Raw genomic sequence first — 72089 nt, 5'->3', positions numbered from 1 at the left:
TTTTATATGATTCTTTTATAATTTGCTTTCCACTAATCCTTAACTTGGTTATCTTGGAACTTGTAGCCCAAGGCATTACTGAAGAAGTGGGCATCAGGCTAGATGAAAAGGCTACAAATGAACTTATCCTTCAAGAGGCTGCAGCCAAGGTTGAGAGACAAGGAGCTAGAAAATGTGGAGATATTTGTAAACTTTGTGGAGATTCAGAGGCTGAGACTGAGCCGGAAGTGGAGCTTTGGGCCACTCGTCGAGAAAGAATAACTGTGGTGGAAACTTCGGAGTCCGAGCCTGAAGAACAGCCTGTACCTCAGGCAACTCCAACCAAGAAGAGGACAAGGGCTCAGACCTCCAAAGCTTCCAAAATGCCCTATGCCTTTATTACCTCTCCAGCTAAGCCAGGCAGAAAGAAACATAAGTCTTCCAGTAAGTGAATCTTATTTTAACCCTCATTCCTTACCTGCATTTTCATTTTAAAAGCTAAAAGCTCCATCTTCTTTGAAACCAGGGCCTCAAGCAACCAAGAGGCCCACTTTTGCTTCAAAGGAAGAGCCATTAGGGGCAGAGATGTATAAAAAAGATAAGCCCTTTCTTGATGCTACCATCAAGGAATTGGAGGTGCATGTTCAATTCTTTTTAAGTACCCAAGCATTTTTGTCTTGACATTTGTATATTTAAAGTCCTCTCCTTCTTTTATACTTATCTTCTTTTTGCTTTGCCCAGTCATCCTCAGCACAAGAGTCTCATCCACCAGCAGCAACTGCATTTGGGGAACCCATAGTCCCTGTGGTCTCAAAGGTGACTAACCCGAGGGCTTCTCAGGTTGCTACTTAGGTCAATCTACCTATTTTTTCTCAAGCAACAACGACCACAGAGGTGCCTCCTTTTCCTACTCAAGGTTCTGCTAAGGTATGAAAGCCATTATGCTTCTATTTCTCTTTTCTTCATAAGTTGGTCTACTTACACTTGTCTTTTCTTAATGTTTATAGCCCTCTGGTGAGGGTTCGAGCATCATTCCTCATTCTCAAATAAGTGAGAATGATCCTCCTCAACCATTAAGGGAAACAACTCATACTCAATCTTCTTCCAAGGCTACAGGCTCAACTCAGGTATATTAACTTCCTTTATCTCGCATTCCTTTAATCTGAATTGTAGTCTTTCTTCTTAACTTACTTTTCTTGGTTTGTAACAGGGTCTTGGAGAAGGCTTGGACCAATCTCCTCCACTTTTAGTGCATAAAGCAGCTCTTCCTTGGCTTTTCGGGTTATGGGAATTCATATCTCTAGACCAAAGAAGATAAGGGCTGCTATTACTTCCTCAACTTCTAGTCATCTTCCTTTTTCAACTAGGGCTACTTCTACTGCTACTGTTGCTTCTGGGAGTAGTGAAGCCATGCCTCTACCTCTTGCACTTATTCCAGCTAAAACTTTATTGCCCAAGCTTACCAAAGAGTTCGGGCAAATCAAAACAAAGTTGAGGTCTCCTAGGCGCTCTTATGAACCTTAATAACTTCAAGATTATCGCATGATCTTCCAAGAATTGATGCAGAGAGACTTAGATGTTTTTTTTAGCTTCTCTGACTAAACTGTATAAAGCCCAACACATGACAAAGGTTAAGTTTGAGTCATTCCGTAACTTCTTTAAGAACTAGAAGACACTAAGGGACCTGCATTTGAGGGTAGAGAGGCAGGCCAATAGAGTAAAATGCTACAAGGAGAAGCACTCAATAACCTCATCTTCTTTGCAAAAGCTAGTGGAAGAAGGCTCGACCATGGAGGCAAGGATTATAGAGGTGACTTCTGAAATTAAAAGGTTGGAGGGGCAACTGTCTGCACTCAAGGTTGAACAAATCACTTTATCCAACAAACTTTACCAAAAGATTGAAGAAGTCAAAAAAGTAAACGTTGAAGTTGAGGATGCAAAAGCACAATTAACCAACAGTAATATTGCTTTGGAGAAGCCTAGTAGAATCTTCATTATTCTGCAAACATACCATTCTAGGATAGCTGCCCTAGCCAAGGATGTAAAACTGTTGAGTTAAACCTTATGTGACTTCAATATTTGATGAAATAAAAATGACTTCTTCCTTCACTTTATATTGTATTTCCTCCCTGAAACTCTACTATGGCGAATACATAAGCTGACTTTGTGTGCGCATAAATTAACCGTCAAGTTTTCCTTAAGTTAATGAATTGGATGGGTTAGCGCAACGCAATTCACAACATTCTCCAAAAGTCCTTTACGTGAACAGCACAATAAAGATACAATCAAAGATCATTAAGCATTATGAAAACTATAAGTGTTGACGAGGCATTCGTTACTATGATGAGCATGAAACTCTTGCCAAGAATTCATTTAACGCGATTGTTTATAAGCAACCTCCACTACTTGTGAATATAAGTTCATAACGATTAGGTGAAACTCACTTATATTCTAGCGTCATATTCATGCATGAAAATTAAGCGCGCATTCTTAATAAACATTCATAAATAAGTTATCAATCAAACGGTTAAACAAATTGAATCCACAACTTATGAAATTCCAACGAAAGTTAATCAATTCATATTGCAAACATAAACATAGTTTCGAATCACCCCCTAGCTAAAGGGGGGGTTTAGTTCCTCATAACTTTGAAATCAAAGAAACACCTAAACATTCCAACAACTCAAACTTGAATTGTATGAACGTTTAGGCACTCTTCTCTTCCATTCCTCATACGTACAAAACAAAGAGAATTGAATTTAAACTTTGAAATCAAAGAAACACCTAAACATTCCAACAACTCAAACTTGAATTGTATGAACGTTTAGGTCCTCTTATCTTCCTCGTTGTTGTAGCACAAGGTCTAAGGTGAGGTTTGGGGGATTATGGAAATGGTAGAGGAGTGGTGGGGGGACTCACGGTTTTAGATTCTAAGGGGAAGTGTTTGTGTTAGTTGTGGTGTGAGAAATGGAGAGATGTAGTGGGGAGTGAATGAATGAATTGTATGAATGCAATGCATGGTTTTATAGGGAGAGAATGGATGGGAGAACATGTGAATGGCAGCTAGGAATGATTAAAGAATGGAATGCTAGGTTGGAAATGCATGTGAATGCAAGGAGGAAAGCTGAAAATGCAAGGGAAGCTCAACGGCACAATGTTGTTTTGCTTCTTGAAATGCATGTGAATGCATGTGAGTGCAATATGAAAAGAATGACTAATTAATGTATGTAGGGTGCAGCTAGGTTGGAAAGGTGTGGATTGTGGCTGCAATTTAGGGAAAGGAAATAGGTTTAATGCATAAATAAAAGGGCAAAGTGGCTGCAATGATGAAGAAAAGCTGGAATTGGTGTGGAAGGCACGGCAAAGACTTGTTGTTTGTGTGAAGTGTGTGTGAATGCATGTGAGTGGCTGATTTGTGGTGCAATGATGAAGAGTTTCATGTGGGTTAGGTTGGAATTGCATGTGGAATGGCTGGAATGAAGGGGAAGTCACGGCATTGAAGGTGTTTTGTGCTTGAAATGCATGTGAATGCATGTGAGTGCATGTGTTGGTGTTTTTTGCATGGCTTTGATGGATTGTTTGATTGGGCTAGAGGTTTTCCATGGCTCAAAGGATTTGTTTGATTGGGCTAGGCCCTTTGTTTTATGTCCCAAAGACCATACAAGGCTTCAATTTCGTCCATCCTCTTTGCTCCATGATTAAGCTATCCAATCCATGCCCAAAAATGCTCCAAATAGCCTCAAAATGCACTTTCTTGCTCCTTAAGCCCTTAGAACCTGAAAACACACAAAAGAAGCATAAAGGACTAAAATAACTAGAGAAACATAACGTAAATGCACGAGAACAAGCCATTTAAGTCGCATGAATATGCTCCTATCAACGGCTAAATCTTGCCTGCAAAGTTAGCAATAAATCTCCTCAAGAAGTTGATTTTTCCCAATAGCCTCTATAGTTGTACTTTGTTGGTGGGAGGATGTGATTCCATTATTGCCTGGGCTTTATTTTTATCGACCTCCACCCCTCTTTGATAGACAAGGAACCCCAAGAATTTGCCCAACCTTACCCCAAAAGCACATTTCTTAGGATTCATTTTCAACTTATGGATCCTCATTCTTGTTAAGACTTGTCTGAGGTGTACTAAGTGCTTTTCTTTAGTTTTAGACTTTACCACGATGTCATCAATGTATGCTATGGCCAATTAGGTGATGGAAAATAGCGTTCATTGCTCTCCTGATAAGTTGCACCAACATTTTTGAGCCCGAATGACATTACCAAGTATTCATATGCTCCAACATGTCCTGGGCATCTAAAGGTTATTTTATGTATATCTTCGTTAACCATTTTTATCTGATTATAACCAACATTCTCATCCATGAAAGATAGAACTTTATGTTTTGCAACTGCATCTATAGATGGGTCAGCCATGGGCATGGGGTATTCATCTTTAGGTGTGGCTTCATTAATGTTCCTATAGTTAACACAACATCGAACTGCATTAGTTATGGGTTTTAATACAGGTACAATGTTGGCTAACCACTTGACATACTTGACAGGCTTAATAAATCCAGCCTTTACCAGCCTTTTAATCTCTTCTTTGACTTTTCCTTCGATCTCTTTTGACATTCTTTGTGGTGCTTGCTTTATAGGTTTATAGGTTATATCCATCCTTAATAGGCATTATGTGTTCTACTAAGGTTGAATCTAAACCTGGCATCTCAGTGTAATGCCAAGCAAAATAGTCTTTCTCATGCAAAAGGCTGACTATCTTTGCCCGATCTCCAGCTTCCAATAGGCCACTAATCTGTATAGGCCTTGGATCCTCCTTAATTCCCAAATCAATGGCTTTTCCATCTTCTTTAGTCTTGCTATTAGTTTTTTTGACCTCCTTTTTGCTTCTCCATTTAAGTTGATTTCTTCCCCCATGAGGCACTTTTTCAAACTTCACATTCTCAGAGGCTTCTGATGTAGCAGGGACTTTTAGTGATTTCATATGAGCGTTATGCTACCTCTAGACTCTCCTGATCATAGAAGCTCCCATTTCCTTCACTGGTTTCCCATCTTTCCTCACTACATACCATTTTCGCCCAAGTCGGGCAGAATCTTTCTTAGTGACTGGGGGTACTGGTTCTTTGTTCTTTCTTTCATTCTGACATTTCTTTGTTCTTTCTTTCATTCTAACATCATTATAACTTGGCTGGGGAGGCCTTACATCCATCCATTTTGGCATTTTGGCCACTCCATCCTCCCATTCCTCTGAGGCTTCATAATTTCTGAACACCTCGGACAACCCTTTTGGTTCAGAATCTCCTCCTAATATTTGGAAAATACGTCTGGAGGTTTCTTTCTTAGCTGCATGCATGATGCTTCTGTGGGCGTCTTACTCTTCTTTCTCTCTTCTTCTGATCAACTCTTGATCAATAATAGCTCCTGATGTTGGCACTTCTAATTCACATTCACCTTGACATTTACTGCATAATACCAGCCCTTTAACTAAGGCTGCTTTGGGTTTCTTGGGTAACTTGATAACTCCTTCTGTAGGTTTATCAACTAGCCTCATTTCTGCTTTCACTTCCCAAGTGGCTTTTCCCTTCCCTTCCTCAGCCAAAGTCAGGTTGATTATGTTTATAAGGGCTTCTAGGAAGAGATCTGTGCCAATCTTCATATTAGCCTAGGGTTCCTCCAAGAGAAAATTTCCTCTGACTATGAGGTCTTGTATCCAGTCCCTGAACTGGACACAGTTAGTTATGGAATGGTTGAAGGTATAGTGCAGCTTGCAATACTTATTTCCTCTTAATTCTTCTGGTTTAGGCATCTTCTTAGTGCTGTTGGGCACTGTTACTTTTGCCCACACCAACTCTTCATAGATTTTTTAAGCCTTAGTTAAGTCAAAAGAATAACTTTGGTATTTAGGGGGCTTCATAGGGACAAATCCACCATCATTCATCACCACTTTCTAATCCTTGACTGGCTGAACTAAACCTTCACTGTTAAAGGTTTGAAAGGGGTGTTCATCTCTGCCATACACATCTCAATTCCCTCTACTCCATGACCATCACTTTCTTCTAGATATGCTTATTCAAACTCTACTTGGTGAATTGTAGCTTTATTTTTGTAGAAATGAGGCAGCTTAGATGAGTGCTTCACTTATTGTTCTTTAATCAACAGCTTCTCATACTTTGTGGTAGCAATTACCAACTCTTGCAGCTCATTAAACTGCACATCATAAAAAAATTTTCTCAATGGTAGCCTCAATGGCTTCTGAGCAATGGATATGAGTTGGGCATGGTTAATAGGAAATTGGCGCCTCATCCTTGTTTTTCTAAACCTCATCATGAAATCTTCTGTAGAATCATGCTTATATTGGTTTACTTCAACTAGATCGTTGATAGTCATCTCGGGCTCCATCCTATAAAACCGTTCATGAAAAGCCATCTCCATTTGACCCCAGTTGGCAATAGAATTGGGGGGGTTAACAGAGAGTACCATTGAGATGCCAAGCCAACCAATGAATTCCCAAACATTCTCAACTTATAGTTAGGATTGTCTTCAAACGCCACACAATGGTTGGAAAACTTGAAAATGTGATCTCTAGAGGACACACTGCCATTTTCTCCACTAAAAGTGGGAAACGCGGGCATCTTGAAGTTGAGGGGAAAAAGATTCTGCTCATCAATATACTCAGGATATGGCTTTTGGTAGGTGATCCTAAACAGCGGGCGAGCCTGAGGTTGAGCATTCTGGACCACCATTCTTCTTAGCTCGGCTAACTCTTCTATGAGTTGCTGGTTTGCTGTATTATTATGTGGGATATGAGGAGGTTCCCACTTCAGGCTACGATCATTACTTGAGAAATTTTCCTTTTATGGTTTGGGTTTCCTCAATATGGTCTCTCCTCCCTTATTAGCAATGGTGATGGCCTATAAGGGGGATGTTTGTCTACAATTGTGAGCTCACCTTTCCTGCTGGATTCTCTAATTAGTTGGGGCATCCCATACTATTGGAAATGTGCCCTAAAAGTCAATTATATGATGATACTATACGGACATTTCACTTGTTACACTAATCTAGTTTAATATAAAGGGCAAAGATTATTGTTTAAAGCTGTCTCATATAAATGTTATATGCTTAAAAGATATGTCAAATGAATATGTAATTGGGAGAATGTGATCTAAAGAAGTTAGAATCATGAGATCATTATCTTTCGTATACATATCCTAAACGTTCTTGATCATAGGATTGCCAATCGGACATTGACAGTTCGTTAAGATCAGTACATGCTATGTCTTCTCTTAGAAAAAGTGACTGGTCTCGAGTTATTGGTGTGACTGACATCAAGACAAGCATGTAGGTGCTCAATAGAGAATGAGTCCATTGGATGTGATCAACGAGGAGTTCTCATACTCATGTCACATGAGAACTCATGGTTGGGATAATGCAAAGTAGTCCTTTAACCTGAGGCATCATAGTTGTCTTGTGGTTAGGTCCTTGATCTTTGACTATGTCAAAGTTACTCTGTCAAAGGGTGTCCACGGCATAGTTGGGGTTAAGCCACTTAGCCATGAAGGCAAGTGAATGCACAACAAGGGTTCTCTAACCTTCAAACCGTTTGAGGGAGAATACTCTATGATATGATTAAGAATCTCTAGCCAGAATATGAATGAGATTTAGGAAGTCATTCCAATTCACATTCAAGGTAATCATATAAGTAAAATAATCACATTGGATACTAGACAACTAACTTTCCCACTAGTCATACCTAGAAATAAAAATTAATTTGAATCGGTCACATGCATAAAAGTTCTAAAAACAAATATCCATTCAAAATAATTTAAGTATTCAAGGACGGTAATTAAAAAACTTAATATCCAAAAAATAAATCACCAATAAATAATCCAAACATAAAGGAAAATTGTGCAAAATTAAACCAAAAGCATGGGAGGATTCGGCCACTGGGTTGAATTTAGCCCCATTGTTCCACAATTCAACTAAAAATAGTTCATGTCTAAGATTCTAATCTTCCATAGGCGTGGTATGCTCTTGAAAGTCAAAAACCTCTATCTTGGTACTTTCTGGTTCATCCACTTGCACAAAGTTTGCTTCAAACTTCTTACGACGAGAATGATATTCAATTGAAACCTTCTGTGGAGCACGGAAAACATAGGACCAATGGTCCTTTGAACCACAGTGGTAGCACATATCCGCAACCATGGTTTCAGGTGCTTTGCCCTTATTCTTGAAGTTTGGGGCCTTAGGAGAGAGGATAGGGCACTTCTGGGCTCGGTTTCCTCCTTTAGGTGGGCCTTGGGTCTGTTGGCCTTGACAGGGTGGCTTCTGGCCGCCCCTACCACACCTATGTTGGTGTTTTGGGCGTTGCTTTGTGCTATAGTATGCTTCAGGAACAGCAGTCGCCCCAGTAGGACGAGTTTAATGGTTTTCCATCAACAATTGATTCTGTTTTTCAACGAGAAGTAAAACAGAGATCAAATTTGAAAACTTGGTGAACTTTTGAGCCCTATATTGCTACTGCAGGACAATATTAGTGGTAGAGAAGGTTGAATAGGTCTTCTCCATGAGATCCTCTTCGATCAAGTTCTAGTTACAAAACTTGAGAAGTGATCGGATTCGACAAACTTCATAATTATATTCATTCACAGACTTGAAGTCTTGGAAGTGTAGATGCTGCCAATCATGTCTTGCTTCAAGCTAGAAGATGTCCTTTTGGTTATCAAAGCGATTAGCCAAAGCGACCCAAAGTGCTCGTGGATCTTCCTCAACAAGGTACTTAGTTTGCAATGCGTCATGAATATGTCTTCGGATGAAGATCATGGCAGTGGCTTTCTCAGCTTAACTACAAAAAAAGTGGTCATTACCGATGAAGAGCTTCCGAGGGCCCCAAAAAATCGTCGTAAAAAGAACATATTGTGACCATAAAATATGGGTCATCGGTAATATTGCATGAAACAAGTTTTTATTACCAACCCACATAATGTCCTCTGAAAAGGTCTCAAGTTTCATCAGAAATGCATTTTTGTTTGGCCGGAAGAATTGGCACCAGTTGTATTAACAACGAGTAAAGTTCTTATCGGAAATAGAATGGTTATTTCCGAAGGTTTACTCATGTTGACGAAATTGATTTAGTATTTTTGAGGGAAAAAAAGTCCTCTCGGTAATGTCTTTATATTTTTGAGGGAAAAAAAATCCTCTTGGTAATGCTTTTATATTTTCGAGGGGGATTAGTTGTTGTCAGAAGTAATCATATTTTTTCTGACAAAATTTTTTCTTTGTCAGAATACATTTTTAAGGCATGTGGTTTTGTTGGAATCAATTATTTACGGGGAATATTCTTGAAATAAGTTAGATGCTTAATTTCAATTCTACAATAAATAAATCATATAACTTAGAATACATATGGAGAAGATTGGACTTTAAAATTAAAAATAAAACCGTTGAGCAAAAAGGTGTATAACTTAATATAGTATTCTATGATAAAGAAATAATTTGTAGGCCTTTGTTAACTAATAACATTTGTCATGGACATTGAACGAAGTATAACCACATCACTTCCACAACTAAATTTTCAGACCAAAAAAAAAATACACACAATCACAATGAGAGCTTATCCCACAATTTCATCATATTTGTCATAACCGTTAAATTGTGAGTTTTCATTTATAACCGTCGAAAGGTTTTGTTCCGTTACCTCATATCTGATTGTCTATTTTTTGTGATTTTTTACATATTCGATCTTGGAGCATATACAAACAAGTTTGACGGTTGGATTGTTGAAACTAGTTTTGTAGAATGTGTATTCCTTCAAAACGATAGATTCACCAAACACTTGGAGTTTATTTTATACTTCCATTAAGTAGAACATAATATTTTGTGGTATCCACTAGTGCAAATATTTTAAATTGAAGATCGAATTCGTTCATCGTACTCTTATAGGGTTGAGGAGTGTAATTGTAAAAAATTAGCAAAATCGGAGTTAAAACAACCGTTAAATCGTGAGTTTTCGTTTATAACCGTCAAAAGGTTTTGTTCCGTAACCTAATATCTGATTGTTTGTTTTTTGCGATTTTTTACGTATACGATCTTGGAGCATATACAAACAAGTTTGCCGGTTGGATTGTTGAAACTAGTTTTGTAGAATGTGTATTCCTTCAAACCGATAGATTCACCAAACACTTGGAATTTATTTTATTCTTCCATTAAGTAGAACATAATATTTTGTGGTATCCACTAGTGCAAATATTTTAAATTCAACATCGAATTCATTCATCATACTCTTATAGGGTTGAGGAGTGTAATTGTAAAAAATCAGCAAAATCAGAGTTAAAATAATCGTTAAATCGTGAGTTTTCATTTATAATCGTTGAAAGGTTTTGTTCCATTACCTAATATCTAATTGTCTGTTTTTTGTGATTTTTTATGTATGCGATCTTGGAGCATATACAAACAAGTTTGACGGTTGGATCATTGAAACTAGTTTTGTAGAATGTGTATTCCTTCAAAACGATAGATTCACCCAACATTGAGTTTATTTTATACTTCCATTAAGTAGAACATATATTTTATGGTATCCACTAGTGCAAATATTTTAAATTGAAGATCGAATTCATTCATCGTACTCTTATAGGGTTGAGGAGTGTAGTTGTAAAAAATCAACAAAATCGAAGTTAAATAACCATTAAATCGTGAGTTTTCATTTATAACTGTCAAAAGGTTTCGTTCCGTTACCTAATATCTTATTGTCTGTTTTTTGTGATTTTTTATGTATGCGATCTTGGAGCATATACAAACAAGTTTGACGGTTGGATCATTGAAACTAGTTTTGTAGAATGTATATTCCTTCAAAACGATAGATTCACCCAACACTGAGTTTATTTTATACTTTCATTAAGTAGAACATAATATTTTATGGTATCCACTAGTGCAAATATTTTAAATTGAAGATCGAATTCATTCATTGTACTCTTATAGGGTTAGGGAGTGTAGTTGTAAAAAATCAGCAAAATCGAAGTTAAATAACCGTTAAATTGTGAGTTTTCGTTTATAACCGTCGAAAGGTTTCGTTCCGTTACCTAATATATGACTGTCTGTTTTTTACGATTTTTTATGTATGCGATCTTGGAGCATATACAAACAAGTATGATGGTTGGATTGTTAAAACTAGTTTTGTAGAATGTGTATTCCTTCAAAACGATAGGTTCACCAAACACTTGGAGTTTATTTTATACTTCCATTAAGTAGAAAAGTGCAAATATTTTAAATTGAAGATCGAATTCGTTCGTCGTACTCTTATAGGGTTCAGGAGTGTATTTGTAAAAAATCATGAAAATTGGAGTTAAACTGACCGTTAAATCATGAGTTTTCATTTATAATCGTTGAAAGGTTAATTTCATCCCATCACCTAATATTTGAATGTTAGTTTTTTGTGATTTTTGGCATATGCGATCTCGAGGTATATTGTCACATCCCGACCTGGGCCCCCACCACAACCTGGGCTCGACTCAACTGTAACATGATATTGTCTGCTTTGGGCCCCAACCACGCCCTCACGGTTTTGTTTCTGGGAGCTCACACGAGAACTTCCCAGTGGGTCACCCATCCTAGATTGCTCTCGCGCGAACTCGCTTAACTTCGGAGTTCCAATGGAACCCGAAACTAGTGAGCTCCCAAAAGGCCTCGTGCTAACTAATATGCAATATTAAAGATGAAGGGGAAAGAAAACTGTTTTGGAAAAATCAAATTAAGAAAGCACTAGGGTTCCACCATCATCTAGCAATCTTATGTATTCTACACATGCCACTTTGAAGGTTAGGTTTTCCTAATTTATATTCTACTTGGAACCTCCAACATAGAACGTATATCTAACGTGCAACCCGTGCGGACGTTCGGATCAAATCTGAAATGAGAGACTCATTATGCTTTATGAAAACCCTTTGAAGAACCATGCAACCCTTAAGACGCAGTGTTCATCTTAAGTGAAATTACAATTATTAATCACAAGAAGCCTGCGTCAATTTCAGGAAACCTTCCAACCAAAACTGCGTCAAATTACTTTTCTAAGGATCCTAATGGTGATTAGGCATTAAGACAACTAAATAGTTTTAATCACGGTGATCAATAATTCAAAATACGCATGCAATCAATCACAAGCAATTAAATAAAAATTACATATTCATGCTAAGGCTTAAGGCTTCGCCCTAGCAAAAAGAATTAGTTACGCATATTCATAATTAAAATAATTGAAAATATTATTAAAAATAAAAGGAATGAAAACAACTTAAAAGTAGAAAATCTCCAAAAATCCTAGCAAAGTTCTCTATCTCCAAAGTTTCATAAAAGCAAAACATCCCCCAAAACTAAAACCGGCCAACACCTTTTAATATCTTCCTAAAGGCAACGCACCTAACAATCAAGTATTTTATTCCCACTAAGAAACTAAATAATAATAAAATAAAAAATAAAGTCCTAATTAAACTAGGAAAAGCTGCATAGAAACTGTCCAGCCACGTTTTAACCTCAAATCTCCTCGAAATCCAGCCCAAGATAGATTGTTTTAAAGATAAGAACGTTTTGAACACATCTCCAGAAGGCCACCAAACCCATCCGAGGTCATCCTAGGCTCCAAAAACGCAAGTTAAGTCGAACTATTCCAGCAGTGCGCATTGCTACTTTATTTTATTTCCAGAAAATCATCGCTTGGTAGAAAAATCTGATATTTTGATACGATCAAGCCAAGTGACTCACGAACGTCATCCAATTAGAATTACTCCAAAATTCATCCATTTGATCATGTTTTTCTCCAGAAGAAGTCGAAAGTCCTATATTAGAAATACAATTCAAATTATCAAAATTCTTCTAAAATATTAACCAAAGTATACTAAGAATAGGGTAAAATATATAATATGAAATTGACTCATAATGTGGTTTGGCCAAACTTCCCTCCCCTTAGTGTAAAAATATTGATGTACTAAAAAAAAAAAATAAACAAAAATAAACAACAACCAAGTATTATGATACAATCTACATCCTAGTTTTTAGTTGTTAAATTAAAATACACCATTGACTAATTTAAACATAATTATAGAATCAATTACAACAATTAACTGAAAATATATCTTGACACAATCAAAGAAAAATCATATCTCAATACACCTCCTCAGGTTGGCAAGTGGATATTGTACACTCCCAACTTGCCAAGCAAAGTTTCGAAAGTAGCCCTTCCTAGTCAGCCAAGTTCGAGCTTGTTGATGTGTATGCAGCTGAAACTAAACCTGATGTGAGATGTTGTGCTAGATGACAATCTAGCTCTATGTGTTTCGTTCGCTCATGAAAAACAGGATTCTTGGCAATATGTACAGCAAATTAGCTGTCACAATGCAAAGTTGTTGCCTTCGAATGTTCAACTTATAACCGCTTAAGTATGTATCGAAGCCATATGAGTTCACAACACACATCTTCCATGGCTCGGTTCTTCGTTTCAGGGGAGAACGTTCAACGATACTTTGTTTCTTTGTTTTCCAGGAAATCAGTGTATTCCCAATAATACAATAACATATAAATAATTGCCTGGTGATAGGCTAAGTTGCCCAATCTGAGTCACAAAATGCTTGTACTCTATATTATTATGAGATGGAAAGCACAAACCTTAGCTTAGCGATCCTTTAATATAATGCATGATGATGCGAGATTTATACGCACACAAATTAAACCCTCTTTTCGTCAAATTGTAGTATATGTATAAGTAGGGATCGTTCTGGACCGGGGATTAGGAGGGATTGTTAATCACTTGGATTTGACTCAAAAAAACGTAAAAACACAAAATAAATGTATTTCTAACTAATCTAACACTTTAAAATAAATGGGGGATTAGTTTTGGACGAAATTAAACTAAAATAGAAACTTGGAAACAAAACAGATTGTACAAACGAAATTGATGGAATACAATGAAGAAAAACTAGTTAGAGGGTTCCTTATCCACACATGAACATAAGCATATAATTTGACTCCCAGTTATGACTTCAACAAACGATGAATGACAATGCTCCAAGTTAATTAGGTCCGCTTAAATTAACCTTCAGATTTCCCTAGATTCATTGGATTGAATGGGATACGCATTACAACCAAATTATTCCTAATCAAAGTCTCTCACATGGAATACGCATGATAGAGACATTCAACAAAGATCATTAAGTTCAACGGAAATCATAAACATTGACTAGGCATTCATAACTATGGAATACGCATGTTAATCCAGCCTAGGGTTTACTAAACACAATCGTGACTAGCGATTTTTACTACTCATGAATATAAGTTCATAACGATTAGGTGAAATTCCCTTATATCCTAGCATCAAGTCTTAGGCATGCAAATTAAGTGTCGACCCTCAACCCACATACATAAACAAGTTCTTAATCAAAACAGAAAAGTAACCCACATCTAAAGTTCATGAATTCATAACTGGAGTAAATCAAATCATAACCAACATATGTCCATGGCTTCAAATTCGCCTCTAACTAAAAAGAAATTAGTTTCACATGTTTAACATAATTGAATAACAAGTTAAATTAAACATGAAAACAGAAACAAGAAAAGAAAGAACAAATGGATGGAAAGTTAGCTACGGGGTTCATCTCCACATATGTTATACTTGCATAATAAAACGATTTCCAATTGCATTTCAACAAATCATTAATTCTCAACGCCCCGGGTCAATTAGGTCCGCTTAAATTAACCGTCAAGTTTTCCTTAAGTTAATGAATTGGATGGGTTAGCGCAACGCAATTCACAACATTCTCCAAAAGTCCTTTACGTGAAAAGCACAATAAAGATACAATCAAAGATCATTAAGCATCATGAAAACTTTAAGTGTTGACGAGGCATTCGTTACTATGGACTACGCATGAAACTTATGCTAAGAATTTATTTAACGCGATTGTTTATAAGCAACCTCCACTACTTGTGAATATAAGTTCGTAACTATTAGGTGAAACTCACTTATATTCTAGCGTCATATTGATGCATGAAAATTAAGCGCGCATTCTTAATAAACATTCATAAATAAGTTATCAATCAAACGGTTAAACAAATTGAACCACAACTTATGAAACGCAATTAGAATTAATCAAATCAAAATGCAAGCATAAACATATATTTCGAATCACCCCCTAGCTAAAGGGGGTTTAGTTTATTATAACTTTGAAATCAAAGAAATACCTAAACATTCCAACAACTCAAACTTGAATTGTATGAACGTTTAGGCACTCTTCTCTTCCATTCCTCATACGTACAAACAAAGAGAATTGAATTTAAACATTGAAATCTAAGAAACACCTAAACATTCCAACAACTCAAACTTGAATTGTATGAACGTTTAGGCACTCTTCTCTTCCTCGTTGTTGTAGCACAAGGTCTAAGGATAGTTTGATGGTGTGAATGGTTTGGGGAGTGGTGTTTGGATTAATAGGGAAATGGAAAAATGGTGTTTGGATTACAAGGGAACTCACGGCAAAGAGAAGAAAGGGATGTGTTTGTGGTGTGCTGTGTATGAAATGAGATGTCCATGAATGAATGAATGCAAGGGTATTTATAGGAGTAGTGGAGGGAACATATGGCTATGTCATTTGTAGGTGAAGTAAGTGTGTGAGGTTGGTGAAGTAAGTGGAGGTTGTAGGTGAAGTAGGTGGATGTTGTAGGTGAAGTACATGTGTTTAAATGGTTGAAATGTGTAGATGATTATGAGTGATAAGTGATAAGTGATAAGTGTATGATATGTTAAGTGATAAGTGAATGATTATGATAAGTGATAAATGAATGTATGATATGATAAGTGGTGAATGATATGTGGTGAATGATAAGTGGTAAGTGATATGTGATAAGTGATATGTGGTGTGTGATAAGTGATATGTGATAAGTGATTGAGTGTATGATATGATAAGTGGTGAATGATATGTGATAAGTGATATGTGGTGTATGATATGTGATAGTGTGGAATGTTGGAATGTTATGCACGGCTAAGGATAAAGGAAAGGTTTAAATGTCCTAAAACTAAAGGGAACAAGGTTCCAACACTTTGGTCTTTAATTAGGTCTTCAATTTCGTCCAACACTTTGGCTTTAAGCATAAGCTATCCGTCCTTAGCCCAAAAGTGCTCCAAAAGTCTCCAAAATGCATCTTTTTGCTCCTTTAGCCCTTTGGACCTACAAACACACGAAAATAGCTTAAAGTACTAAAATAACTAAAGAAACATAACGTAAATGCACGAGAACAAGCTATTTAAGTCGCATGAATATGCTCCTATCACAGGACCCTCATTACGGCCTCTAAATGCGGCTGATGTGACTCATGTATAAAGCGGCTCAAGATGTGAATGATAAAAGTATGTCTGGCCTGGTCACTGTTAGATATATAAGTCATCCTACCAAACAACGATATCAAGTGGGGCCATGAAGAGGCTTTCCTTCATCGGGTTTGAGTCGAAGTGTTTAGTGAAGGAAAATTTGTGAAAAACAAGTTCATTTGAGCAACATCAACAACATGCAATTAACAATTAAAATGCGGAATTATGTTTATATGCACTCAAAAACAAAACTTAACCCATGAACTTCAAAGCCTAGTAGATAGGTGAACCAAGACTCAACTCAAAACAAAGTGAGTTGAGAAATCAATACCTTTGTAGATTCCTCTTTGCATAAGCAAAGGCTAATGACCCAAAGAGAGGGCCTTCATTCCTTGCATCTTAGATCCATGGATTTGGATGGATGAAAAGGTTTCTCCAAGTTCCCAAAATTGAAAACCTCTAAGTCTCCACACCAAGGCAAGATTGAAGAAGAAATGAGTGATCTAGAGGAAGTAAGATTGCTAGATGTTCCCCTCTAGATTGGCCGGCCATTTTGGAGAGAAAAGAGAGTTTGTTCTCATCTTTCCTCCTTAGAAAAACCCTAAGGATGAAATGGCTATAAAGATGTCTTTATACCACCTCACAATGGAGTGGCAAACTTGCAATTAAGCCAAGTTCACTACCCTCCTCTAAATGGCCGAATTTAAGGGGATTTATTGGGCTATTTGGGCCTTTGTGAATCATTATTCATTAAGTTGTCATACAACTTAAGTCAATAGACTTGACGTTCGAAGCCCATTGGGCCTTAAGGTCCAAAACTATCCCGAGGTCTTTAACGAACTTATTCGTTTGATTAATTAACATATTAATTAATCCTTGCCATAAATAATTAAACCATTTAATTATTCTTACTCATCTCCGTTGAATCTTCAATCTTTACCTTACACGGTGTACGATCCATTAGGTTCTTTTTAGCGAGGCAGTGGGCGATTCAAACTCTTTCAAATCGATTGTGAATTGGAACTTACTTTCAATTCTCCCGTTAGTGATAATACACTTTTAGGGCTTCCACAAACCATGGTTGACGCCTAGCAGCATGTCATGGTTACCCAAGCTAATCAGAAGAGGTGGAGAACCTATTCAGTTTTAGGATTACAAATGCAATACGGTATTTCTCTAATACAATACTCTTGACTACATTGTTTGGTTTGATAGTTTATTCATGTCTACTATCCAATGTGAGTCTTGTGCTTATATGATTACTTTGAATGTGATCTGGAACGCATTCCAACATCTCATTCATACTCTGGCTAGAGATTCTAAATCATATCATAGAGTATTCTCCCTCAAACAGTTTGAAGGTTAGAGATCCCTTGTTGCACATTCACTTGCCTCCATGGCTAAGTGGCTTAACCCCAACGATGCCGTGGACACCCTCCTGATGGAGTGACTTTGACATAATTAAAGATTAAGGACCTAACATCAAGACAACTGTGATGCCTCAGGTCAAAAGACTAATTTGCATTATCCCAACCATGAATTCTCATGTGACATGAATATGAGAACTCTTCGTTGATCGTGTTCAGTGAACTCATTCTCTATTGAGCACCTACGTACTTGTCTTGATGTCACACACACCAATGACTCGAGACTAGTCACTCTCCCTGAGAGAAGACATATCACGTACTGATCTTAACGGACTGTCAATGCCCAATTGACAATCCTATGATCAGGAACGTTTAGGATGTGTCAACGAAAGAATGGTCTCATGAATCTAACTTCTTTAGATCGCATTCTTCCAATCACATATTCCTTGGACTTATCGTTTAAGCATATAACATTTATATGAGACGGCTCAAACAATAATCTTTGCCCTTTACATTTAAACTACATTAGTTTGAAATGTCCGTAAAGTATCATCATATGATTGGTTTTAGGGCACATTTCCAACATTTAGTCCATAAGGAATGCTTTGAAGGTCGAGCACCTAGTAAACACGCATCATCAAGGACCTTGAGGGGATGAGATAAATATCCTTTTTGGTGATCTTGCCACTTCTATACCCGAGAAATATTTCAGAAGTCCTAAATCCTTAATGCGAAAACGACGATGGAAAAAGTCTTTCACCATTTGAATTACTTGAGAATTATCTGATGTAATAACGATATTATCAACATAAAATAATACAATAGTAAAAGAATTATTTGGGATCAATTAAAAAGTAAGTAATCTGCCAAAGATTGTACAAAATAGCTTCGCGAAGTGCGGTAATGAGCATTGCAAACCAATTGCAAGAAGCTTGCTTCAAGCCGTAGAGTGACTTTTGGAGCTGACACACCATGTTCCCCTCTTGTCGGCAAAGACCGAGAGGTTGTCGCATATAAACCTCCTCGTCCAAGTCGCCCTAAAGGAAAGCGTTTTGAACATTGAATTGATGAAGGGGCCAATTGCAGGCAGTGGCTAGAGCAAGAGGACACCAAAATGTCACCAATTTGGTTGTGGGGGGAATGTTTCTGTGTAGTCAAGACCTTCTTGTTGGGTGTACCCTTTGGCAACAAGGCACGCCTTGTATAGTTCAACAGTGCCATCAGAATTATTCTTAACTTTTAATACCCATTTACATCCAATGGGTTTCTGGCCTGCAGGTAAAGAGGTGAGGACCCAAGTATTTTTTTTGTTCTAGTGCCTCAATTTCCTTGGCAACAGCTTCATGCCAAAGAGGATCAAAGAATGCCTGAGCGTAAGTAGTGGGTTCAACTATTTTGGAGATGCCAGCAACAAAAGTTTATGGGGATGAGATAAATTGTGATACAAAATATAATTGGTGTCTATACCTGGTGTAAGGGGAAGGTGTGCATCACAGTGGCAGTCACCAAAGAGGACTGAAGATTGTGGGATTTGATTCCAGATGACGAAGTGGGGATAGAGCAAGGGGAGAGGAGATGGGAGCGGTCTAGGGTGGTAGGAAGTTGGGAGATGTTGGTGTCAGGGAAAGAAGGTTTGTCTGGTTTAAGGTTTTAGATGAAGAAGAATGGATAGGGAAATCAAAAGAGGTATGAAGAGGTGGGGACATAAAGGATTGAGGAAACCGAATGGCTTTGATTTTCTTGTTGAATTGTGTGGACACAAAAGAGAAAAAGGCTTTTTAAGTAAAGTTTGTGTTTTAGATTTTAAAGTCATCAAATAAAGCCATATGGTGGGGGAATAATCATCAACAATGGTTTCCTGTGAGATATATGATAGGAGCATATTTATGCGACTTAAATGGCTTGTTCTCGTACATTTACGTTATGTTTCTTTAGTTATTTTAGTTCTTTATGCTTCTTTTGTGTGTTTTCAGGTTCTAAGGGCAAAGTATGCAAAAGGATGCCTTTTGGAGCCTTTTGGAGCAAATTAGAGATTGGAATGGATATTATATGCTTCGAGCCAAAAGGATGGACGAAATTGAAGACTTGAAGTAGGAAAGTTAAATCCTAAAAAGACCTCATGTTTGAGCATCATTGAAAACTCCTACGCATTTTAGAACACAAAAACAACATTCCTAGCAACCTTAGGACATTGTCGTGTGTTTCCTTGTGTCTCCCTTCCTTGCATGGCAAGGAAGGGCTTTGTTCCCTATTTTAAATACTTAAACACTACCACTTATCATTCACCACATATCATTCACCACTTATCATATCATACATTCATTTATCACTTATCATAATCATTCACTTATCACTTAACATATCATACACTTATCACTTATCACTCATAATCATCTACACATTTCAACCATTTAAACACATGTACTTCACCTACAACATCCACCTACTTCACCTACAAATGACATAGCCATATGTTCCCTCCACTACTCCTATAAATACCCTTGCATTCATTCATTCATGGACATCTCATTTCATACACAACACATTACAAACACATTCTCCCTTCCCTAGCCGTGAGCTTCCCATCCATTCCCTTATAATCCAAACACCACTCCTCATCCATTTCCATAATCCCCCAAACCTCACCTTAGACCTTGTGCTACAACAACGAGGAAGATAAGAGGGCCTAAACGTTCATACAATTCAAGTGTGAGTTGTTGGAATGTTTAGGTGTTTCTTTGATTTCAAAGTTTAAATTTAATTCTCTTTGTTTTGTACGTATGAGGAATGGAAGAGAAGAGTGCCTAAACGTTCATACAATTCAAGTTTGAGTTGTTGGAATGTTTAGGTGTTTCTTTGATTTCAAAGTTATGAGGAACTAAACCCCCTTTAGCTAGGGGGTGATTCGAAACTATGTTTATATTTGCAATATGAATTGATTAACTTTCGTTGGAATTTCATAAGTTGTGGATTCAATTTGTTTAACCGTTTGATTGATAACTTATTTATGAATGTTTATTAAGAATGCGCGCTTAATTTTCATGCATGAATATGACACTAGAATATAAGTGAATTTCACCTAATCGTTATGAACTTATATTCACAAGTAGTGGAGGTTGCTTATAAACAATCGCGTTAAATGAATTCTTGGCACGAGTTTCATGCTCATCATAGTAACGAATGCCTCGTCAACACTTATAGTTTTCATAATGCTTAATGATCTTTGATTGTATCTTTATTGTGCTTTTCACGTAAAGGACTTTTGGAGAATGTGGTGAATTGCGTTGCGCTAACCCATCCAATTCATTAACTTAAGGAAAACTTGACGGTTAATTTAAGCGGACCTAATTAACCCGGGGCGTTGAGTTTCATAATTTATCGAAAGACCAACTGAGAATCAATCTTGTATGCAAGTGTAACATGTGTGGAGAAGAACCCCTTGGCTATTCCATCATCCATATTTTCATCACATTCATATTTACATTTTGCCTTTAATTACAATTTGTCCATTTAATTTAATCTCGTCCAAACACAATCCCCCCTTTACTTTATTGTTCAATTTAATTAGAAATCAATTTAGTTTATGTTTTAAAGTATTTTTGAATTCTTTGAGTCTAGTATAGTGTTTTATATTGTGTTTTTACGTTTTTGAGTCAAATCCAAGTGATTAACAATCCCTCCTAATCCCCGGTCCAGAACGATCCCTACTTATATCATTACTACAATTGTCAAAAAGAGGGTTTAATTTGTGTGCGTATAATTCTCGCATCAATATACTAACCATTGCCATACTCTCAATATTCTAGTGAGCTACAATAATTTTTTTCTAACTTTCTTCCTGAGCAAGAAGACCATAATCCATTCGTGTGGAAGGAAACGGCTTCATCATGAGAATGGCCCCTCGAACAATTCAATAGTATTCATCTAGTCCCATTAGTAACTGCATCAAGCGTTGTTGTTCATTGTGCTCAGTCAGGGATTTTAATGCCTCATACGAGCATGAATCAACGAGAACAATTCATCGTAGTACCCTTTGAGTTTGGGGAAATAAGTGGAAAGAGTTAGTTGGCCTTGTGTATGGATGGCTATGGCCCTCTGATTTTCGAAGATATGTGTGGTGTTCCCTTGAGAGAAACATTCCTTCAAATTTGTCTATACTTTGAATGTGGCATCGGTGTAGAGCACGCTGTTGGAGATTTCAGATTCTAGTAAATTGAGAATCCAAGGGAGGATCATATCATTGCAAAGCTTCCACTGTTGGTATCACATTGGCTATTTTGTGAGTGATGGTTTCATGATAGTTCCATCAATGAAACCAGTCTTATTTTTGGCACTAAGAGGTATGCTCATCGATCTACTCCAGGTGCCATAATTGTCTCTGTTCAATGGTTTGGAGACCAACATCAGGCTAGGATGTTCGTAATGGTGTATGTAATAGGTGTATGTAATAGGTGTTGGAAGGATCGGCGGAGTCATCCATAGTGGAGGATGTTGTTGCGTTTGGTTTATTAACGCCATAAGCAAGAGATGAGTCACGATTGTTGGCCATGGTGTTTGGTCGAATCATAGGCTCTGGTAAAATGGTAATACTTTTCATTGATAAAAGAATGGTACGAGGAGATGATATTTAACAAAGATTTTGATACAATCTATATCCTAGTTTTTAATTGATAACCTAAAATGCATCATTGAGTAATTTAAACATTGCATAATCAATTAAACAATCAAGGAAAACATATCTTGACACAATCAAAGGCAAATCATATCTCAACAAAAAACCACCACTGATGTGAGTAAAGGAGTCTATGTTGGGTCATATGATACGGTCATTCTAGGTTAGACCATATTTGACTTTTTCCTCTGGGAGAGTTGCTGCACGTGGTGGATCGATTATCACTCTTGAAGTTGATATACGTTACTCAACACATAAATTTGTTTTGGTTTTGAGCGTTGATAAAACCACTCCGCAGTACATGGAAAATTGTAAAAGGCTATAGGATCTAGGATCGGGTTCGGTTCTGTTTGGTTCGATTTTTGGTTGAAACCAAAAACCAAACCGAAATCATTGTTCAATTCGGTTCGGTTCAATTTTCTATTGATTTTTGTTTAGTTCAAGTTTTTTCGGTTTGGTTTCAGTCCGGTTCGGTTTTTTTCATGATTTTTTTTTTTTGAAATCTGAAAATTGATAAACAAATAAATCTAGAAATTGGTAAAGAAATGAATCTGGAAAGAAATAAATCTACAGCACCAAGAGCAACACAAGCACAAAATCGATCAAACTACTATCTTAATCCACAACTCATAGGAATAATTACATTCATTCATTTGAAATTCAAATAACTAACAAACCCACAACACAAAAATCGAACAAATCTGCAATACGAACCAAAACAACAACCCATAAATTTACACCAAAATTTCAGTCTCTTTCTCTGAAATTTACCCTAAAAAAAACTCATAAATTGACAAAATAAATAAGAGAGGCTGGGGATCTTAGCCTAGAGTGAAAAGATCGAGAAATGGAGAAGAAATTATAACTTAGATGTTGCGCTTATGGGTGGGCTGTCGAGACGGCTAGATGGAGAGACGACGAGAGTAGGCTGTCGGGATGAAAGGAGGGCTGGCTACGGGTCATGGAGAAGAATGGAGAAATTGGAGGCAGGGATGACACACCCCGATCGAAATCAAGGCGTGTTGGCCGTCACGTGAGGGTGATGTAGCCATGTGCACAGTGCGGAAACAATATTAAAATAAGAAATGCGAATAAATAATTGCTTAACGAAACTAAGTGTGAATTCACAACCAGAGCATAAGTAGCTTAAGTACAGTCCAGCAGGACGAATACTAATTATACAACACCCAAAGATAATCCTACAATGGTGATAATTTGTCAGAGCTACCGTGGATTCCTCACAAGCCACCAACAAGCACTCCTAACTAGAACCTAGAGGGGCGCAAAACAAAAAATGTGAGTGGGCAAAAACAAAGCTTTTCAAAACCATTTCAATTATCAAATATAGTAACCCCTCATAGTAAAACCTGTATAATTTCCCAAAAAATAGAATACATATCTATACGACAACCATGCTCAGAATAACAAAATCCTCATATATATTTCATGTCGGATATCTCAGCATAAAAATATATAAGCCAGGTGATATAAATCAATACAAAATGATATGTCAGCCGGAGTCACCTAACGTGACTTGTACGGCTGAATATAGAGCTCATCCATCTAGCGGGAGTCACCTAACGTGACCTATACGGCTCAAATCCACATCTGAACAAATATACCTACACACGAGTTGGAAACACCTAAAGTGGTCTGTACGACAGGACTAGGTGTAAATAAATATGCTCAAGTGCTACGATCACGTGAAGACTGTACGAATAATCATGGGTCACCTACGAGTCGGAACCACCTATAGTGGTTTGTACGACATGACTGTGCACCTAACTTGGATCCAAGGTGAGCGTATGGTGCGGGAGGTGAACATCATGTGAAGGATTGTGCCCTAACCACGGACATGAGCACTAACACCGGGGTGCAGGTTTATGAGCTCTCAACACATCTCACATAATCATCAATACATAAACAATCTACAACTCACCTGGTACTTACCTGAGCGTCCACAGTGTCAAATCACATTTATGCATACTATATTAATTCAATGATGATCTACGTATAAATCAATATGCATGGCATTTCTAAACATAATTTCATTTAAATCGATTTTCTGGGTAAAATCTCAAGTATATAGATATATACGGAAAACCAAAAACCCACTCACTGGTATGTGGAAGGGTCATAGCCCCCAAGCCTTGATTGACTGCGCTCGTCCTGAGAATAGGTCTCACCTATATGCGAAACAACTATAAAAACGTTAATTTAAAGCACATAAACGAAACTAGCTAATAACTTCTCATACATTGCTCAAATGGGGTGTTTGAGTACACCAACGTGATCTACTCAACACCATGAACATCCTCATATTTTTAGAAAAAATTTCCGACCACCCACGCGCCTCCACGCGCCGGCCAAGGCACTGCCAGACGCGGTGCCAACCCTAATGGGACAGTTAATGGCAGTTAGGAATATTCCGTTAAAAGCTTAACAGAAGTTAACGACGTTACCTGATGCTATTAGAATATGTCGTGAACTCTGACGGAATATTGATCTCCTTCTTCGACGAACCTCGTCGGTCGCCGTCGTCCGCCGCCACCTGAAACTCAAATTTTCGCCGGTTTCTGGAAAACTTTAAAGCTTCATATCTTTCTCGTTTCTTAACCAAAATTCATGAAATTTGTACCAAAATGAAGCTTACAATGAGTAGAACAAAACCTTACACTTCTAGGACTTAAATCCAACAGGATCTCGCCGGAAAAACCCACGATAATTCGGCCACCTTTGCAACTTGTCAAACCCGAGCTTCCTAATGTCCAAAACCTTCCAAAATTCTTCCCTAAGCTTCGAGAAGAAGTTCTAAGGCTCTCTAACAGTTCCAAACTCGACAAAACCTCTTCGATCATGATGGATGAACAGTCGACCTCATTGGGGTTTTCTGGTTCTCGAGTAAATGAAGTCTTCACGTCTAACTAACTATATGGATGAGCTCCTAGGCTCACAAGGAACACAAAAACAACCTCATTGATGTCGATCCGTGCATGCAAGGGTTAGAGTGAGAGTTGTCCGTACAGTTGTACGGAAATGGAAGAAAAATCCGAGAGGGAAGAAGTAAAAGAGAGGGTCAACGAGTTGATGTGTGTGTATGAGTGTGTGTTCTAGGTTGCAACCAACCAATAACAAATAAAATCTAAGTTTTAATTGGGTCCAAACCATTAGGACTTAACATATTTGGTCCACATCCAAAGATTAAACTATACAACACCACACAACGTTCAAGGGCAAAATCGTCATTCCACGCTAGCAAAGATAAAATAGATTATATTTCGGGACGGGTTGTCACAAGGGACATGGAGGGAGTCTAGAGGCAAGGGGCAAGAAAGAGAAGAGGGGAATGAAAAAGTACGATTGCTGCTAATGGCTAGGGCTTTGTTGATTTCTAATTCCACAAAAGACTATAGATTTGAATCTTTATATAGATTTCAATCTTTATAAATAGTTTAGTCGTACAATCATATCAAAACAAAACTTGTTCCCAAGTTGGGTTGAGCGAAGCAAAATAAATCATAACTATCATGCATATAAATATATGCGAAAAACTTATTTTTAATTGATGTTTTGTATATTTGAGCTCATGTTTAACTGAAAATAGGTTTGGATATTTAATACCATTATCAACATAATGCGAGTATTTGACTTCTGTATGCCTTTGTGTTCCTTAAATACACTCTCACATAAATGAAAGGAAGGGAGGAGAGAACTGAATTTCGAGCGATAAATATTTATAACTATTTAAATTACAAATTCTTTATAAAATTATTGTGATTACTGAGCACTAATAAACTAGTTCAATATAGCTAGAGACCTATGGCATTTGGATTAATCAAGCTCGACTCCTTAAAGGACTCCTTATAAAAAAAGTTCAAATAGGATATCAAGCATATCAACGTAAAAGTGAAACTTGAGTTTTAGTATATTTTGTTTGTAAAGCTCATGCGTAGAAGAAATGATCGAGTTCAAGTCAAGGCAACTTAATCGTAAATTTGGAGCAGTTTAATAACTATTACATTTCAGTTTTTTTTTTTTTTTTTTTTTTTTTTTAACTGAAAAAAAACTCATTTAGTAACTACTTTTAGTTTCCCAAAAAGAAATGAAAAATTAAAAACTATTTTTCGAGTTTTCTAATTAATAATGTTCTTTTAATTTTTAATTTTCTAATTTTTGAACAAGCTTGAATTTACAAGAAGGATTCTCTAGAGTCTTTATAGACATGTAATAGTAGTACATAATTTGTAATGTAACTAGAAAGTTGTGAAAACACCAAATACAATTATGATTACACTAATGTCTAAATTCAGCAACCACATCAACTGTCATGTTGGCTTCGTGAAACATATGTGTAAACATTATTTGTAAAACTTTGTTCTTGAGGTGAATAGTTTTTCAATAGTAAACTTAATTTTCCAAAAAATTTGCGTCTTGCCATTACTAATGTTAACGAGGAACTATGAATTTCCGTTCATATAAACACGATTGATTCCCAGTTTAAGAAACCGCAACTTCTGCTTTGCAAAAGTGAAGAATAACTCAAGAAAACTAGTTGTCATTAGTGTTGAGATTATGTCACAAAGAAAGTTGAATCAAGCCAAAATTTAAGTTTGGAAAGAAAGCATCCAACTTAAGTACAAGTCATAAAGTTGGGACACAGCTTGGCTTTGACTATCCCTCCTATGTCCTATCCAAAGGTTTGGAATACAAACAATGCATCGAGAGCGTGGGACTTGATTTGGATTTATGGAGCTCCAATATCCGACGGTCTCTCTCTCTCTCTCAACCATGTGTTCCGTCGCCAATTTATTCGCGTGCTTCAATCCCCTCTACTGCCGAATGGGGACGTTCTCTAGATCCTCTCCGAATTCTGTTTGTAAGGATTTCAGAATTTTTTAATTGCATTTGTTCATCATACATTGTGTGACCAGTTTTTAGACATTATTTGTGTTTAATTTTAAATAAATCATTTGTGACCACATAACATATGATGGACAAATACGATTAAAAGATTTCCGAAACCTTCGCAAAAGAGTATCGGAATATTGATCTCTGACGGAATATTAGAATATGTCGTGAACTCTGACGGAATATTGATCTCCTTCTTCGACGAGCCTCGTCGGTCGCCGTCGTCCGCCGCCATCTGAAACTCAAATTTTCGCCGGTTTCTGGAAAACTTTAAAGCTTCATATCTTTCTCGTTTCTTAACCAAAATTCATGAAATTTGTACCAAAATGAAGCTTACAACAAGTAGAACAAAACCTTACAATTTTAGGACTTAAATCCAATAGGATCTTGCCGGAAAACCCGCGATAATTCGCCCACCTTTGCAACTTGTCAAACCCGAGCTTCCTAATGTCCAAAACCTTCCAAAATTCTTCCCTAAGCTTCGAGAAGAAGTTCTAAGGCTCTCTAACACTTTGAAACTCGACAAAACCTCTTCGATCACGATGGATGAACAGTGGACCTCATTGGGGTTTTCTGGTTCTCGAGTAAATGAAGTCTTCACGTCCAACTAACTATATGGATGAGCTCCTGGGCTCACAAGGAACACAAAAACAACCTCATTGATGTCGATCCGTGCATGCAAGGGTTAGAGTGAGAGTTGTCCGTACAGTTGTACGGAAATGGAAGAAAAATTCGAGAGGGAAGAAGTAAAAGAGAGGGTCAACGGGTTGATGTGTGTGTATGAGTGTGTGTTCTAGGTTGCAACCAACCAAAAACAAATAAAATCTAAGTTTTAATTGGGTACAAACCATTAGAACTTAACATATTTGGTCCACATCCAAAGATTAAACTATACAACACCACACAACGTTCAAGGGCAAAATTGTCATTCCACGCTAGCAAAGATAAAATAGATTATATTTCAGGATGGGTTGTCACAAGGGACATGGAGGGAGTCTGAGGCAAGGGACGAGAGAGAGAAGAGGGGAATGAAAAGTACGACTGCTGCTAGTGGCTAGGGCTTTGTTGATTTCTAATTCCACAAAAGACTATAGATTTGAATCTTTATATAGATTTCAATCTTTATAAATAGTTTAGTCGTACAATCATATCAAAACAAAACTTGTTCCCAAGTTGGGTTGAGCGAAGCAAAATAAATCATAACTATCATGCATATAAATATATGTGAAAAACTTATTTTTAATTGATGTTTTGTATATTTGAGCTCTTGTTTAACTGAAAATAGGTTTGGATATTTAATACCATTATCAACATAATGCGAGTATTTGACTTCTGTATGCCTTTGTGTTCCTTAAATACATTCTCACATAAATGAAAGGAAGGGAGGAGAGAACTGAATTTCGAGCGATAAATATTTATAACTATTTAAATTACAAATTCTTTATAAAATTATTGTGATTACTGAGCACTAATAAACTAGTTCAATATAGCTAGAGACCTATTGTCACATCCCGACCCGGGGTGGATCACTTCCCGGGCCCGCTCCACCACCGTAGCACGATATTGTCCGCTTTGGGCTTACCATTCCCTCACGGTTTTGTTTTTGGGAACTCACGAGCAACTTCCCAGTGGGTCACCCATCATGGGATTGCTCTAGCCCCCTTCTCGCTTAACTTCGGAGTTCCTACGGAACCCGAAGCCAGTGAGCTCCCAAAAGGCCTCGTGCTAGGTAGAGATGTGAATATACATTTAAGGATCACTCCCCTGGGCGATGTGGGATGTCACACCTATGGTATTTGGATTAATCAAGCTCGACTCCTTAAAGGACTCCTTATAAAAAAAGTTCAAATAGGATATTAAGCATATCAACGTAAAAGTGAAACTTGAGTTTTAGTATATTTTGTTTGTAAAGCTCATGCGTAGAAGAAATGATCGAGTTCAAGTCAAGGCAACTTAATCGTAAATTTGGAGCAGTTTAATAACTATTACATTTTAGTTTTTAGTTTTTTTTTTTTTTATTTAAACGAAAAAAAACTCATTTAGTAACTACTTTTAGTTTCCCAAAAAGAAAAGAAAAATTAAAAACTATTTTTCGAGTTTTCTAATTAATAATGTTCTTTTAATTTTTAATTTTCTAATTTTTGAACAAGCTTGAATTTACAAGAAGGATTCAATAGAGTCTTTATAGACATGTAATAGTAGTACATAATTTGTAATGTAACTAGAAAGTTGTGAAAACACCAAATACAATTATGATTACACTAATGTCTAAATTCAGCAACCACATCAACTGTCATGTTGGCTTCGTGAAACATATGTGTAAACATTATTTGTAAAACTTTGTTCTTGAGGTGAATAGTTTTTCAATAGTAAACTTAATTTTCCAAAAAAATTGCGTCTTGCCATTACTAATGTTAACGAGGAACTATGAATTTCCGTTCATATAAACACGATTGATTCCCAGTTTAAGAAACCGCAACTTCTGCTTTGCAAAAGTGAAGAATAACTCAAGAAAACTAGTTGTCATTAGTGTTGAGATTATGTCACAAAGAAAGTTGAATCAAGCCAAAATTTAAGTTTGGAAAGAAAGCATCCAACTTAAGTACAAGTCATAAAGTTGGGACACAGCTTGGCTTTGACTATCCCTCCTATGTCCTATCCAAAGGTTTGGAATACAAACAATGCATCGAGAGCGTGGGACTTGATTTGGATTTATGGAGCTCCAATATCCGACGGTCTCTCTCTCTCTCTCAACCATGTGTTCCGTCGCCAATTTATTCGCGTGCTTCAATCCCCTCTACTGCCGAATGGGGACGTTCTCTAGATCCTCTCCGAATTCTGTTTGTAAGGATTTCAGAATTTTTTAATTACATTTGTTCATCATACATTGTGTGACCAGTTTTTAGACATTATTTGTGTTTAATTTTAAATAAATCATTTGTGACCACATAATATATGATGGACAAATACGATTAAAAGATTTCCGAAACCTTCGCAAAAGAGTATCGGAACAGGATGACTGCCCTCCTTATCTCTCTCCCAGACTCTCACTTCGCAATTCTCAACTCTCACTCTCTCTCTCTCTATTAAAACACCAAAATCCCACAAAAATAAAACACCAAAATCCCACAAAAACAACACACGGAGAGGGTTGGACAGACTCAGGCTCGGACAGCACCTATAAAATACAAAGCACCAGAGAGACTCAAGACTGAGAAGGAGTAGAGCAAAACACAGAACAAATCTGCTATCTTTATCATCATCTATCCCATTCCTCTTTTTGTATATTATATTATTTAGAGGTAGAGAGAAAGACAGAGAGAGATCTCCTGTCGTTCTGCATTGCCCACTTTGTAGTGGACGAGGTAATCTCACCAGTTATTTCCCAAATATCCAGAATTCAGGTTTCGAAGATTTTCTCATTGAAGCTTTGAATCCACTCTCTTTTGCCCTTTTGATCCATACCCACAAAATAAAAATTGAAATTGTGAAGGGGGTCTATTCTCTTTTTTATTTTTCTTGAAATTTTGAAGTTTTGCCCTTAATTATTTGTTTGAGGGGTAAGGTTAGGGTTTTTGATAGTGGGTGTTTCCTGTCTTGGTGGAATTTCTAGGGTTTTTGTTGGATCGCAACTGGGTTCTGCTCCAATTCTGCAGTTTTGGACTAATTAGGGTTTGTCCAGTGCAAGGAACTGGTTAGTATTGGGATCATCGCGGCCCCGCATCAAATGACCATAAGTTCCGATCTTTTGGGGAATGGAATTGTGCATTGGGCAGTGCCGGGGTGAGTACATGAACTCTGAGATTGCATAGAATTATGGAAAGTATTGTTTTTCTGAGCATGGAAGAAGATTGTACATATTAAATTCGGTGCAGGAGTGATCAGAGACTTGCCAAATCGGTGTTTTGGAGCAAAAGGGTATCTGGGTTTTCGCTGCTTTTACATGCTTGATCTTCAGCTGGGAATGAATTTGGTTTTAGGATTTGGTAATGAGGACGAGCTGATGATACTGTATTGGCCCATAAGGCGACACAGAGGATTAGATTGTAGTGGACTGTTTTCGTTTCTCAAGAAACCGTTCGGGTTAACTTAGTTTGAACAAAATTCTTAGAAATCTTCTGGAGTAGTTAGTTCATTTGGTTTTTTTGTTGGATTTTAGTTCAGATTTGTGTTCAGTTGTTTACATTGAGGTGGTGCTTGTGTTGAGCCTTGATTTTTCAAGTAAGTTTGGTGTGATATCTGATTTACCTGCCTGCACATCTGTGTGGAAAGGATTAAAGGATTGGTTGAAGTGACTGAGAAGCTAATAGCAGATTTTTTGTGCTGGGAATGAATGCGGGGACATGGTGCATGGACAGGAGCATAGTTGCTGGTTCGTTCCCTTTCTGGAGCAGTGTTACTGGAAACTAATTCAGGAGTTTTCTTCTTTGGAAGATACTGGTTTTTGGTACTGTCAGGCTTTATGCAATGTCGCGCTGCTTTCCATTTCCTCCACCCGGATATGAAAAAAAGGCTAGGACAGATGATGTGGACTTGCTGAAAAAGGTTAAAATTCTCTCCTTTTATTTTTTCATTAATATCTTTTAATTCGTATAGCATTCATTATGGACATGATTTATCGAAAAGATAAAAAAGGTTAAATGAAGTAATCATTTGTTAGGCGCATACAAGTGAATATGATTACTTCCTGCAGTTAACTAGTATGGCTTACTTATCGATATGCAAAGTTTCTGTCTGTCATGCCTGAAAATTGTCAATTAAAATAATGCTGTGGTTTAGGAACACATAAAATTTGTAAATATGGAGTAACTAAAGATATAGGTGCCAGTTAGAGTCCAGTAATTGCTGGGAAAAACTGGTCATTTTGTCCTAATATGTAATCAATTACATTTGTTGGATGCTTTTCTCACCTGTGTGTTGAAGTGAAAATTTATTGGATTAACAACTACTTGTTCAGTTTGTTGGAATATGAGGAGCTAATTGAGAAACATAAAATGTTTTCCACTAATTACCGACTATCAGGTTGATGTGTTTTCTCCCATTCATGTTCGAGTCCTGCTCTTACCAAGAATTTATGGTACCCAAATTTGGATTTGATATCGGGGACAGAGAATAGATGGTGGCGGTTTTCATGGTTTAATCTCAACCTTTGATATCAAATCGAAGGGTTAGTGTCCATCCATTCCTTGGTCACCTGGTGTCCAGGAGAACATTTTCTATTCATGTTCGATGGGGTCATGTTGAATCAGCAATGGTTTACGTTGCTCTATATGCTGGTTTAGTACTCCAAGGCCCTTTTCTTTTCTAGTGTTAGGATGATCATATTGCAACCGCATCTGGATGATATGTTTTGATGTATAAACTGAAGTTATACTGAACAATGCTGATGGGTCTCGCTTAGTTTTGGGATTCCAATACAAGTCACCAGCTAGTCAAACATACCCTCAAGTCATATTCGTCCAGTCCCCGATTTCATCTTATAGGCCTGAATTATTGCTCAAAGTGGAGCCAATACTTGTGACATTATTCAAAGGAGGCCTAGTCTTGCCCAGCATTGATGCATCATGTGCAAAAATAACCTGAAAGTATAGATCATCTATTCCTCGTCATATGATTACATTAAAACTTGGCACACAAACTGTTTTGGGGAGCAAGTGTGAATTTGGTGATATCAAAATTATGCATTTGTTTTTGAGAAGTAATAGGGTTCTGAAAATATTAGGGGAAGGAATCTGAACGAAGCTGAAATGGAGGAATTTCTCTCTTTGTTGCCTTTTATTGAGTATTAGTAGGGGCAAGAAATACGGAGGTGTTTGGTTCTTGCTTTGATTTGTGTGGTCTGGACGGAAAGAAATAAGGGCTTTTGAAGGCTATGGTGGAGTGGGGGCTGAGGAGCTATGGAATAAGGTCCAGTTTTGGTCTGCGCTCTGGGAGTCTATCTGATGAATTTGGACTTATTCCTTTCTCTACTAATTTGATGGGAAGCCCATGGTGTAGGCCTGTTAATTTTTCAGATCTTAGGAGGGGTTTGTCTCCCTCATGCGTTTCTGTTTTCCTTTAGTGGTCCTCTTGACCACTTTTTCATTTGTTGTTCTATTGTCTTTGTTGCAACAAAGTTGTCTTTTTTCCGCAAAAAAGAAAAATTTAGGGTGAGGAAATGGAGAGGTTCTTGGATAGAATTTGTTTTGGGCCTCAGTAGGCTCAAATTTCCTGGATTTTTTAGGAGAATGTTTTTTGTCCTTATTCATGTGGGGTGGAGTTCACAAATATTTCAAATTCTCTCTCTCTCTCTAGCTTAGATTTTTCACTATAATGTTACTATTGGACGTTTTTGTTAGGATTTTGGCTCGTCAAATACTTCCTAGTTGGTTTAGGATTGTTTTTGGAAACCTAGAGGTATACCGATTCTTGTCCTAGAGGGATTATGAAAGAATTTCAATTTCCTTGTTCAATTTAGGTTTGGATTTCTAGAAGTCTATTTGGATTTGGATAATTTTAATTTCCTAATCCACTTAGAAATAGGAGTTCAATCAGCCTTGGGACATGTAAGCCAACCCTATGTCTATAAATAGGGTGCGGCAAGGCTGATTTTTACTGAGAAAGAAAATAGCCAGACAGCCAAGAGTTTTGAGATTAGTTCGAGGGTTTGCAAAAGTTCTGTAATCTCTATTATTAATCAAAGGAGCGATGATTTCTCTACCTAGAGAAATCACAACTGGACGTAGGCAAAAGTTCTGCCAAACCTGTATATTTCTTGTGTGTTTCTAAGTTTTCTAATATTTGCTAGTTTAGTCTATTGCCGTTTGTTGCATCAAAGAACAAGGTCTAGTGTGCGGGGTTTTCAACAGTTTTCTGTATGCTGTAGCTGGTCGGTAGGGGTTTTTATGCATTCTGCTGGGCAGCTTGACACTATATTTTGTACTTAGATCCTGAGCATATCAATAAAATCTTTCCATTTGTCTTAAAAGTAGAACCAAGGAGAGAAAACAAGAACATGAAAAAACTGTCACAAGAATGTGCTCCACAAAGAACTCTAGGATATGTCACATACGTGTTTTCATGTGGGCGTTTGTTTTCTATTTGAGTTTGTATTTTTCTAAGATTGAATACCAGTTTTTGGCATAAAACAATAATTCCCCCAATTGTTTGGTAAGCACAATCTTCTGGTGCAGAAATTTGAATGTCGTCTTAAAGCCTTGGCAGAGATGGGGAGAATGATTGTTGACAGAATTTTAGAGTACAAATTGGCAACTGTACAATTTGAATTTAGCAGACACAGAGTTAAAACATGTAGGATGCTAATTGGGTCTGGCTATAATTACTTTGAATTGTTGCCTGTTTCTTGCTGCTCTTCCTGAATTGTGTTCTTTGAGATCAAACTTAAGCCAAATGTTTTCTGGAGAAAGAACGGACATTTTATTACTTAAGCCTTTTGCAACTTTGATATTTAGATTGAGGGTCACTGTTTAACATTATGCTAGCCTGCCATTACTGTTGGGTTCTGTGATTTTCTTTTAAACCAAAACTTGGAATGATCAGTAATTTTTTTTTATTCTTCTTTACTTTGTGAATTGCGGCCTTTATCATGTTGTACAGTCTTCCTTTCCTTTCTGTTTTCTCATTCCCTATTTACTTGTCTTGATTTCTTCATCCTCCTTTCTTGGTCCCCCCCCCTGGAGTTTTCCTTCTTTAGTAACCATATATATTGTTCATCCTATCTAGTATAATTTGTATCCCTGGTAAATTGCTCTAAATTCTAGTTGCTGCTTGTTATTATCATATGAAGTATGTGTTAACTTGCTGTATAACGTTTAACTGGTTGATGATTGTGTCTGTTTTCTTTCATTTCATATTCAGAGGATAAGGTGTTAGAAACCTTGTCACTGGAGTTTCCTTTAAATCCGATTACCACCTTTTTTTTTTTCTTTGAAGTTCCTTTCTTTGGAATGGCTCACACCATGTCCCTGTTCCTACTCACCCAAGTACAATTGGGACGTTGGAATGGGGACGTGTTGTGATGGTCCACTAAACTGGGAAAACCTAAGAAACTGGGTTTCTTCTTCATTATATTGATCCATAACTGCTTCATATGAAGAGTAAAGAAAGTTAAATATCTAGCACAAGTTAATCCTAAATTAATGTTCAATAGACTTTGCAATTGGTGCCTGTGTTTTATGTGTGCATTTGACAGGGGTGACTTAGGTGTTATGTGATTTTGTAGGAGTTTTGTTTTAAGATTTTTTTTCCGGAAGCGGATTCTGATGAATCACAATAAAATGTTTTCCTTAAAGCAAAGTCCTTATTGGTTGGTTTGTCTATAAGTGGAAAAGGTAGAAAACAGAAGATGAAGAGCAGCTCTGTGGTTGGAGAGTGAAAAAAAAAGAGTATAGGTATATACTCAAAGTAAATGAGAAAAGACAAAAATGAGAAAGGTGTAGGGAAACAGAACAGTTTTTTGGATCGTTGGATGAGCTAGACATTCTTCTTTCATCAATGCTTTTCTCTTGCCTTTACCGGTTGCTTTGAAATTTTGGTTTTTAATTACTCTTTTTTTGTGCTAAATTATTTTTCCACATACAGTACAGCAAATTGACCAATAATCTTCCTTATGCTTTTATGCCTTTCTTTTGGTGATTCTATAGTTCTGACAGCCAATGTCTGATCATTATCGTTTTCTGCTCCTGGTTCACCATTGAAGGGAACTGTTATAAGAATATAAACCTTGTTTTAGAACTTGCAATAAAAAGATATTGCATTACTCACCTAGTGGCCTAACAAGCATTTCGTTTGTCATGATATTTGTTTGGCTCGAGGCCTTCAAAACTGACAGTGTTAGGAAGTTTAAGAACGAGAATTGAAGTCAGGTGGTTTTTGACCATTTTTAAGCTAGAAATTTTTGCATGCGACTTTGAAGGAGATATCCCAAGGTTTCGTGTATTTTTGCTCTAGAATTTTGTTTGTCCTTTTTTTACGCGTACTTATTGAAGAGGAGGCTTTTGAAAGTCCGAAAGGAGCTGCTAGCTTTTGAAGTTTCTGGTCAGGAGTTTCAGGCAAAGAGACAAATCACTATTAATGTTGTTGATGACAAATGGAGTTTTACATTTAATTAGCATGGCATTACTCCCTCATTGTAGTGTGGAGGTGTTGAATGCATATTAAATGAACTTTAATCTCACAAGTTGATTAGCTCTGGCTCCTCTCAGTGTTTGATAATTTGATACTAGTTTAATAGCTATGTTGATCAGTTGAATGCGTTGGGAAGATTTCGCTTTCCATATTTTTAGAATATATGGAGCTCTTTACCTTCTTGTATACGCTCTTTAGGGTTCAGTTTGTGTACTTCCTTGGGCTTGCTTGTAACCCCTTTTTCTTTCTATTGTGTGTTATTGAAATACAGTTTTACTTATAGTGATGTAGTACCATTGCAAAATGCTTGCATTAAATTTAGGGTTAGAAAAGGCACGGATCTTTATTTTTTGTTTGTTGACGAAAGGCAAAGTTCTTTATTATAATAAATCAATGCCAAAAGGCAGTTGATAATGTAACTAAGTCTTTGGACTGCTGGTTCTTTTTATATGGTAGGATAGGAGATGATTGATGACTGGGAGACTGGGGAATATGGATAATTGTAAACTATATTCTGTGGTGGACACTGCGTAGGAAGCTGGCTATGAACCAAAGAAGTTTCCGTGCATTGCACCTATCTTGGTGATAATGGTTTTTTTGATGATCAGTCTTTTATTATTGGTTTGTATTTAAAATGTTCTGATTTTCTTTCTTGGTTGTTTTTCCTGTTTTGTTAGTCTTGAACATTGGTTTTGGGGTGGATTGCCTTTGTATGTCTTATTTCTGCACCATCTTGCTTTTTCCTTCTCCTTCTATTTAAATGTTGAAATTTTGTCTGAGGAAACAATCTTCTTGTGGTTCGCACGTTGCAATGATTTAGTGGGTGGTGGTTCTTGGCATAGTACAATTTGGTGCTTCCGATGCACTAGAGTGACACTGCTTTTTGTACTATTCACAGAATGGTTTTTTGTCTTTTTTTTCCCCCCCCTTCAAAAACTATGTATTTGACTATTTGAAAACTGCGAACATTTCTTATCCCTTCTTCTTTTCTGGTTTTTGGGATCTTTTGAAAAGGAATGTAAGGATCTTTACGGGTCTGGGGTACCTTTTGGAAGGTGGACATATCAGTTGACATCAGGTTTAGTTATGGTTCATTTTCGTGGCATTTCTTGCAAGCAAGTCCTCATTGTCTATTAAATCTTTAATAAACTAACTTGGAACACAGTTCTTCCTCGTAATACTAATAGTACGTATGTCTTATGATTCTTGATCATATATCCTTACCTTTTATCTTTTATAACCTTTCAATAATTACAGGAGAAGCACAGAGAAAAGAAGCATAAGAAGGAAAAGAAGGACAAAGAGAAGAGACAGAGTAAAGAAAAAAGTGATGGAAAGCATCGGGAAAAGAAACACAAGGAAAAAAAGAGAGACAAATGGAAGGATAAGGAGAAGGACAGGGACCTGGTTAAAGACAAAATTAGTACCTCAGATGAGAAGAGAGTTCCAGGAAAAAACGAGGGTCATGGTGAAGAGAGATACATTCAGAAAGAGTACAAAGGCAACTGTATTGACAAGAGAATTACGGGGAAAATTGGAGGTTATCAGGCAGAGAAACTCGGTCAGTACCGTCATCTGGCTGAGCAAAACCAGAATTCTGTATCGGTGGAGTTGGGTACGAGGAGTAAACATGAGGCCAGGGCAAGTGGTAACCATCTGGTTGAGAATATTACTGAATTAGACGGAAACAAGGATGATGGGATGGTCAGATTGCTGACCAAGGGTACTGACATTTTGGCCAAAGTTAAGGAAAAGAACAAGGACAGGAGAGTTGATGACAGAAGGAGAGATGGGCAAGGAGTCAAGGGGGCAGCACAGGTTAGTGGGAACACGATGGTTCAGAACCTTCTTGGTGTGGTTGAACCTAAAGTTGGACTTTCCAGACCATTGGCGAGCAACGTGGATAGAAAGATTGTTGGAAAAGAAAAGACCAAAGAGAAGGAAGGTGGTGACAAACTCAAGGACAAACATAGAGAGAAGAAAAAACAAGGGATAGACAAGGACAAAGATAAAGAGAAGAAAAATGAAGTGAAAGCAAAGGAGAAAATTGAATCTAAGAATGGAGAGCCATATAAAGAGAAGAAAAAGGAAGAGAAAGCAAAGGTGAAAAATGAAACTAAGAATGCAGAGCCAGATAAATTAAGAAAGAGCGATAAAGAGGATCAAATAGATTCCCATAGTGTTATAACCTCCCAGCTTCCAGAGGACAGCAACGAAACTGCTGGTGCTGATGGAAATCTTAAGAAACGAAAGGACATACAGACGAATGGAGTTGTGCATGGTGAGTTCTTTTTTATGACGTTAAGTATCATCGTTGCAGCCCAATCATGCTATGTAGTTGTCAAACACAAGTTGGCCTCTTTTGGCCTGCAACTGAGGGAGGTTTTAGGTCCACTTTGCTATCCTTTCTTTCTTTTGATTCAGAATAATGTTTTTCAGTCTGGTATCAGTTGATTGGCAGTGCTATTGAATCAATTTTGTCTAGCAGGTTCAAACTTTGGTAATTTTTGTTCTTAGTTGACTATTGATGCTTCCCTTTCTCATCTTACAGCCAACGATATTAGGCCCAGTAAACTGTCGAGACCCTCTTCATCCTCTCATCAATTGCCGGTAAATGGAAGAACACTAGGACCTTGCCAAAATTCCATCCCATATGTGTCAGATAGGCTGGTTGCAGCAAATGACATTAAGGTGGACATTAAGGACCGCAAGATAAATGGTAGTGGTGAAGCTCCGTTATTGGCTGTCTCCACTACCAAGCCGACATCTACAGCTACACAGGCTGTTCCTATTGCTGAAGCATGCATGAAACCACCCCATCCGGATTCCAGATATCTAAGCCATGTGTATTTGGTTCCGAAATTGGGTGAAATGCCTGATCATGACGATCAAGATTGGTTGTTTGGGTGCAGTGATGCCCAATTAAAGATACCCAAGGTGGAATCTTCAAAGGTTGAGGAGACACCTAAGGCATGGTCAGAGGTCCTGCGGATAGAATCAGCTGATGTACATGCTCTGCCGTATGTCATTCCATATTGAGCAACTCAAATGGGCATGTTTCAACTCATAACTCTGGTGCGGGCAAACCCTTGATAGGACCACATGAGAGTGAAGCTAGAAAGGCGTCTGGGCACCTTGGATTGTTTTGAGTTTTCTAGCTGCATTCATCTGTGATTGCACTGTTGCAGTGATCATGACTCAACACGTCTCAAACACAAATGTCACTCAAACGTCACCGGACACACTCAACACGTCAGGGCATGCTCCGGGACCGGGCCGGCTATTTGGATTCAAGGGGTGGTTCCCCAACAGCTAATTCATTGAAAACGGAAAGTTGCATAACGCGACCAAGTGAAAGGGGGTTGCGTAGGAAGGGAGATAGATATATATAAGGCTTGTGCATTTTTTGTTGTGATTTGGTTAGGAGCTGATAAGCCCACTCTAACTGAGCGTTTAAGAGAAAACTAGATGTGGTATATTTGCAACTCCGCCACAATTTTGATTTGTAACATAGAACAGCTCCTATTTACATGAAATGTCAGATAGAAGAAGAGTTTACAAGTAGAATTAGTTTCAAAGTTGGTGCACGTGAAATGTAGTAGACTACAGGGCGATAATTTCTACTCAAGGTTCTTTGTGGCCGATTCACATAATTTTGTGCTTATGATTGAAATTGATTGTATTATCAATTATTTTGTAAAGATCATTTCTGTAAAAAAAAATAAAGAGTAAAACAAATGATAATATGAGATTGTTTAGTCTTCTAACGGTAAACAATTGATTGGGACTATAGTGACTCATAATATGATCTTTACAAAGTGATTTATAATATGAACAATTTTGATCATAAGCACGAAATTCTATGAATTGGGCACGAAGATTTTGAGGAGGAATTCCATGAAGAATTTAAAGAATACAATAATATGATGTTTACAAAGTGATTCATAATATGAACAGTTTTGATCATAATCATGAAATTCTGGGAATTGAGCATGAAGAATTTGAGTAGGAATTCCATGAAGAATTTAAAGAGTATAAAATTATTGAAGGGTAGCACAAACGTTTCTTATAAATCAAATTATGAAGTTCTGAAATTTCCCAAATTAATTTTCATTTTTTAACACAACCATATATTTACACCAAGGGGATAGGAGAATAAATTAATTGCGAGCTTGCCGTTTTCGAAATTTGAACTTAAAACCTCTCAATTACAAGTGAAGTTTTAGTGTGATGACCCATCCCGAATGAATATATATTTTATCCTCGAATGTGTGGAAATGACGATTATGCCTTCGAGGCTTAGTGACGTGTTATAGACCGTCCCGAATTATTTTTATCGATGGCGTGGATTGACGATTTTGCCCTTGAACATTGTGTGGTTGTGTATGTAAATGGGCTAAGCTTTTGGACCAATCTATTTTTCTTCCTAACTTTTTGGACCTAATTGGAAGTAAGATTTTGTTGATTTTGTTTGGTTGCCAACTGGACCACTCACACACACACACACATCCAATCCCGTTGACTCTCTCTCTCTCTCCTCCCTCTCGGATTTTTCCATTCGTCCGTACACTCGTACGGTCATCTCCTCAACTCTCGTCATCTCTCATAGATCAAGTTGTTTAAGACCACCATCGTACTCCTTATGACTTCACGAGTTGAGTGGTACCTTTGGGACGACGAACAGTTCACAGGAACTCGAGTTACCCTAACTCCGGTGAAGGGTGATTTTCCGACGTGATTTTGAGACTTAAGAAGGTAATACTCTTGCGTTTCTAGCATGTGGGTTCAATCTTGGAGTGGTTTTGACGTAAGAACACTCGGGTTTATTTAGTTGCAGGGTTTGGTCGGTTTCCTCGAATTTTTCCAGCGAGATTTCATTGGTTTTAGGACCCCAAAGTGGTAAGATTGTGTTCGTCTCGTCCTAAGCTTCATTTTGGTACAAATTTCATGAAATTTGGTTGAGAAATGGCGCAAATATCAAGCTTTGAAAATTTTCCAGTTTCCAATGACATAGAAGGCGGCCGGCGGTGTAGTCTGGCCATCCACCGGAGAAGAAAGGAGAATATTCCATCAACTTTGACTGAATATACTAACGGTGTCAGGAATATTTAACAGTATATTTCATTTTTGGACAGATTATTCCCTAACGCCGTTAGGGTTTCTGTACGTGTGCCAGGCACATGAGGGCGCGTGGGTGGTCGGAAAATTTTTCTAAAAATATGGGGATGTCGTGGTGTTGAGTAGATCACGTTGGTTTATTCAAACACCCCATTTGAGCAATGTATGAGAAGTTATTAGCTAGTTTTGTTTATGTGCTTTAAATTAACGTTTATATAGTTGTTTCGCATATAGGTGAGACCTATCCTCAAGACGAGTGCAGTCAATCGAGGCTTGGGGGCAAGACCCTTTCACATACCAGTGAGTGGGCTTTTGGTTTTCCGTATATACCTATATACTTGAGAGTTTTCCCAGAAAATCGATTTAAATGAAATTATATTTAGAAATGCCATTCATATTGATTTATACGTAGATCATTGACTTAATATGGTATGCATAAATGTGATTTGACGCTGTGGACGCTCAGGTAAGTACCAGGTGAGTTGTAAATTGTTTATGTAAATTGATGATTATGTGCGATGTGTTGAGAGCTCATAAACCTGCACCCCGGTGTTAGTGCTCCCGCCCGTGGTTAGGGCACAGTCCTTCACGTGATATTCACCTCCTGCACCATACGCTCACCTTGGATCCAAGTTAGGTACACAGTCCTATCGTACAAACCACTATAGGTGGTTTCGACTCGTAGGTGACCCGCGATTATTCGCACAGTCTTCACGTGATCGTAGCACTTGAGCGTATTTGTTTACACCTAGTCCCGTCGTACAGACCACTTTAGGTGGTTTTGACTCGTGTGTAGGTATATTTGTTGAGATATGGATTTGAGCCATACAGGTCACGTTAGGTGACTCCGGCTAACATATCATTTGCATTGATTTATATCACCTGGCTTACATAATTTTATGCTGAGATATTTGACATGGCATATTTATGAATTTAGCTATTCTGAGCATGGTTGTGGTATAGATATGTACTCTATTTTGTGGGAAATTATATAGGTTTTATGGCTAGGGGTTACTATCTTTGATAATTGAAATGGTTTTGAAAAGCTTTGTTTTTGCCCACTCACACTTTTTGTTTTGCACCCCTCAAGGTTCTAGTTAAGAGTGCTTTTGGTGGCTTGCAAGGAATCCACGGCAGCTCTGACAGATTATCACCATTGTAGGATTACCTTTGGTGTTGTATAATTAGTATTCGTCCTGCTGGACTACACTTAGGCTACTTATGCTCTGGTTGTGAATTCACACTTATTTCGTCTTGCACCTTATCTTATCTAGTGCTCTAGTTAGCTGGGTTTTTGTTTATTCGCATTTCTTATATTAATATTGCTTCCGCACTGTGCACTTGGCTACGTCACCTTCACGTGATGACTAGCACGCCCTGATTAGGTCGGGGTGTGTCAATGTGGATATATGTATATAGTGTTAAAGTATTTTTCTTGCTGACGTAACTAAATTTTATGCATCATCACAAGCGTGTTGACGCGAGTTAGGGCCAAATTGGATTCGTAACGGTAGCCAAATTAGGGCCTCATATTTCTTTTTCTTTTGGCAAACCCGTGACTACACACATATACATAGACACGTGCAAGCCCTTCTCGCTCCTCTCTTCTCGATCTTTCCTTCCCTTCCGTACAACTGAGTTCTACAACTTTCAAACACCATCAAAACCTTACAGATCGATCTTGAGAATTTCCTATTTATACTCCTTTTGAGCTCTAGAGTCTGGTGATACCACTTACTAAGCAAGTTGACCCCGAAAACCTTGGATTTCAGAAACTCCGGTGAGGAGTTAAAATGAATCTGACGTGATCGTGGGTCATTTAATTGGTTTTGAGGCTTAAGAAGGTGCTTCCCTAGTTTCCCTAACACTTTGGTGTCATTTTGAAGTGTTTTAGACATCGAGACACGCGGGTTCATTGAGTTGCAGACTTTGTCAGAATTTTGAGGGACTTTTTGACCATTTTCCATCGGATTTAGGACCTCTAAGAGGTAAGGATTTGTTGTCCTTCTTGAGAGCTTTAAATCCATATAAAATTCATGGAATTTGGTTGAGTTTTGAAGAAGATATTGAAGTTTTTCCAGTTTCCGGCGTAACAAACGACGGCCGGCGGTGGCTCTGGCGAGGTATCACTGTTAGTTTTTAGACGGAAATGGGGAAAATCCAGATGATCTGGCCACTGCGGGCAAGGAATGAATCCTTCTCCTTTAAAAGAATCACTGTGCTGAAACTGGGGAGTGTCGAGACAGCGAAAATCGCCATCATCGATCATAATTGGAGGAGAAATCAGTGGATTTGGCACCAAAGGAGGTTATGCGGCTGAAAAGCCAGCACCGCCTTGAGAACCAGGGTCACAATGGAGATGCTCCAAGAGAAGGGCGAACTAAATTTTGAAGGTGGTGAATCTGGCGTCTGAAGTGGTGGTCGAAGTTTGGATTAGCTGAGTAATGGCTTCCAGATTAGCTTCCATGCAGAGAGGCACGATTCGTCAGTAAACATTCAAGAATTGGTGGTGTGGTGGGGTATACAAGAGGGAGACTCATGATCGAGAGGATAATACCAAATGTTAAGGCATAACTCCCAAAATCCCTATCTCAACTTGCTTGTAGCAGATAGCAATGTTGGTGAAGTGGGAAAGAGGAATAGAGAGAGAGAGAAAGAGAGAGAGAGAGAGAGAGAGAGAGAGAGAGAGAGAAGGAGAGAAAGGGTATTTTTGGTAATATTATTTTCTAATTCAATTAACCGTTGGCAGAACAATGCCACAATTGGTTCTTCTACAACCATCCTTCTCACTGTGTCAGTTGCCCACTAACAATAACAACATTAAGCTCAATAATATTCCACTATTATTCTACTCATTATTATAATCGTAACAGAAACCCTAAATGGAAAAACTGTCATTCAATTAAACAAGTTCTAAACTCTAATAAGATCAATCAGCCAAAACCTCCATTCACATTATTCTTAGAAATCCTAAAATTAAACAAAAATACCAAAAAAGATGAAGCAAATATCGATAATGTCCTAATTGTTGCTGAGAAAATTGACGAATATGAAGAGAAGAAAAAAGCAATAAGAATACCGATCTTAGATTTAATATAGAGGTTTTTTGTTTTCTTCCAACTCAATTTTTTGGGAAAGTTTTATCGAACTTTCTAAACAGCCAAACGCGTTGAATCTATTGGATGATGGGGAAGTTGAAGAAAGAGGAGCATACCAATAACCAATTCTCTATGTTTCTATTTTTTTTAAGAGGACAACTGGGTGGCAAGCCATGATTATTCACCCTTCCCGGGGGCCAGGAAAACTCACAGAGGCATTTCAGCCTCCCCTGGCCACAAGTTTGGCTTCCACACTAGCAGCGGGTTTCAAAGCCAAGACCTTTGGTTTTTAATTTGAAGAAAGCCTCACAATCCGCCATTTACCACTGGACCACTAGCTTGTGGTTCAATCCTTTATGTTTCAGGACAGTGTAAGATTTGAGTTACAATTCAAAATTCTCAAATTTGACCCACAACTTTCTATATTTACAAAAGAAATACACATATGAGTAGAGGTGGGCAAATGAGTCTTGGACCTATAGGTAGGGATGGGTACCCTCAGTTCGGGGCGGGTTCGGGGCATGGCCACAATTGAGAGATACGAAACGGGGCGGGATGGGGTGGGCGAAGAGAATTTACGGGGCACACCATGTCCATAACTTAAGAGTCCTGACCCTAGACCGGCCCATTTCTACTACAAAAATAACGGACATGATTTCATCATATATAATTATCAAATCTTACTGTTGAAACGCATATAGGGTTTGCGCACCCCTGTTTCAGAGTAAGACTTTCTTTCTTTTAGTTAAAATGGTTTGTAATTAACGTCGACTATTTCTCCTTGGATGAGATTGTGTATTGCTATTGCCCAAATATATAGTGCAAAATGTGAAAAAAAAAAAAAAAAAAAAATTGTCAATGAAGTGCAAAATGAAAAGCATAAAAAAATAAACGTTGTCTATAATTCACATATCGATTTCATTTAACCCATGTGAAAAGCATAAAAATTAAAAAAAATAAAAAAGTTGTAAATGAAGTGCAAAATGAAAAATAGTTGGACAACCTTTTTTTTTTTTGGTTTTTTATTTGTTACAACAATGTTTTGTTTTTGGCTCTTCTATTCTTGTACGTTTTCTTATACTTACTCCAATGTTCAACGTTTGTCTTTTCTGAAATGCAATATGAATTACATGTTATGTGGATAAAATTCTCTACAGGCATAAACCGCTTTTGGCTTACAAGATATTGCATAAGGATTGCTCGGTTGAGGAACTTGAAGATTCAAGACCTTTTTCTCTTTAGCTTGTTGTCATAGATTAGTTGTTTAATTTTTTTTCTCTTACACTTAATTGTTTCCTTGCTGTATTTCTTCCTTTATTCTTTACTAACCTCTTCAAACGTGCTTTTATGCAGCAAAGAGCCTTTCTTTTATCACGCATTTTACACACAACTTAGTTATTTTTATTTCCTTTTATTTGCAACTGTATGTTCTTTTTTTTTTTTTATGACGTGGCACAAAAAAGAAAACAACTAATACAGTACATTTTAAGGGGCACGTAATGCCTGTGATTGAGAAAAGGTCTTTCGCAAAACAATATATCTTAAAAGGCGCATAGAGCCCGTGATTAAAGAAAAGTCTCTCTCATGTGCATGACTGGGTGCAGAGAGGCTAGTTGTAAACTGGAGGGCCCCAGCTAAAATCTAACCTTCCATTTGAAATAACGGCACAAGGCCAAAAAAAAAAAAACACAGCATAAAGGCATTGCATTTAAAGAAGAACGCGGGATGCGGAGGCCATTCGTTTCTCAGACGCCAACGTAACGGACATACCTTGCCTCAGCCTCACAATAATCCACCAAATCTCTCTCTCTCTCTCTCTTCCCAGAAACCCCATTACCATCTTCATCAATTCAATCACTTTCTTTACGTCGCATGTAAAAAAAAAAAAAAAAAAAAAATTACAGACATCATGGTGGTGGTGGGTTTTAACTCCCATTGCCTTCTTTTGCAGCGTGCCAAGAAGGTATGCTTTTTACATTTATGATTTATTTATTTATTTTAATGTCTTCTTGTAAATACGTGTATTTATTATGGGATTGATTGTGTTATTTGTGTGATCTGTTTGGCCTTATTTTTTGGATTCAGGAAATTAATTTGGAATTTTGGATATAATATTCCTTGGCCCTGTAAAGTCTTTCTCCATATTTTGTGTGATCAATGGGATTATCGCCTGACAATGTTCATGGACTCACTCTCGCGGTTTCTTCAAGCATTTTTATTGGCACTAGTTTTATCATCAAGAAGAAAGGTCTTAAAAAAGCCGGCACTACTGGAACCAGAGCAGGTTTCATTCCCTTTTCCATTGCATCTTCATCGTTATCTAGAGTCTTGAATCCCAAATATCTTGGAAATTGGCCTACAATTTTGTGTTTATGTAACTTGTACTGAATTGTATTCTTTTCGTCGATATTTTGCTAACCAAGTTTGTGGATTTTCGGAATCAGGATTAGGAGGATATACGTACTTGTATGAACCCTTGTGGTGGGCTGGGATGATAGCAAGTAAGTTTAATCATCTCTTCTTCTAATTGCTTTGTTAGCGTTGTTGCATTCTTTAAGTTATATTTTGGTTTTTTTTTTTTCTGGATTCTTGTTGGATGTGTTTCTAAATGCAGCCCTTCTTTTGTCTCTCTCCACCAATTAACTAGTTAAAAATCTACTCTCAACCAAAAATTCTTATGCTGTCTGCCAATTTTTTTTTTTTTGTGCGATGAGTTTGTTTCTCTCCTTGCAATGAAAGGCTGCATCTGCCATCGTCATTTACATATTTGCAATCTGTTATGTTGTTTGTTGCTGTGCTTTGCTACACAATATAGCGGTGTGGCTGTGCAACCTGTAATATGTCGGCTGCATGGCCAATGTAGAGTATCCAGACGACTTATTTATAGCGGAATAAGCTAAGTCAACATTCAATCTCTGCGGTGGTTTTCCACTAAGAACGGAATAGAGTTCATATCCAAAGGTGAACAATGCCCTAGCTTCTACAGTTTGCTGCTTTTCCAAGGCCGGAGAAGGGCTTATACTGCTCGGCTTTGTTTGATAAGTTCATCCAGTACCAAATTTGAATATGGATTTGGATAGTGATGAGTCCCCTAGTCTCCTTAAACGCTATCGGCATCAGCTCTTCAAATATCAAAGTCAGCCAGATCGATAGTAGGCATTCTTTTGTCAGGACACAACTTTGGAGGAGTTTTGGCCAACTGTCGATATCAAACTTGAAAAATTTGAGATTATGGGGTTTTATTAGACCACACTAAAAGCACAAATCAAAATCTTTACATGGATAGAAATAACTGATGTCATATCGGGAAGCCTTCCTTATAGTAGTTATATTAATTTATATGCCCAAACATTAAAATAGAGGCAGACCAAAAGAACGAGATATTTCTTCACTTTGTGTGGTTATACTCGAGAAATTCATTTGTGAGCTTTGCTCCGAGGGTCGGCAATGCAGATAGTAATGATGCTCATGGACAGAAAGTTGTGCACAAAATGGTTAAACAATTACCTTCACTATGATCCGACCAGGAAGCATTTGCTTCTTGATTCTTTCTGTTGAAAAGGTGGCTTTGGGTCAAGGGGTAGGAGTGCCTTTTGATCACGCCATTTTACATGATATTCAACCGACATTGTCTGGATCTTTTACATGATTATTTGTATTTAATATAACTTTTAGTTTAGGCCGAAGGGCTATGTGGGAGAAAATGTAACAGTGACATCATTGACTTTGTTTCTCACTGGGAAGTATGCAAATATTATTTGGAACGAGGGGCTGATAATGCGGTTTTATTTACTGCCTTAAATTTTCAGTCCATAAATTACGTTTTTGCTCGGAAAATCTATATAAAATCGAAGGGATTATCCAATTGGTGTTTTCATCCAATGCTATAGATGTCCTTTTAAGAGGGAATTTTTGTTTTTTTTTCAAATTATTGCAAACAATGTCAGAATTGCATTTGGATTTCTCCAACTATTTGAATAAGTGGGGAAATATTCTTTAGGCTCTGAATTTACTATTACTATTAAAGGTACTAGTTTATCCTATGCAAATCCAAATCAGAAATTTCTTAGCCTTTTGATTATTCCTGTTATTTTTATCAGAGAATTACTGTGGTTAATGCTCATTTGCTAATTCTGAGGTTAATCTCTTTCTCAGTGATTGTTGGGGAGATTGCTAACTTTGCTGCTTATGCGTTTGCCCCAGCAATTCTCGTCACTCCCTTGGGAGCTTTAAGTATTATTGTCAGGTATGAAACATCTGGACACTGCCCTCGTTGTCTATTCTTGTTAAATCATTTGTCTACCGGTTCGTGTATTAAACGTATGGGCGTGTGCGTGTGTATGTACGTGCTGTTGTGATAGCAGTGTTTGCGTGTGAGTGTTTTTATAAGGACGCTATTTTTATTCAGTGCAGTGCTTGCTCATTTTGTTTTGGAGGAAAAATTGCATGTCTTTGGTGTGCTTGGTTGTGTTCTTTGCGTGGTGGGTTCTACAAGTATTGTATTGCATGCTCCACAAGAGAAACCAATACAATCTGTTAAGCAAGTGTGGCAGCATGCTACGCAGCCAGGTATTTGCAGATTTAATTTAGCCTCGTAGTTTATGAACATCCAAGACGGAGTTAGTACAACTGGTTTTGTTATTCACAGGTTTCATCATCTACACATGTATAGTATTGATTCTGGTTGCTGTCCTCATTTTTCGGTATGTGCCACGCTACGGGCATACCCACATGATCGTATATGTTGGTATTTGTTCACTCATGGGATCTCTTACGGTCTGTTTCTAAATTTTGAAGCTTGTTGATGTTATTAATTTAGGTGTACCTAAAGCAATCCTTCGATTATCTCTGATTCATCTGCAGGTTATGAGTGTGAAAGCAGTGGGAATAGCTCTGAAGCTGACATTTTCCGGAACAAATCAATTTAAATACTTTGAGACTTGGTTTTTTGTGTTGGTACTGGCGGTATGCTGTCTTTTTCAGATCAACTACTTAAACAAGGTATATGGTTCCCAAGAAATTACATTCATTCGGTTCTATGACTGATTATGTTAAAGTCTTTTTTTCCTGGTCACCGTTATAGTTTCCGTTATCTACAAAGTTAGAGAACCGTGAATCAAGGAAACTGGAGCAACGACTCCATCTTCGTTTTTCAATTTCTTGTTGATTCTTGCTTGCAGTACAAATATCATACACCAAAAGCTATAGAATCTAACAGATTCTTAAGTTGTGATATTTTCCGAATACTCTGCTCATTCAACGGAGTTTAGTATAACTTTTCATTCTTATGACAGGAATGCACATTTTGTCACCTTTAACTCAAACCTATGCTGTATAGAAACACACAAAGTTGGGTTCTGAAGAATCAGTTATTTAGTGTTAGATACCGTGCACTTAACAGACTCTAAATCTTGTAGTTATCCGGCGAATGCTTAATCCATATTGTCTTATGCAATTTTTGCAGGCTCTTGACACGTTTAACACTGCTGTTATATCTCCAGTCTACTACGTTATGTTTACAACATTCACCATTCTTGCCAGTGTGATCTTGTTTAAGGTACATTTACTTGCAAAATGTTTGTAATGTTTTGATTTGTCTCGTTCTTTTGTTATCAATGAGAATCATTTCTACGGATACTAAATCCAATTTTTACCCTCCCTACGGTTGCAGGACGGGGTGTCACAAAATGGATCACAGATAGTGACTGAACTGTGTGGTTTCATCACTATATTATCCGGTACATTTCTCCTTCACAAAACAAAGGACATGGGAGATGACTCGCCTAAGGAACCCCTCGTCGTGCAAAGTCCGAGCCATGTGGATTCCCCCTCGAATTCCTGATAGCTGCAGATAGTGAAGTTTATGCACTCGTACAGCATGATCTTTCAGGTTTTGGAACTCTATCTTAGCAAAAAGATACATTTTTATGGATGGCGAGGTCTACAGGCAACCAGGATGCAGTTTGTTGTTTGTAGGGTATGGTTGGTTAAATAAGATTTACAACATATTGGGGGAATCTATTACTGATGAAGTTAAATTACAGGAAATAATAAAATTTATAAATTCTTTTGACAAAGAAAACATGTTGTGTGCTTTTTCAGGATGTACTTACATTTAAATTTTTTTTTTAATTTACTCCAAATAAAAGTGGTTTCATATCAAAGAGCTTCTGAGCAACCACGGCCTAGTAGTAAATGCCGAATTACGAGGGTTTCTTAAAACAAAAAATTGGAGGTCTCGGGTTCAAAACCCATTGTTGGTGTGGAAGCTAGACTTGTGGCCAGGGTGAGGCTAAAATGCCTATGTGAGTCTTTCCGGCCCCCGGAAGGGGTGGATAACCGTGTCTTGCCACCAGTTGTCCCCTTTTTTTTTTTTTTTAAAAAAAAAAAGAGCTTCTAAGCAAAAATAATTTAAAGAAACATTTTCAAACGAACCCTTAATTTCATAAAAAAAAAATTCCAACTAATGCAAAAACCCAAACATGCCCTAAACCAATGATTTAAGGCCATCTCCAACCGAATGGGCTATGTTTAACCCTAATATAGCGGTACAAGAATTATTGTTTAATGAACAATGTTATGCCATATTTATAAACCATCTGCAACTAAAAGGGGCTATAAAATAGCCCCTCACTAATTTATTATTTTAATTTTGTTCTTTAATTTTATTGGTTAATTAAATTAAACTACCATATTAAAATAAGGTTTATAGACATATTTTGAGTGCCACTTGTCGCTAAATGATTAAGCCTTCGGATTTTTTTATCTTTATATAATCTTAATAATTTTTCGGAGAGGATTTCGATTGACACGTGTCGCTAAAATGAGTAACTCTCCATATTCCTTATCTTTATCAAGGCTTGATTCCGTTTGTTCAACCTTCTACGAAGTTGTCTTTTCCTTTGTGAAGAACAACTCTCATGATTTATGGGATTCGGTGGAGTGATGCCTTTGTAGAACTCATAGTATGGAATGGTGAAAATGATGTGAGAAATGGTGTAGAAAAGGCTTAGGCATTTACCTAATTTTTTTTAAAAAATTTCGTCCTTAAAAAAAAAAAAATCAAAATCCAAAGGCTAAATGACGTCATGTGACTATTGGTTGCAGCAAATTGGGCTCTTAAGACGAGCTGCTTGGCTAGCTGGATTTGCCCAGCTCGATGGCCATCAAGCTTCTCCTTGGCCCGGTGGGTCCCTTTCTCCTTTGGCCTAGCCTTTCATTGGAGATGGTTTTTTCACATTTAGGGCTATAGCATAGCCCATTTCATTGGAGATGGCCTAAGACCATTTCAAACCAAAGAGGCTAAACATAGCCCCAACAATAATTTATTAGTTTTAAGTTTATACTTTAAATTTATTAGTTAATTTAATTAAACTACCTTTAGATGTTTTCAAATCAAGTCATTAAATTTGAATTACTTATTGCAATTGAGGAGTTGTGCCCAAAAAAAGGACTAAGAGGGGGGCTATGTTTGGTTTGAAGGATTATTTTGGAAGATGACATGTTCATTTAAGCAACATCATTAGCATGCAATTAACAAATTAAAGGCGGAATCATGCTAGCATGCACTTAAAAACAAAACATTACCCATGAATGTTCAAAGCCTAGTAAAATGGTGAACCAATAATCAACTCAAAACAAAGTGAGTTGAAATATATATACCTTTGTAGATTCCTCTTTGTATTTAAACAAAGGCTAATCACCCAAAGAGAGGGCCTTCATTCCTTACATCTTAGATCTATGGATTTGGATGGATGAAAAAGGTTTCTCCAAAGTTCCCAAAATTGAGATCCTCTAATGATTCATCACCAAGGCATAATGAAGAAGAAATGAGTGACCTTGGAGGAGTTTGATTGCTAGATGATCCCTCCAAGGTGGCCGAAATTTTAGAGAGAAAGGAGAGCTTGTGTTCTCATCCTTTCCCCAAAAACAACCCTTAATGAATTTTAGGCTATAAAGTCCTTTATATAGTCCCTTCAAATAAGTGACCTAATGGACCAAAAGCCCTATTCTTCTAACATGGCCGGCCTATAGGGTTTATTGGGCTTTCAAGCCCTTTGTTTATTCAAGTTGTTATACAACTTGAGTTAATGGGCTTGACATTCAAATTCCATTGGGCCTTGCGGCCCAAAACTAACCCGAGGTCTTTAACGAACTTATTCGTTTGATTAATTAACATATTAATTAATCCTAGCCTTAGATAAATAATTAAACCATTTAATTATTCTTACTCATCTCCGTTGTTTCTTCAAACTCTACCTTACTCGGTGAACGATCCATTAGGTTCCTTTTAGCGAGGCAGTGGGCGATTAAAACTCTTTCTAATCGATTGTGAATTGAAACTTACTTTCAATTCTCCCGTTAGTGATAATACACTTTTAGGGCTTCAACAAACCATGGTTGACGCCTAGCAGCAAGTCATGGTTACCCAAGCTAATCAGAAGAGGTGGAGAACCTATTCAGTTTTAGGATTACAAATGCAATACGGTCTTTCTCTAATACAATACTCTTGACCACATTGTTTGGTTTGATAGTTTATTCATGTCTACTATCCAATGTGAGTCTTGTGCTTATATGATTACCTTGAATGTGATGCGGGATTTATACGCGCACAAATTAAACCCTCTTTTTGACAATTGTAGTATAAGTATAAGTAGGGATCGTTCTGGACCGGGGATTAGGAGGGATTGTTAATCACTTGGATTTGACTCAAAAACGTAAAAACGTAATAATAAACTCTAAACTAGACTCAAAGAATGTAAAACTAAACTTTAAAACACTAAGACAAACCAAAGACTCAAAATACTTTTAAAAACACAAACTAAAATGATTTCTAACTAAATTGACATTAAAGTAAAGGGGGATTTAAGTTTATACGAAATTAAATTAAATGAACAAATTAAAACAGAATGTAAATATGAAATTGATGAAATAGAATGGATGAATGCTAGCTAAGGGGTCATCTCCACATATGTTACACTTGCATAATAAAAAGATTTCCAATTACATTTCAATAAATTATGAAACTCATCACCCCGGGTTAATTAGGTCCGCTTAAATTAACCGTCAAGTTTTCCTTAAGTTAATGAATTGGATGGGTTAGCGCAACGCAATTCACAACATTCTCCAAAAGTCCTTTACGTGAACAGCACAATAAAGATACAATCAAAGATCATTAAGCATTATGAAAACTATAAGTGTTGACGAGGCATTCGTTACTATGATGAGCATGAAACTCGTGCCAAGAATTCATTTAACGCGATTGTTTATAAGCAACCTCCACTACTTGTGAATATAAGTTCATAACGATTAGGTGAAAATCACTTATATTCTAGCGTCATATTCATGCATGAAAATTAAGCGCGCATTCTTAATAAACATACATAAATAAGTTATCAATCAAACGGTTAAACAAATTGAATCAACAACTTATGAAATGCAATTAGAAGTAATCAAATCAAAATGCAAGCATAAACATATATTTCGAATCACCCCCTAGCTAAAGGGGGTTTAGTTTATTATAACTTTGAAATCAAAGAAATACCTAAACATTCCAACAACTCAAACTTGAATTGTATGAACGTTTAGGCACTCTTCTCTTCCATTCCTCATACGTACAAACAAAGAGAATTGAATTTAAACATTGAAATCAAAGAAACACCTAAACATTCCAACAACTCAAACTTGAATTGTATGAACGTTTAGGCACTCTTCTCTTCCTCGTTGTTGTAGCACAAGGTCTAAGGATAGTTTGATGGTGTGAATGGTTTGGGGAGTGGTGTTTGGATTAATAGGGAAATGGAAAAATGGTGTTTGGATTACAAGGGAAATGGAAAAATGGTGTGTTGTGTATGAAATGAGATGTCCATGAATGAATGAATGCAAGGGTATTTATAGGAGTAGTGGAGGGAACATATGGCTATGTCATTTGTAGGTGAAGTAGGTGGATGTTGTAGGTGAAGTGGGTGGATGTTGTAGGTGAAGTGGGTGGATGTTGTAGGTGAAGTAGGTGGATGTTATGTTAAGTGATAAGTGATAAGTGATATGATATGTGGTTATGATATGATAAGTGGTTAAGTGGTGATGATAAGTGATAAGTGATTAAGTGATATGATATGTGGTGATGATAAGTGATAAGTGCATGTGGGTTAACTAATGAAGGAAATGCATGTGCAATGACAATGTGTTAGAATGGATGTGTGTTATGCATGGCATGATTGGGATTAGGAAAGGTTTAAATGTCCTAAAACTAAAGAGAACAAGGTTCCAACACTTTGGCTCCAATTAGGTCTTCAATTTCGTCCAACACTTTGGCTTCAAGCATAAGCTATCCGTCCTTAGCCCAAAAGTGCTCCAAAAGTCTCCAAAATGCATCTTTTTGTTCCTTTAGCCCTTTGGACCTACAAACACACGAAAATAGCTTAAAGTACTAAAATAACTAAAGAAACATAACGTAAATGTACGAGAACAAGCCATTTAAGTCGCATAAATATGCTCCTATCAAATACCCCCACACTTAGCTTTTGCTAGTCCTCGAGCAAAACAGAAAAACAAAACAAAAAGAACAAAACACAACCTACACCTTCCAACAATCGTATCAGGGACTTCCAATGCACATGACAAGTTAAAAATCATTATTCTTACAGATTTGAGCCATCTTTACACTTAAGTACATTCTTAATCATAGTCACCACATACTAGTTCACAATTAAGCATTTAAAACCATGTTTTGAATGTAGTAACATGCCTTAGAGAATTCCCTCAATTTCTTACTAGATGTACTCTCGTTTTTCACACAGATTTTCTGACTACACACCCTGCACTAGGTATATGTGAGAAGATTGATGTAAACATGTAGACGAACACTCACATATGTTATAATAAGGAAAGCATTTTCTGGAGTTAATAAGCATGTTTAGATATGATCTCATGAATGGAATGCTACTACTTAGACGCGAGAACCAGTGACACCATAAGCTCATACCAAGTTCAAACTCCACAATTGAAATACATAACACTCAATATAGAAGTCAAGGGTTGTAACGGGGCTTGGGGTAATTGGCTAAAAATGAAAGGTAAGGATAACAAACGTTCTTCAAGCAATAGTGAGCAAAGTATTGAATTAGGCACTTAGAATTTCCTTTAGAATGCAGAAGTCAACTTTGATCACCCAAGGGGGAATTACACAGAACTTAGGGCCATATTCATTTTTTTTTGGACCCTTTCTTCAACCATCAACGCTCGTGAGTTCATTTTCACTTATTTTCATTTTTTTTTTAAGCTCTTTTTTCTTTCTTTCTTTCTTTTTTCTTTTTTTTTTTTTTTTCTTTTCTTTTTCTTTTCTTTTGAATCTCAAAACATAAACACTTAAACATTCTCTCCCCCACACTTATTTTCTTTCATAATGTAACTCAAAAGGAATTCAATTAAGTCATGCTCACTATCTTTTAAGAACAAGGGTGGGGATTGTCCTAAACTAGGCTAGGTGAGGAAAATGTGGGTAAACAAAGAATAAAGGCTAAACAAGGCTCAACGGGGTTAAAACTTACAACATATACGAAGTATGGGAAGTAAGGCTATTTGGCTATGGTGGTGGTCACTACACAACTTCTTCTTGAATATGTGTTATGCAAATCAATAACATGCTTTGAATGAAATGGGCATGAGTTCTAGCATTTAGTTCTATCATGATACAATTGCATTCTAAGTAGCAACCAAGCAAGGAATAATGAGATCATGCAACAACTTTAGAAAATAAAGAATCACAGAAAATAACTCTCCAAAGAAAGTAATGGCTCGAGTCTCACAGGGATGTAGCGTTTGTTTGAGTTTCTTCCTTCAAGCATGTTACAAAAACGAATTTTTCTTTTATGATTGCATGTGAAGTCATACATTATAACCATAACCAAGCATATACCAAGAGTAAATCAAACTTTTCTCTATGTTTATAACTCTTTCTAACCGTCATGCAATTATAAACCAAATCCTTATCATTGTGTTGGAAGGTACCCTAAGACACAAACACACAAAAACGACTTTTAAAACAACTCTTTTTGGGTTTTTCAAAACAATTTTTCAAATTTTTATGGGATTTTCGAATTATAAAACAAAACACACTAAAACACTCTAAAACAACTTAAAAACACCTTAAAACAGCAAGGAACAACATTAGAAGTTATGGTGGATAAAACCCTACGAATTTGCATCAAAACACTTTAGTTACCCCCCCACACTTAAATCAAACATTGTCCTCAATGTTTTAAGCATAGATTCACACAAAACATAAGTAAACACACAAAAAGCAACTAAACATTTTAAACATGGCATAATGTAATTAACAAAAAGAAGAGTTTAGGGACGCAAATCTGGTTATGGAGTGTAAATTCCCTCTTCTCCTTGGTGATTGCATTGAGGCTTTGATCTTTGTGATTCCACAGGCTTACTCTTGAACTGGTTTCTGCCCATCGTTGATTTTCCTTTGTGCTACTTCTTGAACTGGGCAGCAGGATGGTTCTTTTGGTTTCCCCCGAAGGTCTGAGCTTCCTCCTGTTATCTGTTTCTTTGTTCAATCTTTGCAAGAGTGGTCCCTTCTCTGGAAGTGTATCAACCGTTGAAGATGACTACTCGAGAGCAACGCTAGGTAAGCAATCAGGAATAGATTCCAGGCAGTTGGCTCCAGATCGGAAGACTGACTCCAAGTGCCGGCTGATTGCTTCTTTTACTTTGCCATGCAAGTAAGAACAAGGACAAAGAAAAAGACAGGGAAAGAGCATGATATGAGATACTTTTGCTTTTGACCTTGATGATATGAGATACCTTTGCTTTGAAGAAGCGGTGAATGAATCAGCACATGCTTCAATCCGCCGTTTCCTCCTGGGTCATATGTACTCCAGGCATCTGGTATCATCTTTGGGGAAGAAGAAAGAATTGAGTATTTTGAAAGGCTTTGCTGGGAGTGCGCCCTCAGAGGTGAGGGAGAGTTGGGCATTTTCTTCAGGTTTGCCCTGCCATAAAAGACGAAGGTCGACATATATAGAGATAATATCAAGTGGTGGTACTTTTTACCCTTGTCGACAAACGTTTTGATCCCGCAAATCCGGTTCTTTGAAATAGTGGCGCCTCTTCGATCTTTGAATACGCCTCTTCGATTTCTGAGCAGGCGCCCCTTCGATTTCTGAACGACGCCCCTTCGCTTTCTGAACGACACGTGGTAGTGCAGATGCGGCTCCTTTTGACAAAGCTGCATGCGTCTTCTGAAAAGCAGAGAAAGCGTCGCCGAACTTTGCGCTTGTCGGCTAAAGATGTGTAGATGCGATGATGGCCTCCACGTGTTTTCAGCTTTGTCAGAAATCTTTTGACAAAGTTGAACGCGTTTTCTTGAAAAGCCGAGGGGGCGTCGCCTAAATTACGCCGGAAAATCCGGCTCTTTGAATCGGTGGACGCGTCGTCTTGGCTTTTTATAGAGTTATCAATCACCCCAACACACACACTCTGAAGATTTCCCATTCCTGAAACTCGACTCCGGCCCTTTGTGAAATTTTAACTCCATCCACCCCTTCTCTTTGAACATCGTTGAAAAAAAATGGCAAACTCATCGAACCTTAGCTTAGATTTGAGTCTCAGCAGCGATTCGGTTGCGCCCCGTCAAGGTAATGTATGGCGCCCTTCTTTTTTATCTTCTAACGGTCCTCTTTCAGGTGAAGACTCTGTGATGCAGGACGCCACAACAGCTACAATAGTAGCTAAAAACCTCCTCACTCCAAAAGATAGTAGGCTGCTGTCAGGACGGTCCGATGAGTTGGCCGTTCAAGAGTCCCTCGCACTTAGTGTTCAGTGTGCGAGTTCTGTGTCCAACATGGGCCAACGCCTGCTTGCTCGGTCCCGCCAAGTGGAATCGTTGATGGCAGAGGTGGAAAGACTTAAGCAAGAGATCCAGCAGCTTAAGTACGAGAATAGAAGTTTGCATGTGCTTGCAAATAACTATTCGTCGGGGATGAAGAGGAAGCTTGATGAGCTGCAAGAATCTGAGGGTCGAATTCACAGTGACCGTCAAAGGCTTGCGTCTTATCTCCAGAGGCACCTTTTTCCTGGGTTATCCAGCGCTTGGCCAAGTATTGAGGCCTGGAATGCTCTAGCTCCGATGCCTCCCGCTCCGATGGCTTCCGCTCCGATGCCTCCCGCTTCTATGCCTCCCGCTTCTATGCCTCCCGCTTCTATGCCTTCCGCTTCTGCGCCTCGTAGTGGGGCTTCACGCAAACAACCTTTGTGAAGCTCCACCTTTCTCCATGTTTAGTATCTTTTTTTTTTTTTTTTTTTTTTTTTTTTTTTTTTTTTTTTTTTTATTAACATAAATAAAATCAAACGGCATGAAATTGGTCCTTGAATGGAAGGTGATACTTGAAGTGAACCGGCAGTGGTTTGAATTCTAGTGTAGGTGCCTGATTAAAAAAAAATAGCAAGTTAGTATAAAATCTAATGGAATTTGGAAAAAAAAACTTACTTGTTTTGTCCGATAAGAACTCAATGACAAACACCACTCTTTTGAAAGTTTCAGGGATATTGGATTTGGCCAGATTGCAAGTGATGGTTATGACTTGTCCAATGTCATCAAATTTAACTTCTTTGGATTTTGTGGTTTCAAGAACGTCCTCTTTGATGAATTCATGACATTCCCTACTTGTCACCTTTGAAAGGGCTTCCAAGATGTCTTTTTCACCTTCTTCTTCCTTGGAAGTCATGAATCTGCAAGGAATAGGGATACTTGTTGGAACGGGGTTAAAAATAATGAAATTTGGAACAACCATACCTGTATTAGATGGCATAGGAGCAATAGGTGCCTCCGGTAAAGGTGTTTCCACCCTTTCCGTGGGTTGGGTGTATTCCTCTTCCTTGTGATTTGATTTTGATGGTTGAGGGTCCGTTCCAACCTCCTTGTCACTTCTCAACATGATTTCCTTGGCAGTTTCAAATTCTCCCTTCGGATTTGCAATAGTTGAACTAGGGAGTTCGCCTTGGTCTCGAAACTGTCCTACGAACTCCACGATCTGCCCAATTTGCTTATCCAAGTGGTCCAACCTTTGTGGTGGCTGCATAGGCGTTGAATAGAACTCCTCATATGGCTGCCAATATCCTTCTTGTTGAGCCTCATTGTCTTGAATTTGTGAGCCCTGCACCAAACAAATTAATTCATTAAGCTTTTGATTATAATCTATTGACGAACTTGAGTTTGGTTGGGCATATTGAATATGAGGTTGTGGTGGCTGCCAATATCCTCCTTGTTGAGCATTTTTAGGTTCCCACCACATAGAGTTTGAATGATCACTCCAATCCGAATTGTAAGTATTGGAAAACACGTTATTCCTTGATTGAAGATTAAATATATCAACTCTTTGCATTTGGGACCTTTCCATGAGTTGTGACAAAAGAGAAGCATTATCAAGTGCCATCTTGTTCTTAACAAACAAAACACAAATAAAAAAACTAAATCTAAAAGACAATACAGAAACAAACAATCCAAGGGATTAGCAAATTTTCTAATCCCCGGCAACGGCGCCAAAATTTGATGCGGGATTTATACGCGCACAAATTAAACCCTCTTTTTGACAATTGTAGTATAAGTATAAGTAGGGATCGTTCTGGACCGGGGATTAGGAGGGATTGTTAATCACTTGGATTTGACTCAAAAACGTAAAAACGTAATAATAAACTCTAAACTAGACTCAAAGAATGTAAAACTAAACTTTAAAACACTAAGACAAACCAAAGACTCAAAATACTTTTAAAAACACAAACTAAAATGATTTCTAACTAAATTGACATTAAAGTAAAGGGGGATTTAAGTTTATACGAAATTAAATTAAATGAACAAATTAAAACAGAATGTAAATATGAAATTGATGAAATAGAATGGATGAATGCTAGCTAAGGGGGTCATCTCCACATATGTTACACTTGCATAATAAAAAGATTTCCAATTACATTTCAATAAATTATGAAACTCATCACCCCGGGTTAATTAGGTCCGCTTAAATTAACCGTCAAGTTTTCCTTAAGTTAATGAATTGGATGGGTTAGCGCAACGCAATTCACAACATTCTCCAAAAGTCCTTTACGTGAACAGCACAATAAAGATACAATCAAAGATCATTAAGCATTATGAAAACTATAAGTGTTGACGAGGCATTCGTTACTATGATGAGCATGAAACTCGTGCCAAGAATTCATTTAACGCGATTGTTTATAAGCAACCTCCACTACTTGTGAATATAAGTTCATAACGATTAGGTGAAAATCACTTATATTCTAGCGTCATATTCATGCATGAAAATTAAGCGCGCATTCTTAATAAACATACATAAATAAGTTATCAATCAAACGGTTAAACAAATTGAATCAACAACTTATGAAATGCAATTAGAAGTAATCAAATCAAAATGCAAGCATAAACATATATTTCGAATCACCCCCTAGCTAAAGGGGGTTTAGTTTATTATAACTTTGAAATCAAAGAAATACCTAAACATTCCAACAACTCAAACTTGAATTGTATGAACGTTTAGGCACTCTTCTCTTCCATTCCTCATACGTACAAACAAAGAGAATTGAATTTAAACATTGAAATCAAAGAAACACCTAAACATTCCAACAACTCAAACTTGAATTGTATGAACGTTTAGGCACTCTTCTCTTCCTCGTTGTTGTAGCACAAGGTCTAAGGATAGTTTGATGGTGTGAATGGTTTGGGGAGTGGTGTTTGGATTAATAGGGAAATGGAAAAATGGTGTTTGGATTACAAGGGAAATGGAAAAATGGTGTGTTGTGTATGAAATGAGATGTCCATGAATGAATGAATGCAAGGGTATTTATAGGAGTAGTGGAGGGAACATATGGCTATGTCATTTGTAGGTGAAGTAGGTGGATGAAATGAGATGTCCATGAATGAATGAATGCAAGGGTATTTATAGGAGTAGTGGAGGGAACATATGGCTATGTCATTTGTAGGTGAAGTAGGTGGATGTTGTAGGTGAAGTGGGTGGATGTTGTAGGTGAAGTAGGTGGATGTTGTAGGTGAAGTGGATGTTGTAGGTGAAGTAGGTGGATGTTATGTTAAGTGATAAGTGATAAGTGATATGATATGTGGTTATGATATGATAAGTGGTTAAGTGGTGATGATAAGTGATAAGTGATTAAGTGATATGATATGTGGTGATGATAAGTGATAAGTGCATGTGGGTTAACTAATGAAGGAAATGCATGTGCAATGACAATGTGTTAGAATGGATGTGTGTTATGCATGGCATGATTGGGATTAGGAAAGGTTTAAATGTCCTAAAACTAAAGAGAACAAGGTTCCAACACTTTGGCTCCAATTAGGTCTTCAATTTCGTCCAACACTTTGGCTTCAAGCATAAGCTATCCGTCCTTAGCCCAAAAGTGCTCCAAAAGTCTCCAAAATGCATCTTTTTGTTCCTTTAGCCCTTTGGACCTACAAACACACGAAAATAGCTTAAAGTACTAAAATAACTAAAGAAACATAACGTAAATGTACGAGAACAAGCCATTTAAGTCGCATAAATATGCTCCTATCAGAATGTGATTTGGAACACATTCCTAAATGTCATTCATACTTTGGCCAAAGATTCTTAATCATATCATAGAGTATTCTCCCTCAAACAGTTTGAAGGTTAGAGATCCCTTGTTGCGCATTCACTTGCCTCCATGGCTAAGTGGCTTAACCCTAACGATGCCGTGGACACCCTCCTGATGGAGTGACTTTCACATAATCAAAGATTAAGGACCTAACCACAAGACAAATGTGATGCCTCAGGTCAAAAGACTAATTTGCATTATCCCAACCATGAGTTCTCATGTGACATGAATATGAGAACTCTTCGTTGATCGTGTTCAGTGAACTCATTCTCTATTGAGCACCTACGTACTTGTCTTGATGTCACACACACCAATGACTCGAGACTAGTCACTCTCCCTGAGAGAAGACATAGCACGTACTGATCTTAACGGACTGTCAATGCCCAATTGACAATCCTATGATCAGGAACGTTTAGGATGTGTCAACGAAAGAACGGTCTCATGAATCTAACTTCTTTAGATCGCATTCTTCCAATCACATATTCCTTGGACTTATCGTTTAAGCATATAACATTTATATGAGACAGCTCAAACAATAATCTTTGCCCTTTACATTTAAACTACATTAGTTTAACTTTGTGAAATGTCCGTAAAGTATCATCATATGATTGGTTTTAGGGCACATTTCCAACATGGTTAGCCTGATCCCCCTTTGGCCAAATAATGGCTTGGTGGACTCCACAAAATTATAGCCTAGTCATAGGTTGGAGATGAGTTTTTAGGCAAATTAGGCCCTTTTTTTGGCTTTGGACCTTTAACCCTCTCAATTGGAGATGATCTAATGGTTGTTCATAAGCAACACATGACTAGTCATAAGCACTAAATATATTGTGATTAAAAAAAAAATATGTTTAGTTGAAGGATTTGCAAGTACAGGAATTTAGCCTAAGTTAAAAAGGTACTAAGAAAGATCCAATATTATATGAAATTTATTAGATACAATTAGGGATGGTGGCAATTTAACCCGTCAAATCCAATCCCCGCAAGTAACCAATCCGAATGGTTCGGTTTCGGGCATAAAATTTCGGGTATTTTATGGTTATGGGTAACCGTTGTGTAAATTTTTCGGTTTCGGGTTGGGTTATGGTTATTGGGTTATTCACCCCAAACCCATACCTAAAACCAAACTATTTCATCTATGAATAAAAAAATATAAATATTTATTATATGAAAAAGGGGTTGTTAATAATCATGCATTATTAAATATGAAATTAATTATTTACTTTTATATCATTAATAAGAGGAATTATATGCTTATAATTTTCAAGAGTGTAAATGTTTTCTTAGTAATATAATTTTTAATATTACTTATTAGATGCATTGTATCAATTGTATTAATAATAGCAATTTATTTAATATCGTTTTTTAATATTCTTCACTTAGTTAATAATATAAATAAATATATAAATATATCATAATGGGGAAAACCGTTCTCCGATAAAAAATCCTTCACCCAACGGGTTCGATTATGGGGAAAACCCATACAGGTATTCTACGGGTTCAGGTTCAGGGAAAATAAACGGGTTCGAGTATGGGGATGGCACATCTAAACCCAATTCGCCCCATCGCCATCCCTAGATACAATGCATTGAGAGAGGTTTGCAAATGACTCTGCCTACTAAGTGTGAGGTTTTCCTCTTCACTTGTAAGTGAGAGGTCTTGGGTTTAATTCTTGCCAAAGACGAATTCAAATCACATTATTGCTAGCCTATTGTGAGGCTTCGTCCACTTTCTCACCCCTTATTGTGGATAATATCATTTTATTGAAAAAAAAAAAAAGTTTCATAAACCCTTTGATACTAGCAAATCCTTCACCCCAAGACTACCCTAAAATGATATGATATGAGGTGTATGGTATGATAATTCCCATACATCACTTAGGCAAGATCTTCGGATAGAAAAGTGAGTTTTTGTCCCACCAATGTAGTGTGAGCTTAAAGTTTTCAAATATCTAAGTTAGATTTAAAAAATGAATGAGAATTCATAATTATGGTTCCTCGGTTTAGAAATAATTACCTTAGCCTAAGATTTTTGGATGGCCAAGTTAGATTCAGAAAACGAATGAGAATTCATAATTATGATTTCTCTGCATAGCAACAATTACCTTTTAAAGGTTGAAGGTACACATGGGGCATGTGTTGTAACGACCCCTCCCAGATTTTTACAAAATGGAAGGGTAATTTTGTAATTTCACTTTGGTTGGGAGAGATTTTGTAAATGGTTGCTTTTGATCTTATTTGGTGTGCCAGTGGGGCCCACCTTTGCTTTTTAGTCCTTAACACTCTCTCTCTTTCCCCCATCTTCTTTCTTTCCGTGTAACCTTCACTCTCAAAACTCTCTTAGCTCGCTCTTGCCTTTCCATCTCTGCAAATGCAGAGATACCAACCCAACCACCCTTTTCTCTGGCAATCACCATAAACCACCACCATGTGGGCCTTATCTTCCCCCCATCCCTTTTGGACTCCATCAATTTCTCTCACCCTTCTTAACTTTATAACTTACCATCGCGGCAGAGCCGCCACCTCTGACGAGTTCTCGACTTCCCAACTTAAGGTAAGCCTCGGGAGCATTTAAATGTTTCCATTTTAGGCAATTTAGTCCTATCTTAGGCCCGGAGCTGGGTTTTGAGTCGCCACCTCCGACAAGTTCTCCAACGATGGGCCCGTAACTTTACATGGATTTTTTGACCACTTCCCGACCATGATTGGACCAAAAATTGGTATAACTCAATTCCTCTACTTCATAGCTTCAATCTCATATATGGCATGCTTATGGTTGTTGTGAAATGGAGCTAGTTGGACTTCATATTGTTTCTCGGCCAATTTCCCAGATTTCGGTCAATCCAGGGCCTAAAAATTGGGTCGACCTGACCCAAAACCAAAACCGAATCCAAAATCGAATCCAAACCCAGCCCAAAACCCAGCTCTGAGCCTAAACCTAGAAACCGAGCCCAACCCTTTAGCCAGGCCCAAACCTAATTTCGACCCGACCCAGATTCGACCTGACCCAGATCGTAGCCAGGCCCAAGCCCATATTCTGTGTTGACTTTTGTTGACTTTTACGAAATTTGCCCGGGACCCTTCTTAGGGTTATTAGGCGCCCTGATTCTAATCTGCGCTCCGTTTCCCCAAATTCAATCATTTCGTAGGGTTTTAGTATTTGGTTCCTTTATGTGCTTAGGTGAGTTTGTTAGTGGCATTTCCGTCTTCTCTAGATTGCACGGCTCTTCGTCGACTGAATCTCTGTGAGTGGACCCCTTCCAAAATGCATGTTTTTACTATTAGAAATGCATACATGAAAAGCATGATTTTATGACTACGTTTTATGAAACGTTTATGAGTTATCAGATTTACGCTTTATGAATTATCATGCTTTATCGAATTTATGTTACTAAGATATTTATGAATATGATTTATGATATGATGTTTGAGCTATTGAGCTCTGATGAGTTATATTTTGAAAAGATTTTGTTCATGATTTTTGTGCTTACTTAGTGATTATTCATACTATATGTCTACGGGCGAATGATACTTATATATGGCTTCGGCCGGGGGATGTAGTGACGACGGGTAGAAGATACTTATATATGGCTTTGGCTGGGAGATGTAGTGCCTACAAGCAAAAGATACTTATATATGGCTTTGGTCAGGAGATGTAGTGCCTTTGGGCGATTGTGATACAACTACTAAGCATACTATATGATATATGTTCTACGAAGGTTTTATGACATGCTAGGGATCTCAGAAAACCTTTTACTTATTATGCTATATGAGTTTTCTAAATAGGGGGTTAGTATGTGGATGTATAACTATTTTAGTATTACTATATATATAAATTTAGTCCACTCATGTTTTATTTTGTGCGCCCTCAAGACTTAGAATTGAGGCATACAATCCCAGTGTCAAGGTATACTCGCGCCTGTATCTTCGAGTCCTTTTGGCGTAGGACCCACTCATTTGTTCGTACAGTTTCATAATATTCCTTTTACAATGTTCTAGATTATTTGTATACTCTGAACACGTTCCATAATTGCATATTCATTATAGTTAAATTTACAATTTTTATTTATGATCGTTATCTCTTCATAGCTCTCATGGATGTTAGTAGGGTTTCGTCACCTTTAGGTGTCGACCAGCACGTGCCTACCCTGATGTTTGGAGAATATCGGGGTCGGGCGTGTCAATTTGGTATCAAAGCACTTAGGATCTTCTGTTACTGTAGTAGTGTGTCGACCTTGACATTATTTGGATGTCACGACTTCCAGATTTGGTGCCTTTCGGTGCAATTGTGCAAACCTTTTTCTATTTGAATTGCCACATTCTTCTTGGAGTGTAAGAATTTGTGTCGGGAATGTGCCTCATCGGTGACGAAATGGAATGATGGGCAACTTCCAACAACGGACCGATACTCTACGACATGCGTTCTCTAGGAATGGTGGGTAGAGTCGGATTTACATTGAAATGATGTGAAATAGAAAATCTCAGTAAGAGGATGTCTGGTTAAGACCAGCTGAGGGTCCGAATAGGTGATGTTACTATGCGACATGCATTTCTTAGGAATGGAGGGCAGAGTCAGATTTACATTGGATTGTTGTGAAACAGAAAAATCTTAGTGTGTTAAAGTTTGGACCAGACTAGTTGGAGTGTTCTGAAACGGTGATGTTACTCTGCGACATGCATTTCTTAGGAATGGCAGGTAGAGTCATATCTTTATGGAAATTGCTTGAAACATTCAAAGTGCGTGTGGACCGATCCATAATGAAAGCACCTATAGATAGAAGCCGTTTGTCGACCGGTGGACTCATCCTCAAAATCAATGTCCTTAAGCTTATTGTTTCTGTTGGGGGAATTCGTGTGGACGAATGCTCCAACAACATTTATGAACCTAGCTGACCGGTTGTTTCACCCATTTTTTGACAGTTTTGTGATTATCTTATCGATAACCTTCTTACTTACTCCAACAACTAGGTTAAGTTCACTAAACAACGACAATCAGCTTTACACCAAATTCTTCGAACGTTGATTTTGTTTAGATTATATACTTTTTTTTGTGTGACTTTTTGTAGCAAACGCTATTCTTATCAATTTCCAAAAAGGTTGCAAAGTTGGAATTTGAAATCCGCACAAGGTGTTGTGAAATATGAAATGTCTTTGGTTTTCTCAATTTCTATTGGTAGTTCTTAAGATTCTTTGTGCTTAGCCTTATTCTTTTTGGCTAGGTAACAGGTCAATCTTGTTTGAGATGTTGAAGGTGAACGAAGTTTCTGACAGCTGAAGTATTGTCTCACTTGATCATTATTCTTACACTTTTCGATGACGCCGATAAATTTCAAATTCTTTTGGTGATGTATTATTGAATGTTTGGCTGCATGCTGAGGCAACATGACTGAGTAACACATGTGCCTCTTGACAAATGGAACCGCATGAAGTGAACCATCCTATCTACCACCTTGAGCCAATGGTTACTGTCTTACTTGAAAACCTAATGACACCCTTTCTTGGTAGAAATCTATGTGGGCCGAAGGTTGGGAATAGAATTTTTTGGAGTTTGGAACATCGTCTTACTCATGCTTTCATCCTTGTTTTGCTTGACATTGGAGGTGAGTCTTAGGTCCCTTGTTTTGTATCCCTGTCACGTTTTTTTTGATGTAGCACGGGAAAGAAGAGGTGAATGGAACTCATCGATGATTTGGATTGCACTTTGAGTACCATCTTGGCCAGGCAATTGTCGTAGCTGATGCTGTTAGTCATAAATCCTATGGCAGCTTACCTCTATCCGAGCTATCCATGTCCCACTATTGTTTTCCCTTTGAGGAAATCTCTGTTTTACTAGTAAGTGGAAGCGGTGAGATGGAAGTCGTCGGGCTTATCTCAATTTCTTTTTATTCTTGTTTGGAAGTGGGAAGAATTTCCATGGGTATCCTTTTTAGGTTGTCGAGGACCCACTTGGGATGCGAATGGAAATGGGTGAATGTCACCATTGATTTCCTATACAAACCACCTTGTACACATGGAGACTATGATAATGTTTCAATATTTGTTGACCAACTCACTCAGCAGATTATCTACCGGTCGGAAAGGACTATACTTTTGACCACTTGGCAGAATTCTTCATTATAGACTTCGTTAGATTAACGTCTTGATTAACATCGATTTCATCTTCTGGTACTGGAAGACATTCTAATTAACTTTGGGTTCGTGTTTACCCTAAAACACTTCATATCATTTCTAAAGCAGACAGATTTGTTCAGGAAAACCACTCAGATTTGAAAGTTTTAGCTGGAACCATCAGTCCTTCAATCACCCATTATCACCCTATTGAGCTAATCATTACCACTAATGATTGAATATCCTTGAGGTTATCGTTGTAACAATTGTTGTGAGTATTGGAATGGGAAAAAGTCTGAGTTCCCACCTATCTAATTACTTTAGACTATCAATCGAGTCGAGTCCGCGCTCAACCATCTCGACTTGCCACCACTGAATCAAATTAAGTACTCACACGTGTTCTTGCATCAAAGTTACACATTCAATCCTGTTATCTTGTACTCTAGATTTGATGGACTTGTTTAACCCTTAAATTCTTGAGTGTTCTTTTAGCTTTCTCAGCATAGCCTTTTGCTAAACCCAAGAGAAATTTTCAATGAATCAGCTCGCTTAAGCTTGGCAAATCACATTGTTCGATTAGGGTGTGTCGTCACTATTGTACCTCATCGTGATGCACAATTCACTTCTAAGTCTTGTGAAGTTTTCTTGAAGGCCTTAGGTACTAAGTTATTGTCTAGTATTGCATTTCATTCTCAGATTGTTGGACAGTGTGAACGAGCTATCTAGACCTTGGAGGACGTGTTGTGTTCATTCGTTCTGTGGTTTCTCCATGATTAGAATTTACACCGATGTCTCTTGGAGTTGTTTACAACGACATTTATTATTTTCAGTTTAGGTACATCACTATTTAAGATATGGTATGAGAGATTCTACTAGCAACACTAGTTAGACAAAAGAGTATTGCAAACTGGTATTTGGAGGATCGAATTTACGATATGGAAAATTATATGCCTCAGATGATATCGCCTTGGATGTAACGACTGGCCCCCAAAAATTATAGTCTTTATAATTTTTAAATATGAATTTACATAAATGCCCTTCGAGGCAAAGATGTTGACTTTTGTTGACCATCTTGTCATGTCACATAAGGTTTGTTTTCTTGGCGTATCCTTGTAGTACTCGTCACTACGAACGCGTGGGTGCAAACGGAACGTAATTTGGAGTTATAACGAAAGAGTTATTAACAAATGAAGTTGAGGGCAAAATTGTAAATTTATTATTTTTTGGAATGCTCCAGATTTTTGGAGCAAGATCTGGAAAGCCACATATGTGGCCCAGATTAAAGGGAAGAAAAGTTGGCCGGTGGAGATGAAAGATAATGGAGAGGAAAGAGGATGGGTGCTGCCTAATCGGGAGAAGAGAGAAAAGTGAGTGACCAACGGGAAGAGAGACCAAGAAGGGAAATGAGGGAAAATGAGATAGAGGGAATCGATCGGGTTTCCTTTGACCTGCGCAATGACCCTACTTCCTTGGAGATTTCCAATGGTTTTTCGTCGAATTTTTCAGCCTTCTTCAACATTCGATCACCATCAAAGCACACCACAACACCCCATCACCTAATTCTAACCAAACCAGATGGATTTTAGCCCCGACGTGGTGAGAAAATCCACCGACGGGTCTGGGTGGGTCTCGGCTTTGAACCACCATTTGTGAAACAATTCCTCTCAATTGCCACCATCTATGTAATTCCCTTAAGCTCAGGAACAATGCCCAATCATTGGTTGGAGCGTCGGAGTCGATTTGAGGACGAATCAAGAAACACCCAAATTCTAGGGTCCCGGCGAGTTCATGGCGATTTGAGGCTTTTCCCGGCCAAATTGGACTTGGCTACATGTATAAAACTTGTTCTACTCATTAAGATCTTCATTTCTCTGAAGTTTGAGAATTTTTAGAAATAGTTGATTTTTCCGGCAAGTCAGGGCGGCCAACCACCATGTATGGTAGCACGTGGCAGCGGCATGTGGGCTGAGGCATCCCCTGACCTTCCTAGGCTAAATTTGATTCTCCAATTCCATACGTGAAGTCCAATTGATGAATTTCCATGGTTTGAACCTAGTTCCTTAGGTTTGCTTCTTGATTATTATAGCAATCGACGATCCGACTGTTGGATCGTCACCAAACTTTGAAAAATTATAGTATGTAATATTTGAGGAGATTAGAAACTTACAGATTGGGAATTCGATGTACGGATCTTCCCGAATATGTAAGTTACGTGTTCTATTGATAAGAATTCTGAGACGTGATTTGATAGTTGTTCTAGGCGCCGATCGTTTGTGACGCCTTGCTATTCATGCTAGGGAGTTGTAGCACGGACCTCAGGTGAGTGGGTGTTTTTTTTTCCTTTTTATAGTGTGTGTGTATATATATATACACACACACACCTTACGGTTCTCTAGAAATATTTTAAATTGATTATGCATAGCATTCCATGATTTAAATGTGTTATATTTAAATATTGCATTGTGATCAAATTTGTAGTTATGCCAAATGATCCTACAGAGGTGTAGGTAAGTTCAGGTGAGTTATTATATGATTGAAATGGTTGAATTATATGAGCATGCCTATATTCATTTTGGAGCTCATCATTGCTGCACCATGGTGTTAGTGCTCTCGCCGTGGTCCAGGGCAAAGCCTTCACGTGATTGTTCACCTCTCGCACCGCACGCTCACCTTGGATCCAAGTTAGGTGCTACCCTGTCATACAAGTCGCATTAGGCGACTCCGACTCGTAGGTGACCCGAACATAGCGCTAGCTTTCACGTGATCGTAGCACTAGAGCGTACATATTTACTCCGAGCCTGTCGTACAGGTCACACTAGGTAACTCTGACTCGTGTGCTAGCATAGACTGATGAGCAATAGGTCTAGTCATACAGGTCACATTAAGGTGACTCCGACTGGCATGTTAGTTTAGACTGATCTCACACCTGGCTTACATTTATTATTGCTGAGATATTGTGGCATGGCATGTTTCTGTTTTTACTACACCTGTGCATTCATTTTTCGTACCTATGTAGTATTATTTTTTGGAAACTATAGGGTTTTACGGCGAGGGGTTATAATGCTTTCAAAAGGTTTTTATTAAAACTTTATTTTTAGGCCCACTCACCCTTGTTCCACGTTCTAGTAGTAGAGTTTTCGTACCGATGAGGATTATTGGTAAATCTCGGTGTAGATGATTATCATCGATGGTATAATTCTCATCCTATTTTAATGTACTGTACTTATGCTCTGTCATCACATGTGAAATGGGTTCATACCCGCTCACTGTGCACTCTTGTACTTAGGCACTTTTAGGTTTAAATTTATTCACATCTTCCACGTCAATACCCTTTATGGCATCGTCACCTTCCAGGTGTCGATCAACACAGCTCGATTCAGAGTCCTAGTGGACATCCCGAGTCGGGGTGTGTTAGTTTGGTATCAGAGCCTAAGTTAAGCAGTATTGCGTTCATCACACGTGTGGTGTAAGCATTCTCTATTCTTGAGCCTAATGTTCGAATCTTGCCACCTTGTCGAATACAAAAAATATGTTAGCTTTTCCTAAGTTTTGGGCAGTTTTGTTGACTTGTTAAGATTTTAGAAGGTCACTTTGGTGAACGCTTTTAGACTTAAAGCGAAGAACTTCCCTGCCAAGGAAAATGTAGATTAGAGAGAAGTTGTTGGCCCTAAAGCAGGGCTAATGTATCGATAACGGTGTATCACCAGGGATCTATAAATC

At 37.7% G+C, this 72089-nt stretch overlaps 1 protein-coding gene and 1 pseudogene across 2 annotated transcripts; both read left to right on the top strand.

Moving 5' to 3' along the window:
- Positions 1-30388: 30388 nt before the first annotated feature.
- LOC103938697 (zinc finger CCCH domain-containing protein 13) lies at positions 30389-39964 on the top strand. 2 transcript variants are annotated; one of them, XM_009348724.2, is made up of 4 exons: positions 30389-30636; positions 30885-31816; positions 37655-38678; positions 38949-39964. In XM_009348724.2, the coding sequence occupies exons 2-4, from the start codon at positions 31739-31741 to the stop codon at positions 39434-39436; spliced, it is 1590 nt and encodes a 529-aa protein (XP_009346999.2). In that variant the 5' UTR covers positions 30389-30636; positions 30885-31738; the 3' UTR covers positions 39437-39964. The 2 variants fall into 2 exon arrangements, with proteins under 2 accessions (XP_009346999.2, XP_048429202.1); XM_048573245.1 differs by having other exon boundaries at positions 30389-31816.
- A 6577-nt stretch (positions 39965-46541) lies between these two features.
- On the top strand, positions 46542-50733 carry LOC103933200 (annotated as a pseudogene).
- Positions 50734-72089: the final 21356 nt, after the last annotated feature.

This window comes from the organism of the source record quoted next, unplaced genomic scaffold, assembly GCF_019419815.1.
Source record: "Pyrus x bretschneideri cultivar Hongxiangsu unplaced genomic scaffold, Pyrus_bretschneideri_v1 Contig65, whole genome shotgun sequence".
In the NCBI taxonomy this organism is placed as follows: Eukaryota; Viridiplantae; Streptophyta; class Magnoliopsida; order Rosales; family Rosaceae; genus Pyrus; species Pyrus x bretschneideri.
Note: the sequence above shows the minus strand (reverse complement) of the source record. Positions and strands in the feature narration are given on the sequence as shown.

What these genes read in the sequence shown, in the direction of transcription:
- LOC103938697 (XM_009348724.2), top strand. Translation starts at nt 31,739, where the DNA reads ATGTCGCGCTGCTTTCCATTTCCTCCACCCGGATATGAAAAAAAGGCT. An exon ending in ATGTGGACTTGCTGAAAAAG is followed by an intron (nt 31,817 to 37,654) that starts GTTAAAATTCTC and finishes CAATAATTACAG; the next exon opens with GAGAAGCACAGAGAAAAGAA. An exon ending in GACGAATGGAGTTGTGCATG is followed by an intron (nt 38,679 to 38,948) that starts GTGAGTTCTTTT and finishes CTCATCTTACAG; the next exon opens with CCAACGATATTAGGCCCAGT.